Genomic DNA, 72089 nt, shown 5'->3' with positions numbered 1-72089 from the left:
GCTGCAGCAAGTAGCAAAAGTCAATGTCATCGACAGCACCCGACTGGTAGGATCAATGTACTGTGGGCAACAACGGTGTTACCACCGTCTTCTAAAGCCTGCACGAGTGGGGGGATCTAAGGTACTCACGGTGCTGGCAATGGCAGCCCCTGCCTCTGCATACAATGATGGTGCAAGGGTCGGCGTTGGGGTGCAGCATGCTGTAGTATCACTTAGCGCAGGCCCGGCACCCGGTCATTCAGGCCATAGGGGTCCATGCAGGCCCGTCACACTCAGCCTGCAGCAACAAAGCAGGTTGTAGGCAGCAAACTGCACCTCCACGCAGAGCCCACTCTGTCATTGACATTAGGCATCCAGCGCGGACCACGTTTCCTCAGCAATCATATTGTAGGCTCGGAATCCATTCATCATATATCCACACTGAGGCAATTATCTCACTTATTTAGCCTAGCATACAATGTTGAAAATGAAGAAAGTCTAAAGTTTCTACAATAAAATCTGAAGAGATATTATTAGTCTTTTTTGTGATTTGTATTTTAAAAATTTTTAGAAATGGAATGTTAGTCAAAAATAGCTGAAGAAAATGGAGCAAGAAAGAGCAAGATGTTGAACCTGAAATCTTCGAAAAACATCCTTCCAATGAGAGTTCAGCCAACAGGCTTTCTGGAGTGCTTTGTTGCTTTCTCTGCTTGACATGTGCTGACAGAATTATGTATGATAAAATATTTTTTAAATGTCATTTGGAAATAGGCATGGGTGGCATATACTATCCATATACGGAGTAATAAACTACATGTTCTATATAAAGCATTATCCCATCTCAGTTGGTAACAAATATTTCGTCTCCATGTTTTTTTCAAGAAGTCTGAAACAATGACCTATAGTTGTACATTCATAAATACATATTGGTTTTAATAATTACTTTTAACAATGTCTCAGTTGGAGCCAAAAGTCATACTGCTAGTACAGGAGAAATATTTGAGAGTATGAATATTAATATACATGCCACTTTTCCATGGATCAAGGGTTGAAGTCAAGTGAATTATAAGTCATTTTCTTTACACCATTATATGCTTGTCAAGAACTGGATTCTGTGATGGTCTCTCTTCCTTCCTTCTTGATTGCATGAGAAAAGTTAGAAGCCACAGTATCACCTTAAACTTAAGATACATATGAACAGTGTAAAGTATCACTTTAAGAGGGTGCCAGTTAGGAGAAAAAAAAACAAGGCCCAAAACTCCTCCTTGGGAATATTGTCAGTTCTTAATTATGGCTCGATTTTGATACAAGTGTTGAAAAGAAATGTATAACAACTATATTGAGACAGAGTTGAGAAAGAGCCCAGCAAATGGATTTCCAGAAATAACAGCCAACAAGAATGCTGTTACGAAATAGGAAGAAGACAGATGCAGGAGCAGCGTGATGGACAAGGCAGCCACTGACTGCCGACCCAAAAGCCGGCTTTTGCACCTCTCACGCCTTCACCTTGCCTGACATTGGTGTAGAGCTTGCAGTGCCGGTGTCAGGTAGGCAGCAGAGACTTTCCAGTGGTGCTGGAGAGTTTCTGATGGGCCCTTCGGGAACTGTCATTGCCCCATTGCCACCTGAGCATTATTGCTACCACCGTCACTAATGCCAAGAGGTGGAAGGGTGGGCAGTGAAAATTTGATGATGGCCAGGGAAATCAGCTGAACGCTAGGGAGAGGTGCTACAGCTATTGCCGAGATTAATAACAATATTTGTGAAGCTTGAGCATATCACCCCTCAAGACGCTGGGGACCATCGGGGAGATTAAGTGGGCAATTGCCCAGAGTCACAAGACACAGAGCTGAGTGAGCTGCCGCCAGTGACCCAATCGCGGGCCCCGTGATCTGGAGTCAGCCACTCTAGCCACACATCTCCCTTAGTCAAGGTGTGCTCATTCATCACTTTGACACTGCTACAAGCAACTGTGAAACAGGTTCCTTGCAGAAACATGGATCCTGTGTGGCCACCAATGCACTATCACCATTTCCCTTAAGCATCAAGCAGGGAAGCCTCGGATGCAGCCAGGTGCTCTTTTGCCCCCGCGTGGGTTGCTACTGACTCTCACACTACCAACCGCCTCCCACCTTTTCCTCCGAGAGGCAGTTGGTGGGTGCGGCATCCGGTAAGATGAATAACAAAGGTGACCACGGTGTAGCTTTTACATTTTTTTTCCTTACAGAGTTTTACATAGCGTGAACTTGACCCGAATCTGGTATCAGAGCGCTTTACATAGCACCAGATGCATTACATGAGGGCACACTCATTTTTGTTAGGCACTGGGGAGATTAAGTGATTTTCCCAGAATCACAGGAGGTTCAGCTTCATTGCCGAGACTCAAAGCCAGTTCCCCAAATTCGAGGTTGACTGCCCTGGCCTCCTCCCCTCAACTTGAAGCTGAGATCACAGCCGAGCCACAACTGAGGCTGGGGCCAGTCTGCCCAGTTGGTCTCAACGTTGGTCACTGCTGCACTTGGCCACTACCATGGCTATCCACAAGCAACCACACCGTTTGACTAATATGCTTCAATCATAAGTAAAGACAACACAAGCACCCAACCACTTCACTTTTTAGTGGCCTCAAGAAGCAAAAAGAGAAAAGTATAGGGCATCACATTTTGCCAATCGAGCAAAATTGACCCTTAAAATTAGTATAAATGTCATGATCTTTATTCATTGAACCAAAGGGGTCAATAAAAGTGGCAACCTAGTTCCCTGGGACTAGATAAGTCACAAAAATACCTAAAGCATTTAAAGCAAGGGAGCAACAAAGTAGTGGAGCAACTGAATTTGCTAGAAATTGTTATAGGGATGAATAAATGACCAACTTTGAAGGAACGGGAGGGCAGAGGGACGAGTTGGGCCAATACAGACACTAATCCATAGTTCATACAATACATCTTGTACTTACAAAACACAAGACATCTATTTTTGGACCACGCTTCGTACCCTCTCTACTGAAAAGCAATAACCAATTATACTAACTGTTTATATAAATTCGGACATCCCAAATTCTTCAAAAAAATAAAACTAAAGGTACTGCGAGCAGCATGCAAAACCTGGTCCGATATAAGGAAAATCTGGAACTACCCATACTACAGTTCACATGCCCCAATATGGAATTCTCCCGGTACTCCGGAATGTTTGCAAGACTCTTTAGCTCTTCCACTGAAAAGATCCGGAATAACAGTATGGGGTGATCTTTTAGAAAATGGTATGCTAAAATCATGGGAAGACCTGGCGACGCTAACTACGAATGGAATTTCGAGGTTCAAATTGTACCAATTGACCAACTGGGTTAAATCGCAAGTTATTGGACCAGAACACTCTACAATTACAGGTGATAATCTCCATAAATCCCCGGGAAAGAAGGAAGTCGCGAAGTGGTACTGGTCCCTGGTAGAGAAGCAAGAATCGGATTACGATTTTCCAGATTGTAAATGGAAGAAGATCTTTCCGGCTGAAGACCTACAATACGCTTGGCAAGTATCTTATACTCACCTGTGGTATACTACTATTTCTGCACCATTGAGGAAAAATCATTTGTTCACCCTACATAGGTCGTATTGGACCCCGGGGATCCTTTCCAGAATGAGTACACAGCTAAAGAAAAAATGCCCAAAATGTGTTGAGGAAGAAGCAAACGATATACACATGTTTTTTTCTTGTCCTCAACTTGGCCAGTTCTGGAACGAAGTAGGTAAGCTTATTGGTAAATGCTTAAATCTGGCCTTCAAGGTAAGACCTTTTTCTGTTATATTTGGTATTTTGGGTATTCTAGACTGTGGTAAAATTAATTTAACTAAAAATCAGAAACATCTCTTATTTGTACTCATATTGATAGCAAGACGTGAAATTTGTTTAAATTGGATACTACCCATCCCTCCAATGATTCACGAATGGGTGGGGTCGGTACACAAATTTAGGTCCTTGGATAAAGCTAGAGGAGTATCCAAACGCACCGTGTATTGGGAGCTTTGGGATAATCTCAGTTGGTAGGGTAGGAAGGGTTGTCCAATGATTTAACATCGCGATCCAAACCGTTGGCTCATAGCTGCAGTACCCAGAACTCTTGATCTATGAGATCGGTGGTATTGAAGCAAGGCCTCAAACTCAACTACAAGGGCGCCTATACTCGAGAGGACCTGATTGCACTTCATTTATCAAGATCGCATAAATGAGGACAAAAAAAATAAATAAATAATACATCTTGTACTTACGTAACCAAATAAACAACCAGTAACCAAAATAATTGTCAAATTTGGTTATAAATTTGTCCAAGTGCGTATCACACACTGCTAGCTCCTTATCCTCCTTTAGATATGACTGAACTGACAAAATCTGTGAGCAGTGATTCTAAGGGAAAGACCTTAAGAATAAATGTACTTTCAACAGCACACAGTGGAATGCATGCTGTAAATTCTATCTATAAACGATAGTATACATTCAATTCCTGCAGCCTCGATAAAGCCATAGCACCCTGAACTCATTTGTCAATATCTTTAAAACCCTCTAAAGAGAACACAGGAATCTTAATCAGTCTGCTGCTAAATCGTACAATAGCCACTTCAATCTCTCGAACGAGTTCAGCCGTATGGAAATACCGCAACCACCTCACAAGTACCAGAGACGATTAAAACCCAGATGACCTAGAAGAAGCAACAGACCTCCAAGTACTCCAAGACAATTATGACCCAGCTGCCCTAGAGGAAAGAGGAGCAAGGAAAAATGATCTATTTTCTGGGTCACAAAAGTTATTGTTTGTGTAAGATTACGCTTTTTTAGCATTAAAAAAATGTATTTTAATAGGAAGTTTGTGAGTGCAGAGGAACCACAGTTAGGATCGTGCAGCTCGCACATAAAAAGTATGTGTGGAGTTCTCCGGCACTAGTGCGGAGCCTCCACACCCATAAGCTTACTTTCAAAATGCGGTTTTGTGTTTACTGAAAAAGCATAAAATACACAAACGTGAAAGTTTAGCATTGTGAATAATGTTTTCCAGAAACCTGACAGGGATCTTCTAGATACTAGTATCTCTGACTTCTGGGAAACAGTAGAGGGTGAATATTCTATTCTAGATGGAAATTAAATAAAAATGATTTAACAACTTCGTATGAGCTTTCAGCTGTGCTGAATGTGATAATATCTGCCCTTTCCAGGCAAAATTCAATTTTAGAAAAACATATGGCCACGTCCTCCAGAATGGAAATGGCTGTAGGAGCCACTGAAATCAACCTTCATAAAGAAATTGCTGTGTCTTTCCCACTTGTCCGTGTTCATCAGTGTTAGAACTGGGGGTCTCTAGTTGGCTGAGGTAGGTACCTTAGTCCAAATAGGGACCCTTGCTTCTAGTCAGGGAAAGGAGGGACACACTCTTAGATAACCCCTGCTCACCCTCCGGTAGCTTGGCATGAGCAGCCAGGCTTATCTCCAAGGCAATGTGTAAAGTATTTGCAATCACACTGCCAGGAGCACTCCTGTACTCCTCCTGCACGCCTCCCCAGGCCACACACGCTTGCGGCTCCCTACCAGAGTCCAAGCCTTACCTGGGGGGTGCGCTGCCTCGCTCTCTCTCTCTTCACACTTGTCGTACATCCTGCTGGGCGGTCCTGATGATGTTGCAGCTCCGTTGCTAGGCGACGCTGTAGCCGGACGGATTACGGCACTGCCTTCTCCTTCGTTGACGATCTTGGGTAGATTCCACTTGGCGAACAACAATCACGATCCCTTTCACCTTACAGCTTCTTTAACTTCAAGAAATCCTTTAGCATGTTGCAGCATGGGCTGGCGGTGGCGATCCTTACTCACAGCCTCAGTTACAATGACGGCTCGGGCCACAAACAGCAATGCAGCAGCGTGGACGATGTTTCACGCTGCGGGCAATGCGGTCACGGGGGATCTTGTAAACAGCACCACAGACCACACAGCAGTCCCAGACGTGCAAAAGCACACGCACCAAGCGTCGCTGAGACATGGTTGGAAACTTTTATGTTGCTAAGTTTCCACAACAGGGGACCAGCTCTCCTTGGGCCCTTGGAGACAAGTTACTTCAGGACACAGCACACAGCAAAGTCCTTTCAAGCAGGGGGACACAGCACACAGCAAAGTCCCTTGTCCTCTCCTTATTCAAATCAGCAAACTGCAGGCCAGCCCCAGAACACACAGCAAGGGCAGTCCTTCTCTTCAGTCTCTTCAGCTGTTCTTCTTTGGCAGACGTTCCTCTTGTTCACAAAGTAGTTTCAATCCTTTTTCAGTCTTGAGTTCAGGGGTTTCATCTCTCACATTTATACCCCTAAATGCCTTTGAAGTCTTTGTGTTCAGGGGGCTCTGAGCCCGGTCCAAACCAGTTCTGGGTGTCTTCCTGCCAATGAACACCCTCCTCCTTTGATAGTGAGGGTCTGGGCCTTAGACGCTCCGCAGGAGGTCAAGCCATCCTTTTGTGGCTGCGGCACAGCCCTCTTCACATCCAGGGGGCTACTCCAACCACCGGACCAAATGCAGGCCAGCCTGTTGCTGTCTCACCTACTCCTCCCTGGTGTCAGGACACCTCCCCAGACCCTGTCACATTCAAAACCAGACAGTCAATACACAACTAGGCAGAGGCACGCAGGATGGTTAGGACAAGAAACCAGCTACTTCTAAAAGTGTGGCTTTGTTAGATCTGGGGGTCTCTGGTTGGCAGGGGTAGGTACCACTGTCCAAATAGGGACCCTTGCTTCTAGTCAGGGTAAGGGGGATACACTCTTTAGATAACACCTTCTCACCCCCTTGGTAGCTTGGCACGAGCAGATAGGCTTATCAAAGGCAATGTGTAAAGTATTTGTACCAATACTCACAGTAACACAGTGAAAACACCACAAATGGACTCCACACCAGTGTAGATAAAGTACTTTTATATAAACTACACAAGACCAAAACGACAAAAATCCAACATACACAGTCCAAGAATATGGTTTCAAAAAGAGTTCTTAGTTTACCAACAAAATCATTCACCTTAGCGTCAATTTTAGCCAACAGTACCTGGTGATGCAATAAAAGTTCTTAGCGACGCTCAGGCGTCGAAAAACAAGCAACAGCGTCACTCCTGAGACCCTGGGGAGGCGATGCGACAACCCCGCTGCAGGCAGCGGGCGTGTGCGACGAATCCGGTCTGTATGGGGAGTGAGGCGATACTTGTATGGATTCCAAGGCGTAGCTTTTCCAGTAGAAATTTACTCGCAAAGGCATGATGCGACAGAATTCGGCCCGCTAACGAGCGGGGCGACGATTTCACCAGCGATGATCTGGGTTGGCTCTGCGACGATATTCGCAGCGATAAAATTCTGTCCACTAACGAGCGGTGCGATGATCTTGGCTGGGTCTGCGACGATATGACCCAGCGGCGGCAGGCTCTGTGATGATGTTCGCAGCGATAAAATTCTGCCCGCTAACGAGCGGAGTGGGGATCTTGGCTGACTCTGCGACGATGTTCGCAGTGATAAAATTCGGCCCGCTAACGAGCGGGGGACGATTTCACCAGCGATGATCTTGCTCAGCGGCTGCAGGCTCTGCGACGATGTCCGCAGCGATAAAAATTCGGCCCGCTAACGAGCGGAGCGACGGAAATTTTCTCGATAAGCTGGCGGTGCGTGAAAAAGTGTAGATCCTTTGCTTCTTTCTTCTTGGTTAGCTTCCCAACAGCAGGCACAACTTCCAGAGGCCCCACAATTGGATCAAGCACTCTAGGAAGGGCAGAACTCACACAGCAGAGTTCAGGGGGAAGCTGGGGGTGAAGTCCTTTTGTTCCTGGGACTTCTTAACAGGAGGCCAGCTCTACTCAGGCCCTTGGAGATTCCTTCAAGCCAGGGGACACAGCACACAGCAAAGTCTTTCCCCTCTCCTTGGCAGCAAAGCAACTGCAGGTCAGCCTTACAGCAGGCTAGTCCTTCTTCTTCAGTCTTCCAGCTTTCTCCCTGGCAGAGGTTCCTTCTTGATTCCAGGATGATCTAATTTTCTGTAGTCTGGGTCCCAATACTTATACCCCAAAATCCTTTGTCCTCGGAAGGCAGTTCTGGCCAGTCCTGGAGCACTCTGTTTACTTGGTTTCTTCTTTCCTTTGAGAGAGAGGGGCAGGGTTGTCAGCCGCCCAGCAGGGGGTGGAGCCAGCATTGTAGAAGGCAGGCACAGCCCTATTCAGGCCCAGGTGCTACTCCTCCCACCCATCTCCAGGGGAATTTCCCTATTCAGCCCTGGACTGACTCATTCAGCCTCTGGGAGCCACCCCTGTCCCTGTCACTCACAAACCAGACAGTCAATTCACACAAACAGGCCAAGGCACACAGAAAGAGCAGAAAAGGAAAACAGTCACCTTTTAAAAGTGCTGTTTTCACACACAGGATTTAAAAACCATCCTTCCTAAAATATTTTTTTTTAAATTCTGAAAGCAGGGATACCAGACTTTAGCTTTCTATCTTGCTCCTATGAGAAGATATGCAGGTAAACATTATACTCAGCATTCCCCATTATAGCCTATGGGCAAGATAGCCTTTCAATAGTGAAAAACTAAAAATGGCTGTAATTCACTACCAGAGCATGTCACCTACACCAATACATGATTTACCTTTCACATACACTGCACCCTGCCCAGGGGGGTACCTAGGGCCTTCCATAGGGGTGTCCAATGTGTACAGAAAGGGAAGGGTTAGGCCAGGCGAGTGTGGACGCTGGTCAGGTCAGCATGGCAGTTAGTAACTGCACCCAGGCCCTGCGGTGGCAGGCATGTGACACCATTTTAGGGCTACTCCTGTGGGTGGCACAATCAGTGCTGCAGGCCCACTAGTAGCATTTGAATCACCAGCCCTGGCACACTCAGTGCACATTACTAGGGACTGACAGGTGAAACAAATATACCAATCAGGGATAACCAATCAATATAACAATTTACCTCGGGAGCACTTGCACTTACACACTGATCAGCAGTGGCAAAGTGCCCAAAGCATCTAAACCAGCAAAAACGAAATCCAGCATAGCGTCAAAAATACAGGCGGTAGAGGCAAAAGTCAGGGGAAACCACGCCAAAGATGCCATGTCTAACAGGTTTCTAAACACACAATTTAAAAATCATCTTTACAAAAAGATTTATTATTAAAATCTGAGTTCAGGCACACTAAACTCCATCTCTCGATCTTAAGCCGATAGGAGGATATGCTGGAAACATGTTACACAGCAATCCCCATTCTGTCCTATGGGAAAGGTGGCCTTCCAACAGTGAAAAACGAAATTGGCAATATTTCACTGTCAGGACATGGTACACACCTCAGATATGCCCTACCTTTCACATACACTGCACCCTGCCCAGGGGGGTACCTTGGGCCTACTATAGTGGTGCCTGATGTGCATATAAAAGGGAAGGGAAAGGACTGGCAAGTGGGTGCACTTGTCAGGGCAACAAGGCAGTTAACAAACTGTGCGCAGGTACTGCATTGGCAGGCCTGAGATCTCTTTTTCGGGCTACTTATGTGGGTGGCACAATTAGTGCTACAGGCCCACTAGTAGCATTTGCATTACCAGCCCTGGCACACATAGTGCACTTTACTAGGGACTTTACTAGTAAGACAAATATACCAATCATGGACAACCAATTACTATAACAATTTACACAGAGAGCATATGCACTTTAGCACTGATCAGCAGTAGTAAAGTGCCCAGAGTCCTAAAACCAACAAAAACAAGTCAGAAACAATACAGGAGGAAGGCAAAATGTTCAGGGATGACCCTGCAAAAAGGGCCAAGTCTAACAATCAGTAATATAAAAATTGTTCAATGTTCGAAAAATTTTAAAGTCAATGATGTACAACTTCAAAGCCATCACTTCCAGGAACCAAATTACTTACTCAACTAACCTTATCAATTGGTTAGCACATTGACCCAGGTGAAGGGAATCACACTTACCGCGGAGATTAATCCAAACCTGGAGGAAGAATTCACTATCATAAAAATGCAGAGCTGCTCAATTCCAATACCTACTAACTCAAGTCTAGCCAATGATACAGCAAATAACAAAACACAACAATTGGGAGAAAGGACAGAGGACCCAATAACTCTAAGTCACAATAATCACCCACATTTTCCAGCCTCCAATGTGACCATTACAGAAGCTAGCTCAAAAGTTTTCTAGTCATTGGAGCCCAATAAAGAGGTAAGAAATGTGTGTGCTACAGGATAGCCCCCCAAAAGGTGAAAACCCCTACTTTGAGTCTTTGCCATGCCACAGCAAGGATATTAAACATTATTTTGTTCCATTCATCTCTGCAAGAGACTAAGGAAATTAAACTGAAACAAAAATAATGTAACGTTTCACAATCAAACAGCATGAAAGGCCCATTGATTCACCAAAGCCCAAATTATATCCCTTATTCTCCTCAAAAGCCAACAACTTCTTCAAATTCACCATTGACTAATGGTGAATTCTCCCACAACTAACGATGAGCCCTAGGAACTTCCTCTAAATACAACTGACAACCAACCTCAATGAACACCGTTCAAAAGGAGACTGAGACAACTATTCTGGATGACCCTTCCATCTTACCTTTCACAACCTTAATGGAGGAAAACACACCCACATGAAAGTCAAAAATCCCGAGAATCAAAAAAACAGTCATCTGTAATAATGCTATTCCAACAATAAATTGCTCCCAACCATGCTTTGGAGAAATGACACAATCTCCCAGAAAGATGTCCCCACAGCTTTTAATCCACACTGCTTAGGAGAACTGCTTTGTCAAAACTAACCATAATTTATCCCTCCCGATTAATAAATCACAAACAGTGACTGTCTTGGTCAATGAACTTAGAGAACAGCCATCATTAACCTCAATAGAGGAAAGGAAAAATAGTGAATCGAGTAACAAAATGCCAATCCCAGCAACACTGCTTCAAGCGAGCACTGGCAAGTGAGTCGACCAACCAAGATTGTGTCCTATTTATAAAGCACAAAACTATATTTCTCAGGAGGGCTCCAAGAGTACCTGAATTGTAGAAATATACTAAAGCTACTAAAATCATTCCCCAAGAATTAACCATTTTCTCATCATCCAATCATCAATATTGTTTTTTTACCCTGACAGCAATGGGAAACAAATGAAACAACAATATTAATGCTAAGAATACAAACCAAACTCAAAACTCAGAAACAAAGCTTCGCTGACTGGAAAACTGGAATTTGCCTGTCAGAACTTGAACATCACACAGAAGGTTTCAAGATAATATCTTACAAGACACCAATGTGTATTGGACTTAAAGAAAATTTATCAAACGCAAGTTATCAGTGAACACTGAAACTCCATGACTAACCACAATTGGGTTTCAAGAAATTAAAGCCATCAACAAAATAGCTTTTTTTTATCAGACATTCCTTCAAAATCATTAGGGCAACCTTCCTGCTCCCTGGAATTTAATACTATTACAATCAAACAATGCAGCCATGGTAACCTGGTTTGCAAATTAAAACGGTAGACCAACCGCCACAAGATTGGTCATGGCTACCAGAAACATTATCCAAAAACAACCTCTTCTACATAACAAATTGGTTCACAAATCAACTTCCCTGATCATGGACAGATAGAAAAAGTATCCAATTTTTCTAACCATCAAATGATTTGCAACAAATCTAATTGTAGATCATATCAGGATGGAACCAATTTAGGATGTAAGGTTAACTACTTAGCCACAAATTATATTGTATGTCTCCAAGAAACTTGGATAAGGGAAGCACCACTAGGCTATGAAACCCACCATACTAATGCCATAAAAAAATCTGAAAAAGGAAGGTCAGCCGTGGGCCACAAAAACATTTTTTAAAACACCACAGCATTCAAATAAAAAATGTAGATACTGAAAATCAGGAATTCAGGAATTAGATTATCTATTCCAAATCCAGAATTTAAAAAGAAAATAATTTAAAATTTACATAAGAAATCATGAGCCCAATCTCTTCACTCATGGATGGATCAGCTGGAAAAATATTTATCAGATCTGCTCAGCACACGCGAACACAGAATTAGAAAATTCCCAGTGACTTTTACCTTAACCTGTTTTACTTCAATCAATATGCAGAAGCATCCAGAGGACGCGCTATCTATCTTCTGGCAAACTCTGATATCTCTGTACCACCCACAAAGGCCAGACATTCTTGAAAAACACTCAATAGAAATGTTTCATTCATCAACCAGCAAACTTTATTCACATAGTCCCAAACATTAACACTGTGTAAGATTACACATTCATTTTCCTAGATCTAAAAATTCAGTATAGGGAATTTCAAATCAAACATTGCCTAGAAATCAATAATTTCTTGCTGAAGGTGGTAGTTGCCAATAATAGTTACAATCTTCTGAAATCAAGGTACATAGTGGAAGGATCAGCAGCTTGTAAGGCAAGAAAAAGTGAATAGTCCCCAAAGGAGAAAAGATAACTTTTGGAGGGAATGTATGTTCTTCATTATTTTTTTAACTACTATTTCCCCAGACAACATTCATTATAGTCACATCACATTGGCTTAAGCAATTCGGCACTTGGACAGCCACCTATCCAAGAATAATTACAAACAGTTAGGTAGCAAATATGTAATCATTTTGTACACAATCAATACTACAAAGGGAGCACTTTTATTGAATAAGTCCCAAATAAAATCATATTAAATTACATCCCCCAAATTCTAACTGCAATTGAAGCAATTACAGACAAAGAACAACTTGCAGGATTACAGCAATATTTTTCAAGTCAATTCCAGTCTTTTGGGTAATTTCATTACACAGGTCTTTGAAAGTTGCTATCTCTCTTGTTCAATAAAACTGACTTGGCAAGGATACAATATTTATTCCATATACAATTAGGGAAAAAAATAAGATCCATCTAATTATAAGCTCCTTGCACTTCTGGATGTTGAAGCCAAATCATTCACCTCCTTAATATTGAAAGAAGTGTGAGAATGGACAGAACAATTCAACTTTATACTCTGGTGCAAAAGTGTAAAACAGGATTCAGGAGGGATAGTGGAACTACCGAAAGCTCTGGTCCCTCTATTGTTCATAAATATATAGTCAAGAAAAGATCCCTTCATCCATGCTTGATTGATTTCAAGAAGGCACTTGACAACAGCAACACTAGGGGTGGGCGGAGCTCATGAAGTTCAACTCCGTAGAGTTCAACTTAGTTAGCTAAAGACTCAGTGGATTACCGCGGAGTTCTGCCCACCCACAGAGGCATGGTAATACCATTGAGGAGCGTTGGGGGAGGGGAGTTCATGTCTTTCACATACTGTGCAGTACAGTTGCACATCCAGAAGCTCAGCAGATGACAGTTCAGTGGGGAGCCAGTGCTCGCTGTGGTGCAGCTGCCCCCATTTTCCCCACCATTTCCCACTAGTTCGCGCTTAGGGGCACTTACCACTTCTACTGCAGCACTTCATTAAGTGCCTACTGCCACTCCAGGTGCTTCAAATTTCTTGCTAGTACCTCTACGCACTACCTTCCCCGTTATATCCTCCTAGGTGAGCCTGTGCTGGAATCGGATGTATTTCAGAGAGCCGATCTCTGCTTGTACACCTGTGGAAAAGAAGGCGCGTGAGCTGCAGTGAGTGGCCATGGCTGACAGTAATCACTCATGAGGAGCAACACAAAGTTTGGGACATCACTTCTAGTTTTAGCTTCACCCATTGGCTAAGTTGCTGCTGTCGAAGCTTTGCGATGACTTGAAGTCTAATGAGGGTCAGGCAGCCAGGCACATACAGGTTAATTCTGCATATGCACACACACAAAGAGTGCTGACACCATCCCCTTACCCACTGGTAAGAAACTTAGATCATGAACAAGATTTTCCCACTATACCTTATTGATAGCAATTAATTATTATGATGGGACCCACTTTCAGTTCACATACGGATTAATACTGAGCAACACTTGGAGCTGAGCACTCTGCACCGCTCAAGACACTTGCACCATGTTAGTCAGTTCCAAGAAGCTCCTAAAGCCCTCTGTTAGCCTCCTCCTTAATGAAGGCCACGTCATATTAGGCATGCCCTCTGTTTGTGGTCTCCTTATGATTGGTTCTATTTTCCAGCTTCCAGAATCACTTTTGCGCCCTGTGGTCATGCCTCATGAAAGCTATTCTTGTGCCCTGTTAGTGGTGACAGCCTCCTTAGCAAGCCGGCATCTCCACACCTGGAATAAGCATCTCTGTGTCTCCAAGGCGGTCAAAGGAAGTGGAGTTCGCATCCGGTCTAGGGGAGCGGCAGCACTGGGTAATGTCACCATATGGCTTAGCGCAGTTTTTTGCCAACTCCATGCTCCAAGCGGAGCACGGAGTTTGGAAAACTGTGTGAACTCCGCTGGCAGAGTGGAGTTCGCTGCCCACTCCAAATCAACACAAAACTGCTATAGGAAAAGCTGATCATATTTGGCCTTCTGGCTAGCATGTTGAACACAGTAATTGCTCTGTAATCAAATAATCGAATTCAAGTTAAGCTAAAAGCTGATGGAACGCTGCAAAAGGTATTCATCAACTAAGGTTTGAAGCAGGGATGTGTGCTGGCGCCAATGTTGTTCAACCTCTTTGTAGACGAGAATCTAGAGGCGACCTCTGACCCTGTCCTCCAGGCAGGTTGCTCCCCGCACCGCCACGCGGCCCCCAGTGTGACATCCATCCTCGCTGCCGCTCGCTGTAGCCCTCAGCCTTGGTTCCTGCCTTCTCCGTGCCTCCACGCCCCATTGCCTTCTGTATCCCGAGTGCCTGTGATCCCCGTTGCCTTCTGTATCCTGAGTGCCTGCGATCCCTCTTGCCTTCTGTAGCCTGAGTGCCTGTGTCCTTTTGTCCATTTGTGCCCTGGTTTTTGCCCCCATTTTTCTTCTGTATCCCTCGTTTTTCGCCTCCTTCCCTCCCCTCGTCACCCGTTTTCCTGCCGCTGCGTCCTGGCGGCCCCGCCCCCTCGCACCCCATTGGCCGCCCCGCTCCCGCCTCCCAGCTGCTCCTCCCTCCCTCTCCTCCTCATATGGAGGCCGTGAAGCGGTAGAGAGAGCAACCTCTGACCCTGTCCTCCAGGCAGGTCGCTCCCCGCACCGCCACGCGGCCCCCAGTGTGACATCCATCCTCGCTACCGCTCGCTGTAGCCCTCAGCCTTGGTTCCTGCCGTCTCCGTGCCTCCACGCCCCATTGCCTTCTGTATCCCGAGTGCCTGTGATCCCCGTTGCCTTCTGTATCCTGAGTGCCTGCGATCCCTCTTGCCTTCTGTAGCCTGAGTGCCTGTGTCCTTTTGTCCATTTGTGCCCTGGTTTTTGCCCCCATTTTTCTTCTGTATCCATTGTTTTTTGCCTCCTTTCCTCCCCTCGTCACCCGTTTTCCCGCCGCTGCGTCCCGGTGGCCCCGCCCCCTCGCACCCCATTGGCCGCCCCACTCCCGCCTCCCAGCTGCTCCTCCCTCCCTCTCCCACTCATATGGAGGCCGCAAAGCCGCCACGCAGCGGGTGCGCCGCTGGCACGCCAAAGGCGCGCCTAAGGGAAGCCCGTCTGCGCCCGCCCGCGCCTGGACCGCGCCAAGCTCCAGAACCCCTGGACCCCGCCAGAACCCACGACGGACCTACGGTGCCGCCACCGTCATCGCACTCAACACCGGCCGGACCCCCGGCTGCTGCCGAGCCACCCCAAGACGCACCCACGGACCCTTCGCCTGCCACTCCTGCAAGTTCTCCTGCATCCGGACCCGTACCGCACCCGCCAAGCCAAGCACCAGCAGCAACCACCTGAAGTGCATCCTGCTCAACACCCGCTCCGTCCACAGGCACGCCGTGGAACTCTGGAACCTGCTCGACACCACATCCCCAGACGTCGCCTTCCTCACGGAAACATGGATGAACGCCTCATCAGCACCCGACATCCCGGACGGATACAAGATCACCCGGAGGGACCGCGTTAACCAGACAGGAAGAGGCATCACCATCGTCCACAAGAACACCATCCGCATCACGACCAACTCCGACGACACCCTCACAGCCGCTGAACATCTTCACTTCCAGATACACACCGACCCCAAGACCACACTCAGAGGCACCCTCATCTACAGACCCCCAGGACCCCGCACACAATTCAGCGAAGACATCGCAGACTTCATCAGCCCACACGCCCTCCCCTCCGCTGACTACATCCTCCTAGGGGACCTCAACTTCCACCTGGAGAACAACAGTGACAACAACACCACCATCCTGCTGGACAACCTCGTCAACCTCAGACTCAAGCAACTAGTGAACACCCCCACCCACTACGCCGGACACACGCTTGACCCAGTCTTCTCCTCCAGCAAGCACATCTCCTTCAGCCACTCCACCGGACTTAACTGGACAGACCACAGCTGCGTCCACTTCAGCTTCAGAAGAACCATGACTCACCACCACCAGCAACAGGTTCCCCGCAGGAGCTGGAACAAGATCACCACCGACCAGCTCTCCACATCACTGAGCCAGAACCCTCCCGCCAGCTCAACGGACCCCAACCAAGCAGCAAACAACCTCACACAGTGGATCACCGACTGCGCCGACGACCTTGCACCCCTGAAGAACCATCCCAACAGGCCCAACAGCAAGAAAGCCTCCTTGTTCAACAACGACCTCAAGAACTCCAAGAAGAACTGCCGTACCCTCGAGAAAGCCTGGCAAAAAAAACCCGACTACAGACAACATGACCGCCCTCAAGCACGCCTCCCGCAAACACCACCAGCTGATCCACACCACCAAGAGGACAGCATTCAAGGAACGACTAGACAACAACGCACACAACAGCAAGGAACTCTTCAGCATCGTTAAAGAGCTCTCCAACCCCAGCGCTGGAAACAACGACATCACTCCCTCACAAGACCTCTGCGACTCACTCGCCTTGTTCTTTCACTGCAAGATCGCCGACATACACAACAGCTTCGGCGCACAGACCACGCACCCAACCACCAAACCGACGCCCCCCACCACCACCCTCCGCACCTGGACCCCGGTCAGCACCGAAGTCACCATCCACACGATGAACACCATCCACTCCGGATCACCAACCGACCCATGCCCCCACCACGTCTTCCACAAGGCCGACTCCGTCATCGCACCCCAACTCCGGGACATCATCAACTGCTCCTTCAACACCGCCACCTTCCCGGAGAGCTGGAAGCATGCCGAACTCAGCGCCCTCCTGAAGAAACCATCAGCAGACCCCACCGACCTCAAGAACTACCGCCCCATCTCGCTCCTCCCGTTTCCTGCCAAAGTCATCGAGAAGACCGTCAACAAACAGCTTGCCGCCTTCTTCGAGACGAACGGATCCCTCGACCACTCGCAGTCCGGCTTCCGAGCCAACCACAGCACCGAGACCGCCCTCATCGCAGCCACTGACGACATCCGAGCCCTACTCGATAACGGGGAAACAGTGGCCCTCATCCTCCTGGACCTCTCCGCAGCGTTCGATACTGTCTGCCACCGCACCCTAGTACAGCGCCTCAGCAACATCGGAATCCAAGAGAAGGCTCTAGAGTGGATCATCTCGTTCCTCGCCGGAAGAACCCAGAGAGTCCGCCTCCCCCCGTTCAGATCCAAGGCCACCGAAGTCATCTGCGGTGTACCACAAGGATCTTCACTCAGCCCCACCCTCTTCAACGTCCACATGTGCCCCCTCGCAGCCATCGCATGCCAACACAACCTCAACATCATCTCCTACGCTGACGACACCCAGCTGATCCTCTCCCTCACCAACGACCCAGCCACCACCAGAACCAACCTACACGAAGGGATGAAAGACGTAGCCGAGTGGATGATGAACAGCCGCCTGAAACTGAACTCAGACAAGACGGAAGTCCTCATCCTTGGATCATCACCTTCTGCCTGGGACGACTCCTGGTGGCCCCCTGCCCTGGGCAGCGCACCCAAACCAGCGGACCACGCACCCAACCTGGGCTTCATCCTGAACTCCTCCCTCTCAATGACCAGACAAGTCAACGCCCTCACATCATCATGTTTCAACATCCTACGCATGCTCCGAAAGATCTTCAGATAGATCCCCACCGAAACCAGGAAGACAGTCACCCAGGCACTCGTCACCAGCCGACTGGAATACGGTAACACCCTCTACACTGGAACCACAGCCAAACTACAGAAAAGACTCCAACGCATCCAGAACGCCTCCGCACGACTCATCCTGGACATCCCCCGACACAGCCACATCTCTGGACACCTGAGAGACCTGCACTGGCCCCCCGTCAGCAAGAGAATCACGTTCCGACTCCTCACCCACGCACACAAGGCCCTCCACGACCTGGGCCCCAGGTACCTCAACAACCGCATGACCTTCTACACTCCCACCCGCCAGCTACGATCGTCCAGCCACGCCCTCGCCGCCGTTCAAGGAAGTAGCCTCCAAAGAATGCCCTTGAGCTCTAGCTGTTCCATCATCATTATGTGACCTAGAGATTTCCCTGTCATGGAATTTTAAAACCTCCTATGAGAACTTGTTAGAAATGGGATTTCTGGTTGGCTAGGGCTTGCACCAAAGCCAGACAGAAACCACCACTCTAGTCAGGGCAAGGAAGTTACATGCCAAAGATAACCCCTGCTCACCCCCTTGGTAGCTTGGCACGAGCAGACAGGCTTATCCCTGAGGCGATGTGTAAAACGTTTGCGCGCGCACCCAGCAACAACACCCAAGGCCCACCACAAAGGAAACTCCACACAAGGTATTCTATAAAAATAGCCTTTGTATTATACACAACACATTAGATAAAAACACACACTCTACAATGTGCCAACAGGCACGGGCAGAATTTACAAGGGATTATATATACAGGGGACAGGGCCACCTGGACCACTGTCAGGAATTAGCACTTTTTAGAACATAGGAATAATACTGTAGTACAAAATAACATATGTAGCACACAACCAGTAACTACTGGTATCAGGTAAGTACCACCTACGCAACCCTAACCACCTTAGGAAAATATTGCGCAGGGAATCAGGACCTCACTAGCACCACCTGTACTAGGAGAAAACAACCACCTAAGTATCACAATACCTATAGGGGTAAACGCACTTTACACATGATGCATCACATTCAGAGGTGTAGAACAAGGGAGACACATGATGCATAAAATACATTCAGAGGTGCAGGAAAGGTACAATGGCGCAAAAACTCACATTAGCCACTATCTGTGGCCGTCCCTGGGCCAACTGGCCTAGTAGGGGCAAGGACGCCCTGCGTCCAAATGTTAGGGCAAGGCTGCGCAAGCTGCGCCAGCCAACACACAGAGGCCACAACCTAAACGTTGCAGCTGCCCACTAAGTGCTGGGCAGCTGTAGGACAAGGATGGGGCCAACACTGGAGCCTGGCAGGCTCTGTCCACGGACTTTCCCCTGAGCCCCTCTGGGCTCTACACAAAGGACTGGCCCCTTGGAGCCTCGCTGGGCTCAAACACAAGCAATGCCCCTGAGCCTCGCAGGCTCTATACAAACAATGAGCCGTCGTGTTTGTAGTGCTACTCGCACTCGAGACCAGTCATGCCCACGTTGGAGCCTTCACGGCTCTTTAACCAAAGAAAATGCCCCCTCGAGCCTCGCAGGCTCTCTCCACAAAGATTGCCCCTCTCGTTGGAGCCTCGGGGCTCGGGAACACGTTGGGGCGGCCCGCTGCCTTCCGGGGCCGCCCGACACTCGCACTGCCCTGGTGCCTGGGGCAGGCACGACAGAAATGCCCCCACTGCCGTTAGAGTCCCACACGGGGGACTCTTTCACACTGCTGCCCCCGTAACGAGGCGTCCCGCACTTAGAGCGTTGGCGCTTTCCCCACTCGGCCCCCACTCACCGGGACGGCTGCTCCGGTCTCGGCAGCGCTGCTCTTCCTTTCGCCCGGGCCCCCTCCTGGGACCCGGGACTTGGGGAGCGGAGCCTGCCGGGCTCCGAGCTTCCGGATTCCTCTCTCCTCCGGCCAGTGCAGGAGCGCGAGGTGAGCTCTCGTCGCTTCCTGCTTCCAGGTCCCGCCCACGTCCCAGTCAGCGTTGCCTGACTTCCTGGGCTGCGGCGGTGAGGTGCGATCGTGGTGACGCGGGGTGGGCACCCGCGAGGGGGGTGAAATTCACTACGGCAAGGTCCCTGGCGGGGTGGGCACCCGCAAGGGATATTAATTCACCAATAAGCGGGGTAGGCTCCCGCAAGCACCACAATGCGGGGTGGGCACCCGCTTTGAAGAGGACGGAAATAGCAGGGAATCCCTACATCGGGGTTCCTTCGCCGATCATTGCAGCGCCGCGCTGCTTGGCCACAAATAAAGCGCTCCCGGCGCTAGAGGTGAAACCCAGAGCGCTTCCAGGCGCGCAGGAGAAAGAAAAGCGCTTCCAGGCGCTTAGGGGTGCAAATAAAGCGCTCCCAGCGCTTTAAAGCGGATAACAGCAAAGTCCAGGACAGTTCTCCCTTGCAGGCAGCAAGGCAGGGGTGGGGGGGGCAAGGCTGGACCCAGATCCAGCTCACTGGGCCTCCAGGCAGGGAGGTAATCCAGGTGGCGGTCCTCTGGTCCAGCAGCAGCAGCAGCCCCCCTCAGGTAAGATCCTGGCAGAGAACAGTTTCTGTGGGGACACAGCCCCATTTTTATAGAGCATAACCCTTTGTTCTGGGTTCAGGGTGAGGGGGAAAACCAGTCGCAGCTGGTTGGGGAGCACCCTTGATGTGCTCAGCCCCTCACTCTATTCACTGGCAGGGCTAGGGTCGTCAGTCGCACCACAGGGGGCGGAGCCAGCATTGTGTGTGGAAAACCCTGTCCTATTCAGGACCCAGGTGTACTCCTCCCACCCGTCTAGCTGCTGATCTCCCCATTCACCACTGGGTGACTCATCCTGACTCTGGGGAATCCCTAGCCCGTCACATGACATGACCAGCCAATCACGCGACAGACACACTGCACACAGAAGTGCCCACCTCTAGAAGTGGCCCTCCCACACTAGGTACATGCACGCCGCACACATCATCGCGCAGCATTCACTCCCACGAGTCCGCACATACCAAACTCGGGCCAGCACACCCCACGCATCAGGAACTACTAGGGACACATACATTCCCCATGCATTCCTATGGGAGGGCAGGCCTATCTCGCCACATGCACTCAGAGCACGCACGCACTTTACCCTGGGACACAGGGAAAGTGCGCAGAGACCAAAATATTACCACACCAAGTCACCAGTAAAAAGCAAAAAAAGTTCAGGGGTGAACCTGCCAGAAGGGCCAAGTCCAACAGAACTTTAAAATCCTTTTTAGAAAATTAACAAAATCACAATCCAGAATCCATAGCTGGTGATCTACAAACCTTGAAGTCAAAACAACATAACCCATTTACAGTGGCTACCTACGAAGAGTGAGCATCCCAATGATACCTAATGCTTGTGATATTCTGAGAAATCAAATAAAAAATGTTTAGACTGTGTCTTGGTCTTTTTCATATAGTGTAAATAGGCAAAAAATGGAAGGAAGTCAGAATCAATGCAGTTTGTCGCTTTTATCAGTACTAGAAGGTGGTACTAGCGCATGTCCTTTGTGTGTCCAGCTTTTGTTTTTGAGAGAAGGAAATTTCTTAGACCACATTTTGGGGGGCAAAATATAACAAACTCTCAAACATCATTCTGCAATGTTTCCCAGGTACAGGTGGTAGGTTAACAGTCAGATTTATAGACAAAGTCCTTGATGCTTTAACCCCTTCAGCGCGGCGCGGATTTTCGCGCCACGCTGAAGGTTCCGTGCGCGGGCGGGGCCATGACGGAACGGTTCCGTCATGCGCACAGCGCAACCGACGTGCATGACGGAACCGTTCCGTCATGCGCATCGAAGGGGTTAAAAAATCAGTACAATAACCATTCTGTTGTCAATATAGTTCTACTTTCATCAAAGACTTTGCAATTTTTTTAATGACACCTGTGAAAGGTTTTTATAGTCTATCTTAGAGCCAGGATCGTCTTTCATGTTCCAAAAATACGTTCGAGCTCTGCCAGTCTTTTTTCTTGCCAAAACTCCAAAGATTGTTTTTAGGGCCCTCAGCATGGAACAAACATGCTCTGGAGCTGTGGGGCATCTCAGCAACCTCCCAGTTTCGGACAAAACATAGGCTTGGCTTTTTAATGGATTAATAGGGAGGTCCCTTAGTTGCTGGTCACTTTGGAGGCACAGCCCTTGGACACTCCTCAGAGTTGTAGCGGTCTAGTTCACCTAATCACCCGGCAGGGCTGAATGCCCCGGAAGAAACCCCACACTATGCATCACTCTCTGGCCAGGAGTGGCCAGAGAGCCTAAATAAAGGGGCCGGGGTCACTTGTGATCACAGAGTGTGTGTGTCAGTTATTTACACTACCAAGGCCCAACACTGGCGACCAGCATGGGATCACAGTGTCCCCACAAAGACAGCGAACAGGTCCGGTTTGCCTCAACCGGCCAAAAAGGAAAGAGACAAAAACCCCGTTGCCAGCGCGTCAGAGAACGGCAGAGAAACGAGTGTGGCTGTGGGCCTACAAACCAGTGACGGTGCCTGACTACCACCCGGCGGTGAGTGAGATACATGCAGCAAACCCCAGCGCCTGCCCGCCTGCTAGTTGAACCCTGTCACCTGAATGTAGCGCGCTGGTGCTCCTGGCAGAATTCCAGTCGAGCCCGCGCTGCTGCTGGCTGCACGCGCATGCGCACTATCATCTGAATGCCACCAGGCCCGACTGCCGAGATCAGAGGCGCGCTGATAGCGTCCTCTCTGAACAGCTGAAAATGCCCCAGCACACGGCAGCCTGCACGGCAAAGGAATAAACAAGCACGGGCAAACCCAATTTCCATAGGACACTCACACAACAAGCACAGGCAAAACCAGGCACCAAGTGAGGCAGCACGGCAGTGAGAAGCCAACAAGCACTGGCACATCCAATTGCCAGGGGAGAAAATACAACCCACACCAGCAAAACCAAGGGCAACCCTGGCATAATTTGCGCTAACAGCCACATTCATCACGCCAGACAAGTCACATGAACGAAGGCCATTCTTTTGGCATAACCAAAGCTTACCATGGTTGATCAGGCAGCGGCAGTAGCACCGCCACCTGTAGCTCCAACGGTACCACCACCTCATCCGCTCTCCTAAGTCAGCGCACTCCCTCTGTTCAGCGAACAAATTGATCCCACCACTGCGTCACCCAGGTGGAAAGTGTGGATTGGCCGACTCGACAAATACTTTATAGCAACGAGGGAAACAGATGGTGCTGTCAGACGGTTGCTTTTGCTTCACTTCACAAGTGATGAAATATACAAGCTATTTGCACATCTCCCGAACACAGGCGCACATATTGACTACGACGCCGCAGTCGGGGCCCTGAACGCCCATTTTGACCCAATCCCGATTATGTACGGTTTAAGCTCAGACAAGCCCGTCAGAGAGAAGGGGAGTCCATGGACACATTTCATGCGCGCCTAAGAGAGCTAGCCAGCACGTGTACCGAACACGATCAGGCCAAAGAGGTCAGAGCTCAGGCAATCCAAGGATGCCGCAACAAGACCCTGTGGACCCTCATTCTTCGACAACCATGCATTTCCTTAGAAGACATACTGATTCTGGCATGCTCACATGAACTATCGGACGTCAGAGTGACCGCCATGGAAGCCTTACTCAATCAACTAGCTGAACAAACAGTGACAGTCAAGACAGAGCGGGCAGATGCCAATCGGACGCCAACACGCGGTGGGCGAGGAAGATGGCCCATTAGAAGCTCGCGACGGCCGCAGTGTGGATACCTTTGGAAAGAAGAACACCCACAAGGAGAATGCCCAGCAAGAGGAAAAACCTGTGCAAAATGTGGAATCCCTAATCATTTTGCATGCGTATGCCAAGGAGGAACGCAAAACAGAGGAACGCCAGGACGAAGGCCACCATCCAGAACAGTAAGACATCTCATGATGGAAGAACCTGTCACCTCGAGAGCACCGACAGTGGCACACCGCAGACAATGTCTGGAAGACTCATCCACAGATATCCTTCGCGAGCGACCTCAAACGAAGATGACAACCACAACCGACATGCGCCATCCTGATCGCAGGGTCACCCGTTACAGCCCTTATCGATACCTGGGCATCTGTGAACGTCATGGGCTGTCAACACAACAAGAAACTAAACCCAAAACCAGCACTCATGCCATCCAAAGTCAGAATCCTCACATACGGAAGTCAGACACCGCTTCCTTTGAAAGGAAAAATGTCAGTACAAGTCAAGTCGGAAAACCATGAAGTAATGACCACATTCCACGTGGTCGACAGGGAAGTAGACATACTGGTCGGAAGTCATACCGCCGAAGAGCTGAGCCTGGTCACGTTTGCAAATGCGGTGAAGTCACTTCAAACAGAAGACATTCTGGAGCTATTCCCACAACTATTTGAGGGTCTAGGGAGCATGAAGAGGCCACCAGTAAAACTGCATATCGACACAGCATTGAAGCCCGTTGCCCTACGACATCGTCGCATACTGTTTAACCTAAGGCCACTAGTGTAACAGGAACTCCTGAAACTTGAGCAGCAGGGAGTGATCGAGAAAGTAACAGGACCGACTCCCTGGGTATCTCCCATGGTAATCGCCGAAAAACCAAGACAATCAGGGAAGATTCGAATCTGCATTGACATGAGGATGCCCAACCAAGCAATAAAGAGAGAGAGGCATCTGACACCGACAGTTGATGACATCCTGGCCGACCTCAACAGTTCCTAGTGGTTTTCAAAACTGGACTTAAACGCTGGGTACCACCAGTTGAAGCTAGCAGGAGAAAGCAGGTACATAACCACGTTTTCGACACATCTAGGGCTTTGACGCTACAAGAGATTAAACTTCGGTATATCATCAGCCGCGGAGATATTCCAGAACGCTGTAAGAGAAGTCTTGTCAGGACTGCAAGGTGTCATGAACGTCAGTGATGACATTCTGATACACTCAGCGACCATAGAAGACCATCACCGTCAGCTCAAAGCCACCCTAAAGCGTTTCGCAGAGCACGGAGTGACCCTACACAAAGAAAAATGCTAATTTTTCAAGAAAACCATCGAGTTCATTGGATACATATTCAGTCAGGATGGGGTGAAGGCGGACCCCAGGAAATTGAAGCAATTCAGCTCGCTCCCGCTCCCACAACGGCATCAGAAGTCAGGAGTTTCTTAGGCATGGCAACATATTGCGGAACATTTATTCTCATCATTGCCACCATCCCTGAACCACTATGGAACCTAACCAAAAAAGAGAACATCTGGCGATGGTCCCAAGCGGAAGAAGAAGCTTTCTGCAAAGTGAAGTCAGCTCTAATAGAAAGCACAACCATGGCATACTTCAACACAACTCGGCAAATGGAACTAATAGCGGACGCCTGCCCGGTGGGACTAGGAGCCCTGCTAACTCAAGAAACCGAACCAGGGACCTGGGTTTTGCTGGCATTTGTGAGCAAAGCACTGACTGCAACCGAAACCCGTTACTCTCAGATTGAGCAGGAGGCACTTGCTATTAAATGGGCATGCAACCACTTCCATCTATACATCAGTGGACATCTGTTCAGGGTTGTTACAGATCATCAACCACTGCTCCCACTATTCAAAGGAACTGCACCACACCCGCCACCCAGAAATGAGCGGTGGGTGATCCAACTTCAACAGTATCAGCTGGAACTGGTGTACGGACCAGGCGTGAAGAACCCTTCCGATTCATCCTGCACGCCTCGCAGACGGAAACTCTGACCAACAAATGAGGACGGAAGAGTTTGTCAACATGATATCTCAGTGGTTGTGCCCACGAGCACCCTCCATAGAAGAAATCAAGGCCCATATGGACACTGACATGGTCCTCAAAAGAGTAACAGGCGCACTGCTGAAAGGATCGTGGGAAGGTTTTCTCCAGGACGTCCAGGGGTGGAACGAGCCAGTCGGACGCAGCTGGGAAAAATGTGGAGAGTCCGAGACAAACTCAGCGCTGCTGAGAGTGACGTAATACTAAGAGGGTCACGCATCGTCATTCCACAAAGCCTCCAAATGCACGCAACCGTGTTGGCACACGAAGACCATCAAGGCACAGGAAGAATGAAATCCAGAATGAGAGAAAAAGTGTGGTTCCCGGGTTTAGAAGAAGCAGTAGACACCGTCGTGCGAAACTATAGAGCCTGTCAAATCAGTGGAAATCCAGAAGCACCAGCTCCCGTGATAACTGAAGATCCTGCTCTGTCGCCCTGGTCGTGGGTGAGCCTCGACTTCGGAAGCTTCCCGGATGGCCGAGTCACGGCTGTTTTCGTTGACAGCTATACCAAATATTCTATCGTGGAAATCCTGCTATCTACTGCGTTTAACCACCTACAGCCAGTCTTGGACAAACATTTGCGTTTTTTGGGTTGCCGCACGTAGTCAAGACGGACAACGGTCCTTCGTTCCAAGGCAGTGAATTCAAGGACCTCCTAACCCGGTTAGGTGTAAAACATCACCGCATTACTCCACAGTGGCCACAAACCAATGGGGAAGCGGAATGCTTCATGCGGACAGTGAACAAAGTTCTGCGCATAGCAGTGGCTGAACAAACGGACCCGGAAACAGCTCTCCAGAAATTCCTGCGGGTGTATCGCAGTACCCCTCACTGCACAACGCAAAGGTCCCCGTGGTCGTTGATGCTGGCAGGGCCTCGACGGGACACTTTTCCCATGGCTCACAATTGGGAGCAGGAACCGGATGATCCAGCAAGCACCCAAACTAGGAGGTTGCTGACCAACGAGAAAGCCAGTCAGCGGAGGAGAGCATGAACCCGAGCACCGACGCCGGGATGTGCCATCCTAATAAGAAACCGCCGGAGGGAAGGGAAATTCCGCACCTCATAAGATTCAGGATTGTGGATTGTGAGGACAGCCCGGGTAACTGCTATCACTGCCGAGCGAAATGGGGAGGTAGTAACCCGAAACATCTCCTGGTTCAAGAGGGTCCCTGGGGCGGATGTCGGAACACAGAACGCAGAAGAACCAACAAACGGAGGGGCCACGTGTGAAGGGACAGAACCCAGCTCCATGGATGACCTCGCCCAGGGTCCTGCAGCATCAGCACCAGCTGCAAGCTCCATCCCCAGAACCTCGGCTGACAGGCCGGAAATAGCTAGCCTTAAAAGAGAACCAGAATGGTCGACAGCATCGATACAACCTCAGACCTAATCCCAGACCAAGCCAGAGACTTGCTGATTTTGTGTGTTAACTGTTGTTAAGTGTTTCCTGGTTAAAGAACTGATTTGGGATGGGATGTAGAGGTCTAGTTCACCTAATCACCCGGCAGGGCTGAATGCCCCGGAAGCAACCCCACACTAGGTATCACTCTCTGGCCAGGCGTTGCCAGAGATCTTAAATAAAGGGGCCGGGGTCGCTCGTGACCTTCCGCCCGATACCCAGTCACAGAGTGTGTGTGCCAGTTATTTACACTACCAAGGCCCGACAAGAGTAACAGAGAGATTTATAAATCAATATTGCATTCCATTCCATTAAAGTTTATTAAACCTTTACAAGGGCCTCAAGCCAGCCTTTTGAAGAACATTTTAGCCTTATGATACACTGTTGAGTTTGTTTGCATTTTTACGTGCTTATTGCATTTTTTATTGCTACAATTAATTCTGTTTTAATTGAGCTTTGCAAATTGAAATAGTTTTAATTAACTATGAAATAAGGTTTTATATATTATATGCTGTGTCACCATACACAGACACAAGAATGGAAATTTCCATTCCTAATTGTAACTGCCCACTCACAACTGTATCTGCTCCTTCCTCACAGATAGCACACAAAGAGTCAGCTTGCCACCTTACACATGGAATGCCAAGAAAGTTCTGTGTGGAGGCCCCAAAGAATCCTCCCTCACTCCAACCTTATTTAATATCTACAGTACTCCACTGGCTCACTTCATCATATCACATAACAACAACATCTTATGCAGAAGACACCAAACTTATTCTCTCTCTGTTGGACAAGAGTCCCTCAACAACAACAAAAACACTTAAATTAAATTTGATATGTCATAAAGGCTAACGGAGGTTGCTTGGAAATATCACGCTACTGAGGGGGACAAGGCCTGTACCTTTATTGTTTGACTCTCTATTTTGGTATATTGGGCCATTTTCGTGCAAAGGCCCAGCCACCATATACAGAAACATGTTTACATTTTGAGTGTGGAACATTGTCTTCCTCTGTCTGCCAATCCAAACTTGCCATCAGGGAACTTTCCAATATTAAAACCACCACATCACAGCCCAACAGTTCACAACCCAGCTACCTTTGCTACCACACATTGACTTTAGGCTCGTTTATAAACCTATGCAGTACTCCCATCCTTCTGGGTGGGTTTGTGCTATATAAACACGATTTACATATATACATTAGGTATGTGCTAGGCTGTAGCTAAATAGACGGGGAAGTGTATTTCAAATATCCTACAGTAACACAAGCACGAGACATTTATTTCCACACTATCCTTGAAAGCATGCCTGTATGACACAAGGAATACATACAATCTTCCTGAAACACAGGAAATTCACATTGAACAATAGGACCATTGATTTATTCTCCTGAAACAAGCTTTCTCCTTAGGAGTATTTTACAGTCAAATAAAACAAGATTCTTGAGCAGATCAAAAAACATGGCACTTTCTCACAAACTGATCTGCCTTCAATGCATTTACTCCACTAGTGGAAACACTGTATGGGTGGGCAACACTCTGTCAGTGGTTTTGTGGTCGCTGCCTCCGCTGACCTTGTGGGCTGGTAGGCTGCGTGAAGTTTTCCTGACCCCCATATCATGATGGGCCCCAGGTTCCAGTGGATCAGCTCTGATATTACCAAAATTGGTGCAACTCAGCACCTCATTTATGAGTTTTTGGCAAAGGGCAGCACCGCAGGACTTCCTGCGGCACTGCCCTACGGCAAAAGAAAATGGCAGGAGTGTGTATCAGATACATCGCATTCCTGTCCCTTTCTCTACGCCGGTTCACAATGGGCTTCTGTGCACCAAAGCAGGCACCTTTGCATAATGGTGCAACTGTGCCTGCATCGCGGGGATGATTCCTTCATGCACAAAAACAATCTCAAGAGGCTTTTTCATCTTTTTATGTGTGCTTCAGAATGTATTTATGATGGCCTGTGCACCGCCGGAACATCACTTTTTGCGACGTTCCGGGGTTCATGAGCCTGCTCCATATTTACGAGACAGCACTTCTTTTGGTTTAATGCTGCTTCATAAGTTTTCTGCAGTTTTCTGCATTATAGGGGCGTGCAATAGGTGTTGCTCAGGGCATTCCCAGTAACTTCCATGGCTTCTTGACACTGCCCCAGATTTGGCAGCGCCAAAAACTTAATCCTCCCCAGGGGAGGTGTGAGGGAGGCACAACAAGGAGATTCATCTTTATTTCTCCCCATTTTTCCTTTTTATATCTGTGCTGCATTCTGCAGCCCACATAGAAAGGTGACAAAGCCTCTTGTGATTGTTTTTGTGCAGGAAGGTTTCCCTTCTTGCACAAAAATATTCATCCCCGCAACGCAGACACCATGGTGCAAAGGTGCCTGCATTGGCACATATCAGCTCATTGTGCGGTCGCTGGGGAAAGGGACATGAATGTGCTGTATCTTTTAGATGCAGCACATTCTTGGCCTTTTCTTTTGCCATAGGGCAGCACAGCAGGAAGGCCTGCGGTGCTGCCCTACAGCAAAACCTCATAAATGAGGCCCTCAGTGCTTTGCCAATACCAATTTCATATAAATTCTTGAATGTCAGACATGGACTATCTCTGTTGATTATGGTGCCATCGCCTGTCAAAGCACCTCTCTGTTTACATTGTAAAAAATGCCAATAAAGGGTGCTACCATAGGTGTCAATTATATGACTATTTTATCTAACATGAGGCTAACCAATGAGCACTGTAATCAGAAATGTCTAAAACGACAGTACTCTACACTTCATTTTTCAATTATTGTTAACCAGTGGCAGCACCTTATTAGATACTGTTTCAACAGGGATTGTGCTGCCACACATATATATATATATAATCTCGTGGGTATGGGTGTGAGGTATAACATCTTACATGATTATATCTTTCAGATCCCACATAGTGGGCTATTTTCTCCCGCATGCAGAGTTTGCAACATGGGTCCAAATTGAATTGTCATCCATCTAGGAAGTCAGATTTTATTACTATGGATACATTGCTCAAAGTGTCACTTAAAGTCAAAATTTCAATATCATTGGTAGGTGAAAACGGTGGTAGAAATGCAATATTTTTTAAAATAGAGAAAAAACTTGCATATTCATGCAACTTTTTTCTGGGATGGTGTTTAGTTTACCTCAGTGATTGGTTTATCAGATGTTTGCAGGGATAATTACTATTACAAATGAAACTCCAATCTTCTATAGGTGCAGTGTCCGGCTACTTTCTCTATGATCCTCCTTCCAAAAGGCATTAACGTCTGTTATTTGCCCTTAAAGCGTTATATACTGCCCAACACCATGTCTTAGCATACAACACTCTTTTGAAGATGCATATTATCAAGAAAGGTGTTAAAATTATCGCCGCTTTAGCGGCAGGAAACTGCTAAAGCGTCGATAAGGGCTTGATAATATGCCCTTGAGAATTCCAATAGAAGCCCATGTTCTGGTGTGAACCTGGGCTTCTATTGGAATTCTTAAGGGTATATTATCAAGCCCATCATCGCCGCTTTAGCGGCAGTTTCCTGCCGCTAAAGCAGCGATAATTTTAACGCCATTCTTGATAATATACCCTGAAAGGTCTACCATAGGAGAGTGTTATCTGCAGAAAGGTATGCCTTCTTTTAATATTAGTTCCTCATATTATGCTCCATTCCGGCACTTTGCTAATGAGGGGGTAACTACAAAAGACTCAAGAACAAGACGGTTCTAAAAAAATACAAAGGATACTTTTAACATTCCAAGCAAATAGTAAGTAGTAATGGTGTTTGTAGTCACTCTGGACAACATGGTGTTGAATAGTGGAAAATGTTATGGTTTCTATGCATTCTTTAATGTCCTTTGTAGGCCACAATAGCTTTATAACAGTGAGTTTGAACAGTCTCATGATGGCCTGCTTGATACTGAATCAGTGGTCTTCCTCGGCCTGTTTTTCTGACCTTCTTTTTGTTGGCTTTAGGATTCTGGGCACTGCTAACCAGTGCTTAAATACATGTGCTTTCTCCACTAAACATGGTATGATCGGTTTACACCTGTTTGGCATATTTAGTTTACTTGAAAGTATCTTTTAAAGTGGTATCCCATATCTCCAATCCCTGTAAATTAAATGCTACTACTGGGTGTGCAGCACTGCTGGTGCCACCCACAGAGGTAGCCTTTCAAACCTGTCTCACACCTGCATCAGCCTGTGTGCGCAGTTGCTGCCAATTTAACTTGCCATTTACAACTACTTGCAAAGCTTTAAACTCCCCTTTTATTACACATAAGTCACCCCTAAGGAAGACCCTAGGTAGCCCAATGGGCAGTGTGCTGTGTAAGTAAAAGGTTGGGCATGATCCTTTATGTGTGGCATTTCCTGGTAGTGACAAACAGCCTGTTTCTTAGTGTTGTGAGGCCTACTCTTCTCATAGGTTAGCATTGGGAATACCCTTATATATGTATATGTTTAAGTGCAAATTGCTGATCTGAGAGGAGTGGTGTTGCCATGCTGGTATGTTTGGAATGATAATGATAAATCTTGCTTACTAGTTTGGTTGGATTTTACATTACTATTTTAGAAAGGCCACTTTTAGAAAGTGGGCATTTCTCTGTGCTTTTGACTCTTTGTGCTTTGCAGCCTGACTCCAATACATGTCTCGGTCTGGGTGACGGCTACCCTTGGTGCATACTTTCCAAACAGCCACAACACAGAAAGGGCTGGGTGTGACAGGGCTTCCATTTGCATACTGATAGTCTTCCTGGGCTGGGAGATGGCATTCACACTTTAAATTTGTATGGGTTGTCATCTGCCCTCACACAAAGGGCTGATTTACCCTGTACTGCTGTCTGTAGCCAGGGCTGTGCTGCAAGGGATTGTTGTGCACTTCTAAAGACTCCATTTGAAGTTCCTCCTTGAAAAAAGAAAATTTTGAGAATCAGTTAAGGGGCACTGACCCTATGTTTTTAGACCCTGCATGGACTTGTAACCAGATCCTGCTGGCTCTACAGACTGCACATTACCAGAGGACTGTTGTGCTGGTCGGAAGAACTGCCATCTGGACTGTCTGCTTTGATGTGTTGGCCTACTGCCTGCTGGGCTGCAGGGGGAACTGACACTTTGCATCTACCTTTTGTGCTGGCCTGCTGCCTGCTCAACTATGTGTGCCCCAGTGCTCTCACATGGCTTGTGTTTTGCCCTGTGTCCCACAAATCAGCATGTGGGGTGTTTGTCCTTCTCTGGAAAGCAACACATGGAGTTTCCTCAGTGCATAGTGAGTGCCGTACAATTTCCCCAGCGCATGTTAAGAGTTTTGTATTAATCCCCCCTCCCAGTGTCGCACTCTCAGCAACGCAGAAAAACTCTGCAGATGTCAGCTGTGGGCGGGGCCAAGCAGCCGAAGGGAAATTGCTCAGCCGGCAACCCTCACTCAACTGTGTCCCAACGCTATTTGAAGCAATTCTAGCCCAGCTTTGCCTTTGTTGAGGAACTCCCTTTAGTGGCAGTCACCCCTGTGGCAGCCAGACAGATCCAAAAGTTACTGTGATTGTGTAGCTGCACCGCATGCTCATGGGTCTGGTGGCTCAGTGGACTAAAGCAGCCACTGCAGGGGTCTGTGTTCAACCTCATGGTCACAGGTTCAAATCCCGGCGGGTCCTCTCAGCTTTTCATCCATCTGAGGTCGATAAAATGAGTACCATTGAGTTGGGTAACAATAAACATCTGTTATTCAGCGCCAGGAGACCTGCTGGTAATCGTGCGCTTTACAAATACACCTGTTATGTTATGGGTTGCTATTCTTGGGCGGAGGGAAAGAAAGGGACATAATGGGGTCTCTTGCAGGTGTGCTAAGCTTGTGCCTTCCTCCCCACTACACTGTATATCGCATTTTGGGGGCTTTCAATCCGCCAGAGTTTTGGGCTGAGCTGCATTATTCTAACCTGCAGGCAGGGGGAACCAGTGAGGTCTCCGTGTGCTAAACTCTGCAGTGTGTGCCCCTTTTCCCCCTTTGGGCTGTACCTTATGGTGGCACTGAAACACAGGTTTTCCTGTACCCTACATGCGATCCCTGACCACTAAATAAAATTTAATAGGAACGCAGGTACGCTGCACCCTATAGGCTTATGATGATATTGGGTGATTCATGTATTTTTGGAGACATATTGTGATTCATGTGCTTTTTGTTCTTAATCAAGCTGCTGCATTCCATGCACTGATGCTCTAATGTATGTTGTTGTGATTCTTGCATTGTCAGAATAATGAGTACAATCTCAGGATTGCATAGTATGCACACGATTTATGATTTATGTTGTTTTGGTCTTATGTTATGCATTATATATCTATATATATATATATATCTATATTCACTGAAAAAAACATAGGTTTCAGGGACGTTACAGTTAGAAATTAGCATTTGAAAAATCTTAGATTTTCACTGAGAAAACCATAGGTTTCAGAGACGTTATAGTTAGTTGGACATTAAACTCATATAAAACCAGATAAATTTTCCCCATTATAGTTAGTTGAGCTAACTATAACTCGCGAGCCCACAATGCACTGGTGATGATGTCACATATTACATCACTCATGACATGGTAAGCAACATCACTCATGATATCACTGATGACATCTCAAATGACATCACTGATGACTTTATTTTCTTCTGCAGTACTTTCCACAACAGTGAGTTTGGAAACGTAAAACTTGCTGTCTCAAGCTTCTATCTTCTTCTTCTCTTGGAATCTCACATGTCACATACTGTTCCATGAAAGACAATACTGTTTCATCAGAATCAGTTCCAAATTTAGGTGCATCCTTGATCCATAGTAGCATATGTATATGAGGTGCACCTCCTGCTTGGTACTCCTCTCTCCAAAAGAAATTGGTAACTTCTCCAAGAGGTGGATTCTTTTTATTGCAGATAAAATACATCATAACTTGAAACCTATGATTAAAATAGCTGCACACATTTACAGGATCCAATGAACACAGTTCACCAGGAGTCTTTATTTCAACATTTCTTATATTGGAATTCACTTCTCTTAGAAACTTAATCAAATCTGCCCATGCATACTCTGCACAGCTAAGTGTGACAAACCATGTTGGTGTACCTAAGTTCCGTAACATACACTTGAGTTCTCCATGACGACGATACCAATACTCATTTGTTCCACGTTGACATGCCATCAAATTGATTAACTGTGCTTCTAAATTTTCATCTGTTTCTTGAACATTCTCCACAAATTATCTCACAGAAAGAAGTGATTGATGAACTCCAATTTTAAGTATGTGGTGCACTGCATACAACAGAGAAGACAGATCACTTTCAAACAAAAGGTGAAATATGTATGGAATGCACTGTCGAAATCTAGGATCTTCAGAATATAATCTTGTTGACCAATATTCTGAAGCTGGAATCTGTACAGGTTGGTCATCATATCGTCCACCTTCTCCAGTAGGAAACAGCTGTGGAAAACAACGAGCTTCCAAGCTTTTCTCCGAAACACTCATTGGAGTTACCTGTGCTTTTTTCATTTGAAATAACTTAATGCTGCTTCCTATTACTTCTTTTGAATGCAAAGGACATATTGTGTAATGTTCATAAATCTCTTCAGTCCTTGACTTGTCCACTTTCTCTATTTGACCACTTGAAATTTCAGATTCATCTTCTAAACTTATTACCTGTTCATCCACATTAACAGTTTTGTAATTAATATTGTTCACTATAAGATATAAGGCAGCCTTTTCAACTTTTATTAACTTCCACAAATTCTTGCCATATTTTGCGACTCTTTGTTGGGACAGCATTTACTAGACTGACTACTGCCTCATATTCCTCTTTCTCTCCAGCAATAGTTTCAATATTTTTCTTAAAATCCAAAGGTAAGTACACAACTCTTCCTTTCAGCCCTCTTTGCAAGTCTGTTGGCGGCAGTTTACCTGTTTTAGGCTCCATCCGAATTATAGTTTGAAAAGGATGAACAGATTGAATTAGAACCGACTCATATGTATTTAATTCTGCCAGTTCCTCCGGAATAGCTACTAATTCTAAGTTATTATGTACTGCTCTAGCAGGCATTTTGTTTTTTCAAATTTGGTGCAACAATATTTACATATACATTGATCACTACTTACCTCAAATCGACCTTCCACCAACAAGTAAGTTGCAAATTCATAATTTGGTATTTCAGAGCATACTACATTAAACATTTCAATTTCTTCTTCAAACTGATCAGTGCTAATCACTTTCCCATCTCCTTCGACAGCTGTAATTGTCAAACTTTCACTTTCTATGGACTGCTCTTCTGAACCAAAATATCGCATTTCAATATCATCACACTTTTTTGAACATCTGATAAAGAACCATGTAAAAGACCTGTATTTAGTTCACTTAAACATAATGCAGGACTTTTTACATAGTACAGTTTCCTTACAAACTTCCGCATTTCTGAATGGTGTACTGCTAACATCCTCAAGTGATGAAAAACACTTTTACATACTTTTCTTGAAAGACAAGCCAGAGAATGCCCATGCTTCTAAGTATATTTTCTTACATTACATGGATCTAGTCCTTGTAACAAAGTAATCTTCTGTTTAATACTTTTCTGTGTATATTCTCATAGCAGATTTTGCATTATATCAATAGATTTCTGTCGAATACTACAAATACTGCTACAACCCCACTTATACACAGGAGCTTGTGTATGTTTCCCTTGCACTTCTTCAGCTATTAACTCTTCTGCACTTTTAACAAGCATTTCCTCTTTTGGAAGGGGACAACGATCCTGAACTTCGTAGCAACGACCTCCAGTATCAACTGCAAATGGTAAACTATTTTCCTGGAAGTAACTTTCCTCATTAAAAAAAGGCTCACTAGTAGAAGTATGTTTCCAATGTCCACTAAAGATTTTGCAAAAGTTGGTTCTGTTCACAAGTCTTTTTCTTCTACTTTTTTCTTTCAACACTTTGATTATTTTATCCAACACTTTGATCCTCTTCAAAATCACAATGAATAACTTCTGTTTTAAAGTGAAAGCAGTATCCACTATACTTTCAATACGCTGCGTCTGTTTGAATTGCAGCACTTTCTTTTTATATTTGCAGCATGTTTTCATTAAATTCTGAATCACTCTAGTTCGAAAAAGTCTCTGATGAATTTCTTGAAATTGTTTTTGTCTCTGGGTAACAGACACTGTTTCTTTATCATCTTTTCTTTTCCTGGTATTTAAAATTGAAGTCTGCTTCTCCTTACTTGAAAAATTCTTCTTTTTGCTTTGTGTGATGTTATTTTCATTAAATGTTCGTAATTGTTTTTTCAGAAATTGTCTAGTGTTTTTACCAGAAGAAACTGTGTAGTACTCTCATTTTTTTCTAATTGAAAATCTTTCCTTTTGTTAAAATATATATATTTTTTCTCATTCCTTCTTTTTTCAGTTCTTCTAGGCATTTTCAAATTTTAATCCAAACGAAATAATTTTCTGAAAAAGAAAAAATAGATTAAATTATTTTTTACATCTGTTCAATATGTTAAAATAACAACATACAATTACATAAGTTCTACTGAGAGCTTCCAGAGGAAGTGCTGCAACGTGATGGAGCAGGGCAGGGGAGCAGTAGGATGACGGGTAGTGCCATAGAACATACAGCAAGTATTTATTTAATTATTTACATACACCTTTACAATTTATATGTAACTGCACTACCTCATACTTTTCACCTCTCCGCGGCACCCCACCACCCCACAGCACTCCCTCTGCAACCCACCACAGACAACTTTATAGATAGTATTTGTAAAAATTGCAATCTATGTACTTAGGATGATATTATCAACCAAACGGCACACAGAAAAATTACCATTATTAGCCTAACAATTTTATCTACAACTTCGGAAACATAACACTGCACCCAAAGCTTTAAGTGGGGGGTGTCTGTAGGGGTCTGAGCACTGGCAGTTTATTTTTGGGGGCCTCAAAACGGGTCTCTATGGGTCTCTATTTTCGGGTCTCGCAAAGGTAGTCCGTTGTTTTTTTAAATTATTGGACTGCAGTGAGACAGTGAGAGCATGCACATTGTTCACTACTGAGAAGTGGAGACATCATGCCAGGTGAGTCGTGTTGTAGGAGAAGGGAACTCCTTTAAAGAGAGCCATTTTCTCTCAGGATTTCCCTTCTTTTTTTGCAGTGCAGGAGCAACATTATCGTGGCGTGATTAGCAGAGAGACCACCAGGCGCGCAACGCCCATTGCCCCGGACTTCCTGACACAGCTACCCAGGCTCACACACACCCGAGTACTTCACAGGTCTTCAAAAGACCATTTGCTTGTAAATGAGGCTTTGTTCTTTTTCACCCCTTTTTAGAGCCCTTACATCCCCACTCTGCCTATTACTGAAAGAATTAGGCTCCCCTGAAATTTTGCTCTGGTTGCACCTTTGGAGATGACCACAGGCAGCCAACTCCAGCACGACCCTGCTCTGACCTTTCACAGTGTCTTGTTTTAGTGCTACACAAACACACAGTTTGCCTAGCTCACTTAGTTCTCACACCCCCTCTTTAATATGAAGATAGTAGCTTTGGAATTACCTTTAAATTCCTATACTGTGCTTCACATGGAAATATAGAAGTGCAGGTTCTCACCACCCCAAATTAGCTGTCTGGTATACTCTCTCAAACTATAGGTATTCAGTATCTGTCAGTCACGGCCAGTTTAAAGCAGTGTTCCTATATAGAAATGGACACAATGTTATGATTCTAAATTAACGTCTTACACTGAAAAGCTGCTTTACATTTCTTTCGCTGAATCAACCTTTGTTTAAAACACCACTAGAGAAGGGTGGTGAACTATGGTCCACAAAGAGCAACTCAAAGCTTTCTTGTTCTTTATCAGAAACATCTGCCTGTCAATGCTTATCGCCAGCCTTTTCGGCCCCTTAAGAGGCTGGGTGAATGAGTATAATACGCGGTATTTAGGATCGGGGCGGAGGGTGCACAGAAATAAGGACAGACAGTTGAATATAGTGCGAGTGGATGGATGGCCAGATGGATGAAGGGATAGCTACATGGATGGATGTATGGATGTATTAATGGATGGAGGGATGAATGGATAAATGGACCAGTACTTAGGATAGACGGGTGGGCTGATAGATGCTTAGGATTAGTTCTGGGACAGATGTATGTATGGATATATGGGCGTATGGCTGGATGGATGGCACAGTGCTTACCATAGGCAAGGGGGCTGGTAGATGCTTAGGATATGTGCCGGGACAGATGTATGTAGGTAGGAATGTATGGCTGAATTGAAAGATGGTTGGATGGCCCAGTGCTTAGGAGGGATTGATGCAGGGCTTTAAGTGGGCAGGGTCTGAGCACTGGTAGTTATTTTCAGGAGACCTCGAAACGGGTCTCTATCAGGCTCTATTTTCGGCCCTCGTAAAGGTAGTCAGTTTTCTTTTTTTTTTTATTGGACTGCAGTGAGAGCATGCACATCGATGTGCACATGCTCATTTTGATCACTACTGAGAAGTGGAGACATCATGCTAGGTGAGCCACGTTGTAGGAGGAAGGGAAATCCTTTAAAGTGTGTGTTTTCCGAAGGTAGGATAATTGATGGGGATTTTCTTAAGCACACAATGCTAGTTATCTTGATTTAGACCACGCCCCTACCTTTAAGAGGTTTGCCCCACCCCTTTTAAAGCACCCCCATTTTTTTTCCCACTTAAAGCCCTGACTGCACCATAGTAACAAAGACATGTTCCAAGCTTCCATTTAAATCTACAATGGCACCAAGTTTCATAATTTGCCATCAACGCTGGCAGCCTTCTACCACAGTGCAAGAGTGTCTATCAGCATGAAGATTTGTTATCCACAGAAATGTTGTGTGATTTGCGTAGCTGTGTGCTGTAGCACTCATCACCAAAAGGTATTAAAACATGCAAATTTGCAAGTAAAACATATACCATACCATAAATAGGTTCATAAATGGGCCCAGTGCCACTACACCACCCTCATCCCCATCCTTGTTTAACCTTACGAAATCAAAGAAAGAGTCCCAGCAAACCTGGTAGAGCCACTATAGCAATACAGGGACTTAATTTCAACAAGTGTCTGCCTGAACGCACAGCAACAAAAGGTATTAAAACATGCACATTTCCAGATTAAACATTTACCATGCCATAGAGCGCTTTATAGATTGACCCAGTGGCACTACATCACCTTTACTAGCTCAACATGTGCACGTTACAAATGTCCGTGTTATAATCAGCAACATATCCACCTCTCCCACCCCCACCCCTGCCCTTGCTTAACCTTACGAAATCAAACAACGAGCCCCAGCACTGCCGTTAGCGCCACTATAGCCATACATAGACTTAATTTCAACAGGTGTCTGCCAGAACGCTTATCAGCAAAAGGTATTGAAACCTGCAATTTTGCAAGTAAAACATACACCATACCATAAGGTGGTTTATAAATAGTCCCAGTAGCACTATACCACTTCCACACCCGCCCTTGCTTAACTTTACGCAATAAAACAAAGAGCCCCAGCAAACCTGGAAGCGCTACTATAGCCATACAAAGGCTTAATTTCAACAGATGTCTCCCGTAACGCTCATCAGCAAAACATATTAAAACATGCAAATTTGCGGGTAAAACATATACCATGCCATAGGGCGCTTTATAACTGGTCTCAGTGGTACTACATCACCTTTAGTAGCTAGACATCTGCATGTTACTAAAGTCTGTGTTTTAATCACCAACATATCCACCTCCTCCACCCCTGCCCTTGCTTAACCGTACAAAATCACAGAAACCCCCACCATTCCTAGTAGCGCCACTATACCCATACACGGGGTTAATTTTAACAGGTGTCTGCCAGAACGCTTATCAGCAAAAAGAATTCAAACTTGCAAACTGGAGGGTAAAACATGAACTATCCCATAGCAAGGTTTATAAATGGGCCCAGTGGCACTACACCACCTTTACTAGCTGGACATCTGTATGTTATTAAAGTCATTTAATCACTCAGGGGTCGATTCGGATCCGGGTCAGACAGCTCTTCGAGACTGTTCATAGCCTTACCTTGTGACCGTCCCGTACCCGGAGCCGGTATGTCCTGTTGATGAAGTACGATGCGCATAACTTCCAAAAATCCTACCGACACGTAGGCTGTGATTCGAGCTTCATTATCCATCCGAGCCGTAACTCCGAACGACGAACCGAGTCGCCCGGAAGCAGTGTCCATAGCAGTTTCCGGCCGGACAAATACGATGCGTACTTCCTATGCGCCGTATGGGTCGCCACGTACGGCACGTCACAGCATCTGGAAAAGAAGCATATCAGGTACGATTGGCGCCAGAGCTCAATCCATGGCTACGAGACGGACTAGCTTGCAACAGGTACGAGACGGAGCAACAAGCAGCGTGTACGAGATGAACACATCATGAATCCCATCGCTCAGGTCATACCAGTACTCTACATCTATGACCGGATCAGGAACCGATGCGGACGGTGCAGACAGTAAGTCAGACACCCACCACACAAACAAACAACACGTACCCGCAAAATGTCACACACACACAGGGGATCCATAGCCTGGCCACTAGCAACAGGCCACCATAGGGGTTGCATGGCCAGCACCACTACCACCCCCACCAATAGGGCTTATGTTGCCCATCACTACTGGCTCCCCCACCCATAGGGGACCTGTTGCCTTTCACTACTGCCACCCCCACCCACAGGGGACCTGTTGCCCTCACCACTGCCACCCCAACCCATAGGGGACCTGTTGCCCAGCACTCCTGCCACACCCACCCATAGGGCTTATGTTGCCCAGCACTCCTGCCACCCCCACCCATAGGGGACCTGTTGCCCATCACTACTGCCACCCCACCCATAGGGGACCTGTTGCCCAGCACCCCTGCCACCCCCACCCATAGGGCCTATGTTGCCCATCACTACCGCCACCCCCACCCATAGGGGACTTGGTGCCCATCATTAATGCCACCCCCAACCATAGGGCTTATATTGCCCATCACTCCTGCCACCCCCACCCATTGGGGACCTGTTGCCCATCACTACTGCCACCCCCACCCATTGGGGACCTGTTGCCCATCACTACTGCCACCCCCAGCCATCGGGTCTATGTTGCCCATCACTACTGCCCCCCACTCATAGAGCTTATGTTGCCCAGCACCCCTGCCACCCCCACCCATAAGGCCTATGTTGCCCATCATCACTGCCACCCCCACTCATAGGGCTTATGTTGCACATCACTACTGCCACCCCCACTCACAGGGCTTATGTTGCCCAGCACCCCTGCCACCCCCACCCGTAGGGCCTATGTTGCCCATCACTACTGCCACCCCCACCCATAGTGGACCTGTTGCCCATCACTACTGCCACCCCCACTTATAGGGCTTATGTTGCCCAGCACTTCTGCCACCCCCACCCATAGGGGACCTGTTGCACATCACTACTGCCACCCCCACCCATAGGGGACCTGTTGCCCATCACTACTGCCACCCCCACTCATAGGGCCTATGTTGCCCAGCACTACTGCCACCCCAACCCATAGGGGACCTGTTGCCCATCACTACTGCCACCCCCACCAAAAGGGCCTATGTTGCCCATCACTACTGCCACCCCCGCTCATAGGGGTTATGTTGCCCAGCACCCCTGCCACACCCACGCATAGGGCCTATGTTGCCCATCACTACTACCACCCCCACTCATAGGGCTTATGTTGCCCAGCACTCCTGCCACCCCCACCCATAGCGGACCTGTTGCCCATCACTACTGCCACGCCCACCCATAGGGCTTATGTTGCCCATCACTACTGCCACCCCCCATAGGGGACCTGTTGCCCATCACTACTGCCACCCCCACCCATAGTGGACCTGTTGCCCATCACGACTGCCACCCCCAACCATAGGGCTTATGTTGCACATCACTCCTGCCACCCCCACCCATAGGGGATCTGTTGCCCATCAGTACTGCCACCCCCACCCATAGGGGACCTGTTGCCCATCACTACTGCCACCCCCACTCATTCGGCCTATGTTGCCCAGCACTCCTGCCACCCCCAACCATAGGGGACCTGTTGCCCATCACTACTGCCACCCCCACCCATAGGGCCTATGTTGCCCATCACTACTGCCACCCCCACTCATAGGGCGTATGTTGCCCAGCACCCCTGCCACCCCCACCCATAGGGCCTATGTTGCCCATCACTACTGCCACCTCCACCCATAGGGGACCTGTTGCCCATCACTACTGCGACCCCCACACATAGGTGACCTGTTGCCAATCACTTCTGCCACCCCCACCCATAGGCCTCATGTTGACCATCACTAATGCCACCCCCACTCATAGGATGGGTGATGCGCCACACATCCATCATACACCAACATTAGGTATGTCAGCAAAATACATCCCCTCAACATCATGACAACAGTGTTTAGTCTGTGAAAAATGCCCACAACAGTGATTATGACTTCGAACATACAATGTAACTACCATCACATGTGTGACCAAAAACTGAGTGTGGCCTACACAAGGAAAGCATTACTAGCACTGTGTCAATGTAAGAATAAAACCCCCTCACTGTGTAGAATTAAATTTAAGTGTGTGCTTCCAAACTGCAGCAAATGTTGAGCATTGTGGTTATGGGGTCCAAAACCCCCCTCATCACAGTGACCAAAAGGTAAGAGTCATCATGGCCAAAGCTGCAAATGCCAAACAGCATGTATGATTTCTGATCCTAACACATGAAACACTTTTGAGGCAAAGTAGTGGTTGTGTCCCATACCCACAGAGATGTGGTGAGGCTAACAGTGCTGTGAAAACCTAACATACTCTCGGCCATGTGCAGACAAGCATCACCTATGGGGGCTGACAATGCATACAGTGTACAATGACACAAAAGCAGAAATGACCATCACAAAGCATACACACATCTCGAAAATAGACACTCAAATCAAAACAACCTGTGTAGACTGTAGGTGTCAGCTCACAAACTCCCATTCCATGCCAGCAATGGGACCTAACAACCAGGATGAATATACAGAATGATGTGATATGACTCACAGGGACAGCAGGGTAAATCACAAAAACAACATCCAGACAATGGCTCACAACAGCAATACCAATGCACTGGTGCAGATGCACAAACACAAACAGGCAACCTCACACTGCACATCTGACACAACATGTGTGTGTGTGTGTGTGTCTCAGTATCCCTAGGCAACTATACAACACATGAGAGGGGCTGAACCACAGTGAGACAGATGTGGACACAGTGCCATACAAAAGTAAACCATCAGTGGTTCCCCCTTAGTGGGCAATCAGGCTTTGTGAGATGAGAGGGAGCACAACAGACACATGTGACACAAGCTGGAATGAACAGCAACTAACACAGCAAGAGACTGACACACAACAGCACTACCCCCAGGGACCAGACATTGGGGTGACACAAGCATGCATGACACGTCCACTGTGCTGACAAAGGTAGATGTTGTACAAACTGTGAAACCCAGACATATGTCCAGTGCCACAAACGTACATCACACATACACAAACACAAATCACTCAGGATGGCCCGTCATCCATGGACAAATGGGAGCTAGGGTCGCATCCATGCAAACATTTACATCAGTCCACCCTCAAAACCACACACTCTGAACTGCACCAATGTGCATCTGTGAAGACCACATGGACAGGTGACATTGCACATGCACCCATGACAAACACAGTAATGATGGGAGGAAATAAGGTGCACAGACTCATCCAACAAGGACAGTTTACAACCCTGGTAATGACAGACATACTGCACAGTATGCAGTACATGGCCATGACGTCAAAGCTCACGTAACCTTCAGAATACCTGCCACAGTCCCAGGACAATGCAGAAGCCAAAGAGAACCACAAGGCACACATGCTGACACCTGCAAACATTGCAGCCCTGAACTGGACAAGTGGGAGCAGTCACACACACATACACATGTCTCAAACACTGAAAGGTACCACCTAGGGACAACTACATGATATTGCGAACAAAAAAGTGCCTTGGGGACCCCCTGACTGTCTCCCATCTGCGTCTGACCACATCATCACCACTCAGAACAGACAAATCCCAATGATGAAACACCAATTAACAGTAGTGTGTCATGCACCCACATATCTGGTAGCCCATGGCAAAGTTGTGGGATGACCACAGTATCACTCAGCAAGCATCAACAACAGGAACATATCAAGGGAACACTGCCTGTGTATGAAAAGGGATGTGGACACACAGACACATACCCACACAACACACAACATGGGCCCAGGCAATGTCACGAACACCACACCTACTTGAGGGGACTCAACTCCTGTGGAAGCTCAGCTGTGCCAAACATAGCCCCAGCAGGTCTCAGTCATGTCAGCAGAACCCTTGGTCAGTCAGCCATCAGTTACCACACAATGAAGGCTCTGGTCACAACAGCCTGGGTACGGCAGTGTCCCTTAAGTCATCTGCACATACTCAATACATATGTCCAGCAAGTTGCACAGAGGACCCAGTTGCTCCTACACCAATGATGCCCACACATACATGTCCAGTGGAGATGCGCCCACAGTCAGGGAAATAGACAAATTGGACAATGGGAAGCACTTCATATGTGCATGTGTGCAAGCCACAGATGTGACCATGCAAATGAAATGTTTACAGAAATGTCCACAAATTGGTAATCATGACACACCCAGTTAGCTGCAAAGGATGATATGGATAACGACCAGAATAGGATACATATTTCATGGACCACATGGAGTACCTCACATCAACACATCAGTATTCAACATTTGAAATCCAGCATTACAACTGCAAGGTCATGCTAAACATCATCAACATAATGTACAGCTAAATCAAATTCACAAGGATAAAGAAAAAAGCTTCATTCAGCAAATGAAAAATGCTAAGTCCTTTCAAAACAAAGGCCAATGGCCAGTCCATATCCAAATGTCAATAATGCGATTTGAGTGACTGTCACACATTGCTTGCCTGCACTGGTAAGGACAGGGGACATCCCCTCGGAGGGGCATACATGTGGGCAGACCAGGCACAGCAGGGACAGGATCAGGGCGCAGCAGAAGGAGGCAGTGAAGGGGTGGTGGATGCAGGAGAGTCACTGGCAACTGCAGTGGAGCTGACTGAAGTAGTGGGTTCAGTCACAACTGTGGGGCACAAGTCAGATGGGGTGGGTGCCGGCACAACTGCAGTGGGCAGGTCAGATGGAGTGGACTGGGTCCCCACTGCAGTGCCCAAGTCAATCATGGCGGTCGTGGACTCCACTGCAGTGCCTAACTCAATGGGAGCGGAATGGGGTTCAGTTGAGGTCGGCAGGACAGAGGGAGGGCACAGTCCCCACATCAGTGGCACAAACTGTCTGACCGGGGGTGGAAGAGCAAGTGGTAGGGGGGGAGGGCCTCATTTTGGGGATGGTGTATCTGTGGGTGGGGGAACCTGGGGCAGGGTGTGGCGGGGGAACCTGTGGAGTGGTGGCCTGGGAGATGGAGGACAGAGACTTTGTCATGGAGCTGTGGGACGGGGTTGGGGTCCTGCTCTTCTGGCTCCAGGGGGACTTGCGGATGGGGGCCTCAGTCTGACTGCGCCTGGGGGAGGGGGTCCGGGAGTGAGGGGCACTCCCCTCTGTGTGTGGGGACATCCTCTTCCCCTTGTAAGATGGATCTTCTGGGTCAGAGGGGAAGAGGACAAGGTCACAGAGAAAGAGCTTCTGTGGAGATGGGGTTGCAGGTGAGGCAAGGAAAGGGGGCTGGGAGGGAGAGGTATCAGAGGACTGCGGAGTGGTTGTGGATGACTGTGTGTGTGTCTGCAAACCATCCCCTGTGAGAGTGGTATCAGTGCCCTGTGCTTGCTTGTGTGCACGTCTAGACCTTGGTTTGGGTGTCTGTGAGCTGCCCGTGTCTATGGGTTTGTGAGAATGTGCAGGTGTGTGTGTGCTTGGGACAGGTAGGGTGCTAGGAATCGTGGGTGGTGCAGGGGTAGGAGGGGTGCAGGACTGTTGGAGGAGGGACACTGCTGCCATCAGGGAGGCGGCCACGGACTGATTGGTGCTCTGCAGGGCAGACATGCCAGATGAAATGCCCTCCATGAACAACACCAGTTGTGTCAACAGACTGGTGTGTGCATGGAGGATACTCAGCATTGACGTCTGCCCTACATGGATCTGTCTAAGCAAGTCCACAGACTCCTCACTCAGGGCAGCAGGGGACGCAGGGGGTGCAGTGCCTGGCACAAAGGAGACATGCTCCCGAACACGGGAGCCTCCACGGACCTCTGGGATGGGAGCCGTTGGGAGGGTGGCGATGGTGGTGGTGGGGGCGGTGGCGGGGACAGCCTCACTAGCTGGGGTTTGGTGGCTGCTGACACCCTCCTCCACAAGGGAGTCATCCTCCGAGCTGCTGTGGCCCTCAGCTGGAGTGGATGGTGCTGAGGACTCCTCGGTGTGGCTCCACTCGCCCTCCATGCCACTGGGTCCCTCCGACTCCTCGCCTTCTGTCCCAGTCACACTCTGTGGCTCCTTCTGGTCCGTGGAGCTGTCCCCTCCTGTGGTTGTGGATGTATCTGGATAGAATTAGGAAATATGAGAACAACATCAGTCACCTGCACTGACTGCACACACCACAGTGAGTACATCACATCACAGGGCAAGCCCTGGCATCATCAGGTGAACACTGCTCAAAGTGCTCACACTGTTTACAAAAAGCCAATTGTCAGTCTCACCATCAACCATGGCACTCATATCCCTCCTGGACACACATGCCCCATATTTGTGCTGCACACAGTTGGATAAACATGTCATCATCACAAAGGTAAATGAGTTACACAGGCAGTGCTCCCATGGAAAAGGACACATGCCCTGCATGTCTGACATGTTAACAATGCCTGGGAAGTTTAAGCTTGCACAAATGCACTTTAGCTGCAGAACACCTGTTCATTACATGCACCTACACACTTTGGGTGATGAAAGTACACAATGAGTATGCTTGCCACTGGTGTACACACTGCTAGTGCTTCTAGTCAGACAACATGCACAATTAGGAATGCAGTGGACTGCACACTCACCTGCTCCCCTGGTTTCCCATACAGCTTGCTGTACTGTGGAAGGAGCCCGTCGAGCAGGGCCTGGTTCTCCTCCTCAGAGAAGGCTGGGGCCCTCTCCATAGTACGTGCCATAGCAGTAGCCAGAGGATGCAGAGACAGCAGCAGTGGTAGCAGGGATGTGGTCCAGTAGCATGTAGTGCAGGCAAGTGAGCTCCCTGGGGGCCAGCCAGCCTTATATCTGTGCTGCAGAGGCAGACTCTGTGCCATGTGTCCCAAGGGATAGGTCCAACACGGTTGCATTCTATGAATCTGACCAATCCATGGAAATGTAAAACTCGTACACGTTTTCCGCATTGTTCAAATCATCACCTTCATGACACCCTAGTAATTGCAACATTGTTGTAGACATCCAGCTGAATTTCCAGCGCACGACTCGTACAAGTTTTGAATCTGCATTCGTCTCCATGACAGTCCAGAGCCAATGGGTGCGCCTGGCTCGGTCAACTGACTGTACAACGCATTGTTTGAAAATACACATGCACCTGCCTCCATACGATTCAATGGCCAAGGTGTACGCCGGTCTCGGACCATGCCTGCCCGACGCGTATGCATGATAGTCACCTGCGTCGGGCCTTATTGCAGTCAATGGCAAAGCGAACACACGGCTCGGTCATGAACTGTGCAATGTGTACGCATTGTCACCTGCGTCAGGCCTCATTGCAGTCAATAGCAAAGCGTACGCACAGCTCGGTCATGAACTGTGCAATGCGTACGCATTGTCACCCGCTTTGCGCCTCATTGCAGTCAATGGAAAAGCGTACGCACGGCTCGGTCATGAACTGTGTAATCCGTACGCATTGTCACCCGCGTCGGACCTCATTGTAGTCAATGGAAAAGCGTACGCACAGCTCGGTCATGAACTGTGCAATGCCCATGCATTGTCACCCGCGTCGGACCTCATTGCAGTCAATGGCAAAGCGTAAGCACGGCTCGGTCATGAACTGTGCATGCGTATGCATTGTCAATCGCGTCGGGCCTCAATGCAGTCGAGGCAAAGCGTAGGCACGGCTCGGTCATGAACTGTGCAATGCGTACGTATTGTCACCCACGTCGGGCCTCATTGCAGTCAATGGCAAAGTGTACACACAGCTCGGTCATGAACTGTGCAATGCGTACGCATTGTCACCCGCGTCGGACCTCATTGCAGTCAATGGCAAAGCGTATGCACGGCTCGGTCATGAACTGTGCAATGCGTACACATTGTCACCCGCTTCGGATCTCATTTGTGTGACTATTTGACGGCTTCAATAAACAATTACTTGCCAGGGACTCAGGTGCACACCTACCACACTACAGCATTGGCCACACAGTGTCCCATGTCATGTAAGGCTGCATTCCCTGTGTATTTGGTGGTGGCAACATTTGGTTTGTTGTGTGGCACTTTTGTGCAGCCACTCCCAGTCTGTGCACGTGTTCATGGGGACAGAATACTTTATGTGTTGTGCACATTACCACTGTGATGTGCAACTGTACAGTTATGGACATGAGTCATGGACACAGTTGCAGGTTGGATATGTTTAGGATATGTCACATACACCCTGAGTCCTGGGGTGATGGCATGTACATCACAGTGAGACCTGTAGCCACAAATCTGATGTAAACCCACAGTCTGTGTGCATGTTGTGTCTCAGATGTGGCTGAGCAAATGTGCCCAATAGGAGACAGTTGCCACATGCATGTGGTTTGTGCATCAACATTGATGTTGTGTGTGTGTCTAAAATTTGTATTTTGTATTTGTAATTGAATTTGTAAGGCGCGCAGCTACACACAGGGAGTCTCCCGGCGCCAGTAGAGTTAATGATTATGCATCGTGTTATTAATGAGAGAAGAGCCAGGTTTTAAGGTCTTTGCGAAATTTTAACAGAGATGGTTCGTGTTTTAGAGTGGTTGGGAGAGAGTTCCACAGCTTGGGGGCGACGCAGGAGAAGGAGCGTCCGCCCATTCTTGCCGGTTTAAAACGCGGAATCCGAAAGTTACCTTGAGTAGATGACCTGAGGGGACGAGAAGGGGAGTATTGTTGAACAAGGGCCTTCAAGTAGCCGGGAGCCGAACCTTGTTTGATTTTATGCAAAAAGCAGAGGGCCTTGACTTTGACACGGCTCTCGATTCGAAGCCAGTGAAGGTCTCTCAGAAAAGGAGAAATGGAAGATCGCCACGGGACCTTACAGAGGAGAGGAGCAGCAGAGTTCTGTACGAGCTGAAGTTTCCTCTGGAGCTGTAGAGTGGCTCCCAGGTACAGCACATTGCTGTAGTCCAGGCGAGAGGTGATTAAGGCCTGGACCACCGAACGTCTGGTCGATATTGGGAGCATCCATAGAATTTTGCAAAGCCACCCTAGGATGGAAAAGCAAGTGGCTGATGTGGCATGGAAAGAGAGTCGTCCAGGACAAAACCAAGATTACGAACCTGGGTGACTGGAATGGGTGGAAGGCCCATTTCTAATGGCCAATGAACAGAGTTCCAGAGATGCTTTTGCTTGCCCAAAATAAGCACCTCCGTCTTATCTCCGTTCAGTTTCAGGAGGTTCGCCTGCATCCATTCTGCTACTCGGCTGAGTCCTAATTTGAGAGCAGACGGAGCGTTTTCTGCAGCCGAGGAGAGGGAGAAAAGGATCTGGGTATCATCGGCGTATGAGTAAAGGGAAAGACCAGAGTCTTCCATGATGGTAGCTAGGGGTCTCACATAGATATTAAAGAGCATAGGGCTCAGTGAGGACCCCTGCGGAACGCCATGCGCAGATGAATGAATGGAGGAAGAGGAACCGGAGGAAACCACCTGAAAGGTGCGATGATTTAAGAAGGAGGCCAACCAGGCAAGAGCAGAGCCCGACACTCCCGCCGATCTCAGGGCTTTCATAAGAATGGGATGTGAGACCGTGTCGAATGCGGCGCTTAAGTCTAAAAGAATAAGCGCCGTGGTCTCGCCATGATCAAGACGGGAGCGTAAATTTTCGGTGACCCCCAAAAGGGTGGTTTCAGTGGAGAAATGAGAGCGGAATCCCGATTGGGACGGATGTAGAAAGCCTGTAGTCTCCACGTAAGATGTAAGATGGGTGTTGACATGCCTTTCCAAGATTTTTGAAAACATGGGCAGCAGAGAGATAGGACGGAAGTTGGCGAGCATCTTAGGGTCTGCACCAGGTTTTTTTAAGAGTGGCACTAAGAGAGCTCTTTTCCATTCCTCCGGAACTATTGATTCTCGCAAAGAGGAGTTCAGGAGCGCTTGAATGATGAGAAGAGCATCAGGGGAAAGCAGGCGGAGAGTGTTCATGGGAATCGGGTCAAGGGGAGAGCCTGAGTTGACCTTCATTAGGCAGGCAGACAACGTGTTGGGGTTTAGCAAGGGCCATTCTGAGATCTGAAATGCCCGAGATTGCAAGCTCGGTGAATCCGGGGTGGAAAGGTCGGAAGGGGGTGTAGGGGAAGCGCGAGATAGGGCATTGTGAATGGTTTCGACTTTTGATATAAAAAAGTCAGCAATTTCATTGCATTCTGCTTCCCCTAATGCAGGTGGAGTGGGAACGGTCTTAGAGCCGGCTAACTTTTTGACCATAGAAAAGAGGGCTTTTGGACGGTTGATGGCCTTTTCAATGGACACAGAAACGAACTGGGCTTTAGCCTTTCGACAGGCTTGATGGTATAGCTTAAGTGCTGAACGATAGATCAATTTATCGTTCAGGGCATAGGTTTTCCTCCAGGATCTCTCTAGATGTTTGCATTTAGATTTAGATGCCTTCAAATCATCTGTGAACCATGGGGCAGGAACAAGATGTGGGGTCAGTGGACTCAGACGCGGCGGCAGATGGAGATTAATATTAGAAGTTAGCCAATCAGACACTTCCTGAGCTAGGGAGATGCACCCAAGATTGATGTCGGAGCAGGAATCCATAAGAGAGACATTAAAAGCCGGAATGTTCAGCTTAGACCAGGATCTGTATTTGTTCCTAAAGCCAGGAAGGGACGTGCACTTTTTAGTGACAGCGGGCAGGGTGAAATATATAGCAAAATGATCGGACCAGTCTAGAGGAAGAGCAGGAGAGGAACAATCGAACAGAATGTTTGAGATAACAGGATCCAATAAGTGTCCTGCCTGATGGGTAGGAACACTGTTGCGTAGTATGAGATTAATGGCCTGGCAATCAGAAAGAAACATTCTACTGGGTCCGTTCTGTGAGTCCTCTAGATGGAGATTTAGGTCTCCCACGATGGTGAAATTCACTGCCTTCATAGCTAGAGGGGCCGCAAGCTCAGCAAATGAGGTTAGCCACTGTGTAGGCTGATCAGGGGGACGGTAGATTAGAATGCCCGATAGCGTCAATCGAGGGGAAACTGCTAATTTAAACAGGGCGGCTTCACAGTTTGGAAAAGGAACAGCATCCAAAGAGCAGGAGTGGATGTCTTTAAAAATAATCGCAATCCCCCCACCTTTCCCCGTGCTTCTGTATAGCCTGACTATTACGTAGCCCGATGGTAAAGCGCAAGCTACGTCTGGGCCAGAGCTATCATGAAGCCAAGTTTCCGTTAGGAACAGGGCATCTGGTTTGGTAGAAGATAGTAAATCAAAAATGTGATCTCGATTTTTGGACAAAGATCGACAGTTAATATTCCAAAACTGATAGGGAGGGCTTAAAGGCACAGAAGGAGCAGGGTGTCCAGAGTGAGAAAAATTGCAGTGTGAGCAACTTGAAGACAGTTTCAACGAACAGTCAAACGGTGTACAAGGGGAAGGGGTGTTGTTTAAGCGGTGGAACTCCTCAGAAGAGTAGGTAATCAGACTGGGGCAAGGCTGCTCTAGTTGGACAGGGTGTCGGGCAGCTGGGCGCTTCAGGGCGCGGACGGGCGCAGACGGGCTTGTCTTTGGCGCGCGGACGGGAAATGGCGTGTATTACATAGGGAGAGGGAAGGGCGGTGCTCATCCCAACACAGGTGCGGTCAGCGAATGAACCCCCAGCGTCAGCAAGCCCTGCCTCCAACGCGTCAGATGCTAGTGGTCTGCGCGAGGAGCGGCCAATCAATACGGCGGGACAGGGTAAGTGTAAGTCTTTATTTGAGGGAGCTCAAAATACAATTTTAAAAGAATAGCAGTGCGCGAAAACAATACAACACAGTTAAAATTACTGCCTATCAGACCTCCGGCTTCCGCCTCAGAGGAGCAATAATCATACGTCTAAGGCGAGCGGGGAGGCAGGAGATTAAGTAGGCAAATGGGCGGTGCTCATCCCAACACATGTACATGTAGGGCCAGCAGAGACAACAGTGGCCACTACCTGTGGGACTCACGGTTGCCTTGTGGCGTGTACATGATACGCCATGTCATGCCAGTGTCCATGTAGCAATACAGGGACCATGGATATCTGCATGTCAAAGATCTGTGATGCCTGGGAGACAGTCGGCCTCACTTGTCACTGTGGTGTGTGTTTGTAATGTCACAGCAGTACATAGGTAGGGTGACACAGCCAAAAAATTGGCCATTGCACTACATAGGAATTATGTGGACATGTGGACTTGAGATGTGAGGTGATGGCCATGTAGGTGACATATATGTCCATGCCCAACAGCACACACCTCAGTACATTGTGAATTGTCATGATGTATCATGTGATATTTTGCTTGGTCATAGCCACATGGGTGGATGAACCGACAATCTTCCTTTGTGCATCTCTGTTATGCAGGGCACCAGCTGTCCATAGACCATTCCCAGACCTTGAAACCATGCAGGAACGCGACTGCATCCGACGGTACCACTTCACCAGGCCACTGATTGAGGAGTTGGCGGAGCAGTTGGCGCCACATCTGCTACCTGGCCGGACATACCCTACAGCGCTGACCCCAGAGGTGAAGGTGATGGCAGCCCTGCACTTATTTGCTACTGGTTCCTTCCAGTACACTGTGGCTACTGCTGGTGGAATGTCGCAAACTATGTTTAGTCGTGTGCTACGCGATGTCTTGGAGGGGATGTTGCATTTCCTTGACCTGTACATCAAGTTTCCAAGCCCAGGTCAACTCACTGACAACAAGAATGACTTTTATACACTGGAGAGGATGCCGAACGTCATCGGATCTATTGATGGTACACATGTGGCCCTGATACCACCACAGGCACATGAGCAGGCATTCCGTAACAGGAAACATTTCCACTCCATCAATGCTCTGGTGGTATGTCTTGCAGACATGTGTATGACACATGTGTGTGCACATTTCCCCGGTTCTGCGCACAATGCCTACATCATGAGGAGTAGTCGCATTGCAAAGCTGATGTCACAGATGCCAGACCAGCGTGCCTGGCTTGTCGGTGTGTACTGACTGTTTACCATTGTGTGTGTTTGGCAATGTTGTTTTCCGCCCTCCTTCAAAACTCTGCTAATTGTTCAATTGTTTGTGTGTAGGTGACTCCGGATACCCCAACATGCCGTGGTTGCTGTCACCCCTCAGGAACCCTGTGACACCAGCCGAGATGCGCTACAATGAGGCACATGGTCGGAGCAGAAGGGTTATTGAGCAGACATTTGGTCTCCTGAAAAGACGCTTCCGCTGCCTGGACAAGACCGGAGGGGCCCTCCCATATGAGCCTGCAAAGGTGTGCAAAATTATCCTTGTATTCTGCATGCTACACAACATGGCAGTGCGGAAGAAGTTGCCTCTCATCCAGGATGACGATGATAGCCTTCCGCTACCTGTGGAGGATCCAGGCCTGGGACATGATGCCAGTGATGATGATGATGAGGGTGACATCCGCACACAGCTCATCAACAACTTCTTCACCTGAATGTGAGTTTACAGGGTTGTTATGTCAATGTATGGAGTTAGCCTAAAATGTGTTGTGGCTGCTCTGTTGCTGTTTGAGTGTGTCTGTGTGCCACTTGACTGGATGCGTGCAGTGATGTGTCCATTCAGGTGGTCTGTACTCCACAATGGTGTAGAACTGCTAATTTGTTTCTGTCTAAGTTTCTTGTGACATGTCTTGTGCATTTGTATTGCATTTACCTCCTGTTCTGCTGTGCTTTTGACTGTGTCTTGTGTCTGTCTTTCCCTGGGTACTTTGCCTGTTGTTTGGTCAGCACTGACCCCCAACACCCAGAATCCAACACCAGTGTGGGAGTTGTCAATTCCCATCAAGTGATGTGCCACACACCCTAGGACTTCAATTCTCTGACACTTTGTGACCGTGTGTCCACTGTAACGTACAATTACCTTGCAACTATTGTGTAATAAACATGTTCCTAATGCGTAATGAACCTGTGCTATGCTTTGTTAGGTGCGTTGTCTGTCTTCCCACATCTGAGTGACATTTGCTTACCTCACCTGTGGACTTGTTACCACTGACTGTGGATAGGTGTTGTGTCTGTGCATACCAATGTATTTCAGGTCAACATCATTGTGTGTGATGAGTTACATGGACATGGTGAGTATGTGTTCTGGTGCCATAGTGGTGTGTCTCCCTCACATGTGTCACATCACCATAACTCACATAATGGTGGTCACATTGTTGTAGTTTTTGGCATGCACTGTGTTGTTTAGCAGATCAACATCTCCATGACACATGACAAGTTGGAATCACAACAGAGGCAAGTATGGTGTACTGGTGAGTTTATTTCCAAACATGTGTGAGGATAGTGCACAGGATGGTGGTTGCTGCACATTGGGTTTTGAATCCAAAGTTCACAGTAGAGTTGGAAGTGTTGGTAGCTGAAATGTCCAGAGTAAAGTCCACAGTCATCTGCTACATTGGACCAACATGAACCCTCCATGTCATGTAGGTGAGTTGTGTCAGGTGCGACAAGGTGAATGGGTTGCGCACAAAGAACATTGTCCAGAACAGGTTTAGAGGGCCTGGGGGATGTGCAGGGACATCTGTGTCTCACATGTCCTTCTTCGGACGGCCCCTCTTCTTCTTGGGGTGGTGGGATCCTCAGGTGCAGGCGTCTGCGGTGCATGGGACTCTCTGCCAGAGTCCTTCTCCCTCCCTGTGGCACTGGCAGATGGTGTGGCAACAGATGTTGTGGCCACACAGGGAGGTGTGGACATGTTTGTGCTGATCTGGCGGAGGCATTGGAGTATGTCCTGATGCACTGCAGTAAGTGCATCCCACTTTGCCTCCATGCGGGCATGGTGGGCAGCCTGCTCCTGTTGAATGTCCTTGAGGATCCCCACTACCTGGCCAAATCCTCCAGTGCTATCCTGGTACGCATCTATGATGCGTGCCAGTTGGGGGTCATCATGTAGTCCAGACCTCTTTGCAAGGCGTGTCCTGTGCCTCCCACCCCTCCCAGCACCCCTATCCACATGGGCAGGACCAGCTGCAGCATGCACAGGTGACACTGGGACCCCTTCTGTGGTGTTGCTGGTGGTGGTGTCTGTAGCCTGCTGGGGGTCCTGAGTCCCTGTGCTGTCGGTGTTCTGTGGCCTTGGTCTGTTTATGTTGGCAGGGGTGCCCTGTCTGTTTCCAGATGCTGGAGGCGTGGGTGCAGGGGGTGCAGGTGTTGGTGCTGCTGGTGCTGCATGATGACTCACACCGGAGGTGCCAGGTTGTTTGTTGTCATCCGAAGAGGACAGAGACAGATTCAAACAAGAGAGCTGAGGGTCCACCAGAGTGCGGGACCGAGACTCCTCTTCATTTGGTGCTGTGTCCCGAGCATTACCTGTGTTTGGAAGAGACACACAATGTAAGTTAGGTTTCTACAGGCATCAATGGTTAACAAACATGACATTTTATACTGTATGTCCGGATGCCTGCCTGTACACTGCTTTGTCCAGGGTTGTCACGGACAGAGATTGATATTGTTGTTGCACATTGCCCAGCCAAAATGAAACATTTCAATGTGCATGTCGAAGTGTGTGCATGCCCAGGTCATGTATAGATTTGTCTGTACATGACCATTACTACTCAAGGGCCATCACTTTGCTGACACAGGCGTGTCATCCCTGTACACATGTGAGCTTTAATAAGGACATACGTGCTATTCCACTAAGGATATGTTGTACTATTGCGGCATTTGTGGTAGCAGATTTTGCCAGTCTTTGTGTGCCACATTGGTGTATTGGTACGACATGGTCACAGTCCAGTATGCCTGTGATCTCTTTGGAGGAATTGTTTTTTAACAGTATTCCTAGTTCCCAAAACATTTCATACAAGTGATGATGTCACCATAGTTTATGAGTCTGGTGCTGAGTTTTATACGTGCGTATGTGTTATTTGACTTGTCAATGTTCTCCTAGGTGACCTGGATTGGGCAAGGTAGCACTCTAGCTTTTCAATGCTCATGACAGTGAGGGCCGGTGGTGTGTGTTTTGCAGTTTGGCTGCTGTGAGTAGCATGTCTCCTCCAATGCAGTCCAGGTTAGACCTTGTGTCTACAGTGTCCATGTCAGTGAGTGGTGTGTTGTGTGAAGGATGCATATGTTTCAGCACGATGTAGCAGTGGAATGCAGCTCACAACAGCACCGAGTGTGAATGAGACCATGCTATGGTGTCGGCTATGTTGGTGTGTCCATTCCATTCACTGTCAGATGTCCCCTGTCAATGATGTATATGTGAGTTCCTGTGTGTTTTGTGCAATATACCATATATGGCTCTCAACACTTGTCATCTGCAAGACACACCTACCCAGACCGGACAGGGGGCACCCCTGGAAACTGCATCCCCAGACAATGAGTTTGAACATATGATTGCAAAGGCTGTGTGTGCGACCGGGGTTTGTTTGGCCAGTGCATATGTGTGATTGTCAGCCACATAATTTCTCAGGCCCAGTGTCAGACATCTTGTCAGTCCATTCCTACTCCCTGTGAGGCGAGCATGGTTCAGTGTGAGCTTGATGGGCCATGTGGGTGGGTGGGGATTGTCTGTGACTGCAACTGCCATCATGCTCTTGGCTACACCCCCTTCCCAGCATGCCCATACTTCCTTCCTCTTGACTCTGCTTCCCTGTGAGGGGGTGTGACAGCAATGGCAAGATGGCTGACTGTGAAGTCCTGGTGTTTGTTGGTGCCCAGTTCCCAGCATGGCCTTGTGCTCCCCACAACAGAGCCCCGTGTCAGACATCTTGTCAGTCCATTCCCACTCCCTGTGAGGCGAGCATGGTTCAGTGTGAGCTTGATGGGCCATGTGAGTGGGTGGGGATTGTCTGTGACTGCAAATCCCATCATGCTCTTGGCTACACCCCTCTTCCCAGCATGCCCATACTTCCTTCCTCTTGACTCTGCTTCCCTGTGAGGGGGTGTGACAGCAATGGTAATATGGCTGACTGTGAAGTCCTGGTGTTTGTTGGTGCCCAGTTACCAGCATAGCCTTGTGCTCCCCACAACAGAGCCCAGTGTCAGACATCTTGTCAGTCCATTCCCACTCACTGTGAGGTGAGCATGGTTCAGTGTGAGCTTGATGGGCCATGTGGGTGGGTGGGGATTGTCTGTGACTGCAACTCCCATCATGCTCTTGGCTACACCCCCCTTCCCAGCATGCCCATACTTCCTTCCTCTTGACTCTGCTTCCCTGTGAGGGGGTGTGACAGCAATGGCAAGATGGCTGACTGTGAAGTCCTGGTGTTTGTTTGTGCCCTGTTCCCATCAGGGCCTTGTGCTCCCCACAACAAAGCCCATTGTCAGACATCTTGTCAGTCCATTCCCACTCACTATGAGGCAAGCATGGTTCAGTGTGAGCTTGATGGGCCATGTGGGTGGGTGGGGATTGTCTGTGACTGCAACTCCCATCATGCCCTTGGCTACACCCCTTTCCCAGCATGCCCATACTTCCTTCCTCTTGACTCTGCTTCCCTGTGAGGGGGTGTGACAGCAATGGCAATATGGCTGACTGTGAAGTCCTTGTGTTTGTTTGGCTACAAGTCCAAAGACAGCTCCTGTGCTTCACACAGCTGCACCCAGTATGGTGTACCTTTGGGTAATATTTCACCACGGTGTCAATGCATTCTACCCGGTGAGTTGTGTGGAGTTTGTGTTGAGGGGTGTGCGTGTCTCCACATGCTGGTAAGTATGGTCAGAGCTGTCAGTCCTCCTTCCCTCCCAGCCAGACATCCCACCATGAAACGTGCTTCCATTGGAGGGCGTGCAAGTTGTCTTTCAGGATGTCAGTCAATGGTGTCCTGCTTCTGATTGGCGCACAAGCCCTACCAGGGCCTTGTGCTCCCCACAGCAGGACCCAGTGTCAGCCATCTTGTCAGTCATTTTCCACTCCCTGTGATGTGGGCATGGTTCAGAGAGGTCTTGATGGGCCAATTTGAAGGGGGAGCATTATCTGTAACTACAAACCCCATCATGCTTTTGGATACACTCACTTCACCTGCATACCCACTATTCCTTCCTTCCAGTCAGTTGCACTGTGAGGTAGTGTGTTTGTGGTGGCAAACTGTCTGACAGTGTTTATTTGGCTTTGTGCCACTGCCTTGCTCTATTTGTTTGTAGGTTGGTACATGTCATGACACAGTTCCAAGTCACTATGAGATGGCAGGTATTGTGTTTGTCTGACTAGCATACACATCTTGGGATGATTATCTATTGGTTACTGTGGCTTTGCTAACGGTGCATGGTTTCACTGTCCCCTTGCCACACAATATTGAGTATGTTGTTTGTGTACTCACCAGGCTCTGGTATGTCTGCTAGACCATGGATGGTCTCTGGTGGTAGGATGTCCCGCACCTTCTCCTCCCAGGTCCTGAAGTAGACTGGTTTGGCAGGAGGGCCACCGCCGGTGAGCTGACTCAAGGCATGATCTTTCTCGATGAGTTTCTTGACCCACGTCATACCACCTGTTCTGGATATCGTCCTTTGTGTGCAACGTTGGTGCTTGTGCGTTCACCTTGTCCACAGTCCTCGCCCACATCTTTGTTTTCTGTGACATGGGTGTCCTTTGGACCAATGTACCAAACATATGTGGCTCTACTCTGATGATCTCGTCTACCAGCACTTCTAACTCATCATCTGTGAACTTTGGATTCTTCTTTGGGGGCATGGTGATGGGTGGTGGGGGTGAGTGATGTGTGTGTGAGGGTGCAAGTGAGGGTGTGTTAGTGTTGGTTTTGCTAGCTGTATGTGTGAGTGCTTTTGGTGAGGTGCTAATGATGTCTAAGTTGTGTGATGGTTGAGTTGTGAGTGTGTCTGTGGTTGCTGTGTGATGGTGGTGTCTGCTGGCTGTTGTCTCCAATTTTCAAAGGATCATGGCAGTGAGTGATGTCCTTTATATAGGTGGAGTTGTGGGTGTGTCTTTGTTCCAAGTGTTTTTTAAAAATATTTATTGGCTTTGTCATTGCTTGATTGGTCCTTTTTTTGTATTGTTTCCTTTGGTTTTTCTAGGCATGAAGGAGACGTTCTTCTGACCGAGACGGATGCTGATGTTGCTGGTGCGGGCTTCTCCGGCTCGTTCACGCTGACTTTCTTCTGTGTTTCATACGCGTTGGTCGCGGAGATCTCTATTGCTTGGGGTCCCTGTTATCTGTGCATGTCGGTCATGCGGCTTGGGCTACGTGCGAGTCGGGCTGGGTTTACACGCATTGCATCGTACTGCGCGGATCGGACATCGCGGGTACGTGTCAGTCGGGTTCATTCCGGGTATGTGTTGGTCGGTGCAACTCACGTCGGTTTTCCGGGCGGATCACTGTTTTCCCTATGGCTCAGTCGTACGGCTTGTATTCCGTGCGTGTCGGTTGTAAATTACACTCACTGCATCGTACTGCACGGGTCGTACGGCGCCGGTCCGTGTCGGTCGGTTTGTTTTGCGGCCGAAATCGGAATCAGCCCCTCTGTAGAGTTTATAGCAGAGGATGGGGAGAGTAAATAAACCATTGATATACCGTCCCTTTACTGTATGTATATTAAGCACATTAAATGGAATGAAAAAAATTGACGAGTGTCTCAAAAGGGATAGTGAAGTTGAGCACCGGTAAAACCCGGATCACTTAAACACCTACGTATATTCAGCACAGGGACAACGCCTGACAATTAGTATCACTTATATTCACATGTAGTTTACTAATGTCAAGAAAGTCATACAGAAAATATACCGAACATTTTCATTTTTTTATCTCTCACAAATTTATAAAACATCTCTTCAAAAGAAACACTCCCCAACCACTTCTATTTCATAAGAACAGACAATCATTAATACGTTTACTACCATATATTTTAGTATATCTACCTTTTTATTATTCACTAGTCAGAAACTACTAAAACTATTAACTATACCCAAATGCAAACCAGAAACCATGTTCATATTATATCTCAACCTATGATCAAATGATTCAAACTATGCGAACATATAAAAGGAACGTATCACTTTTACTATCTCCATCTCCTCTCCATCTAATCTCCAAAACACTGTAGACGGCATCACAGTACAACAACCTACCTCGACCTATATTCAAATCTACCCCTCAGTGTCAAAAATGAGACCACAACCTGTCCACATAACATTTCTGGGTTTGGTTTTATCGCTTTTAACTTAATAACAAATACGTCTCCTACGCCCCCCTTCCCCACTATTTCCACAAAAAGTATAATTTGCAAACGTGGCACATTTTGTTTATCTCGCCTGAATACATTAGCAAACCCAAGTTAACTCTGTACCTCATTTTCAAAACCATACAGTCCTTTAAAGATGACAAACTACACTTCTTCTTTGTGAAAAATTCCTAAACATATATAAAGTACTTATTTAACAACAGGTCAAACTTGATGCATATTTTATAACCAATATGAAACACCACACTTTACTAACAGTGTATTATTTTGAAATAAAAATACTTTCAAACTTAAAAATATCACCTCAAATACTTAATCACTACTACAGAACACATAACACACCTTGTTCATTTCTACCTCACCTTTGAAGTTGGTATGCAGATTTCAAATGTCACACACACATGCAATTCTTTTTTTCTCACACAGTATATGTAATGCACATCTTTCATCAAGTATGGAACCAGTAAAGGCACAATTTCTCTGTCACTCCACATATAAATATATGTAAAGAACAAATCAGAATACTTAATTCCTTCATCGACATTCCAAAACTTATCTCCATTGGTTATTTTAGAATTTTCCATATGAAAAGCTACTTAATATTCCGCGCCACACACAGGTCAGAAGTTCAACCTATTTTATCACCACGCTTTCTGGAACATAATACGACACCTGCAGGTTAAAAGTTCATGATTTTTTTAAACATAACGTTTTTTTTTTTCAGCATATTCTCACACATTTAACAGCACCTGCGGGTTAAAAGTTCACCATTGTTTTAAGTTTCAAATGTACCTTCCAAATGCAAGTAGCACATATGGTTGAGCTGAGCACATTTCATCCTATTGTATGTACTCCATGTTTAGACTGCTCTTTATTAACCAATCACAAACATGCTTTATCACGCAACTAATATGCACCCTAGTTTTTAGTACCCAATGATTCTTATCTTCCAATCAATTACCGGCGTCAATATTGGGAAACTCTGGAGGATATATATATATATTACCTATTACAGTAGGTAGTTATAGTTAGGACCCTGTTTCCATAGGAAAACCGCAACATTCTATTTGGAATACCTGTGGCGCCGGTCGACGAATCCCCGCGAAATTTTCAAAACTAATGGGGCGCTACGCTCCGCTCCTACCCTGAAAGTCTCGGGGGGATTCGTCAAGGGGGCTGAGAAAAAAGGGGGGTCCCAAAACGCGTTTTTTCCCATGCATTTTTCCATAGGACCTTTAGACACAGCTACAGCCCGAACAGAGCAGAGTTACTTGAAATTTGGCAGAGAGGTAGTCTACAGGTCAAGGAAGTGCCTTTTGTAGGTCTGGTGTAAATCTGTTCAGTAGTTCCTGAGAAAATAGCATTTAAATCAATATATATATCTGTGGCAGCTTACGGTGTGCTTACCGTGCGCTTACGGTAAGCTTACCGTATGCGTACGGTGCCGTGCGCGAGCGCGATTCTGATTGGCTGTTAGATCTTAGTAAACATTCGAATCGGTCGAAACCAGGAAGCGGCGGCCGCCATTTTCTCATGTAAAGGGGCAGGTTAGACAGCTCCCAACCACCTAACCTTGATTAAGGTGTCCCAAAAGAACCCCCAAGGCAAAAATTTAATTTAAATTTTTTTGGGAAAAAACGCCGATTACGCTTACCGTACGCGTACGGTAAAAATTAGTTATAAAAAAAACAGTATCCACAATTTCCCCCCCCCTGTGTGCAAAAGGTGCCCGCAGGACACCTTTTGTGCATGGCATATTGGTTAATTGAATATTTAATAGATTACCTTTCATAACGAAGCGCATAATATGTCCTCCGCAAGCGGACGGTGCGCGAAGCGCATCGTGCGTACATTGCCCATCCAGCGCACCGCGTGCCTACCGTGCGTGCATGGCACTAACTGTGTAAAGTGGGCGCGCGGTGCGCGAAGCGCACCACGTGCTCACTGTGCGCGCACATGCACGCACGGAACAAACTGCGTTAAGTGGGCGCGCACGCCACGAACGGCGTAAAGTAACTTAGCATTTAAAAAAACGTACAAATTCACTGAAAAAACCATAGGTTTCACACAAGTTATAGTTAGGAATTAGCATTTAAAAAACCTTGCAAATTCACTGAAAAAACCATAGGTTTCACACATGTTATAGTTAGCTGGAGATTTTACTCATAAAAAACCAATGAAATTCCCCCGTTATAGTTAGTGCAGGCAACTATAACTCACGCAATCCTCTGCTGATGACATATGTGTCTTTATAAAAAAAAACATTTGTAATATATGTATAGCTAAAATTTAATGGAAGAAGACATGGGCAAATAAGTGTCTAAATACAGTATTAGCATCAGCAGAGGATTGCGGTTGTGTGAGTTATAGTTGCCTGCACTAACTATAACGGGGGAATTTCATTGGTTTTTTATGAGTAAAATCTCCAGCTAACTATAACATGTGTGAAACCTATGGTTTTTTCAGTGAATATATATATATATATATATATCCTCACACACGATTACGGAAGTCCGGTGCTTCAAGCGCGGCGGTCCTGGACGGGCTCCGTCAACCCCAATATCAAACAGCAACCTTTGTCATTTACAAAAGAAATCCAGGACACGCAGGAGTCTTGGTTAGAAGGTATTTAACGGGCGAGATAGCGCCTCACCAACGCGTTTCGCTTTGCAGCTTTTTCACGGTATGGTGGACATCTTGCTTTTCCGTATTTACATCATCCCCCAAGCATTAACATTGAGGAAGGACTAGAAGGACTCTCGTACAAACGTGAGTGCCATTTTAGCATGTTGTTGTATAATTTTGGAATGCATATTTACATGAAACACTCTCCAATAGAGACACAAATCGTGAATGATAATCGATAAAATTAAATCGCTATAATACCATAGTTCCCCATTTGTATAATTGGAAAACATTACATCTATGATTGTATGTCTCAACAGTGATATTGGCACATGACTCAACCTTTGTTTGTAATGAAATGAATAAAGCATTGTTGACACAATATGATGTTGTCAATGTGCCTATGGCTATTTCCTGAAAAATGTTATTACACACATGTTAACCCAAGTGGGTGGCCATTTATGCACCTCAATACTAATATGAATTAAAAAATATAAAGTCAAACATTTCATTCTGTTGCGATACAACCCCTAGTACTAGCCAGTCATTAATTTTTATTTTAATATTTTGATCCTGGCAAAAGTATGAACCCAAGTGGGTTGTTTATAAATCATATATAATCATGGTGTATTCCTAGAAAATCTCGCCCAAGTGGGCCAAAATTGCTTCTCGGAAAAAATGTAAGAATGAATTTTTGACTAACAAATACTGGCAGTTTGAATTCTAACCGATTGACAAGATGACATTTATCCTAATCATTTATCTAAAATCAGCTCCTTAACCATAGTCCATACAATCTGTGAAAATCAGAAAATCCACTCCAATAACAATCAATTCAACTGCAATGTTTGCATCCCTACTACTAAAATAGTAATGTATACAAAAAATACTCAAGAAGACTTATCAACAGATCCCTTTTACAAATGTACAGCCATCTCTTCACTAGAGTTGAGTCCTTCAGGTATATTTATATATATATATATATATATATATATATATATATATATATATATATATATATATATATATATATATATTTATATATATATATGTGTGTGTGTGTGTGCAGTCAAACGCCTCATAGTTCGAAAGAAAGAGATAGAACAGGCACTCTGAAGATTTTCAATCTGGCTATTTTTATTTTTTGAGTGTAATCATTCACGCGTTCCGGCTGCCTGTCACAGCCTTGTTCACGAAGACGACTGCAGTTCATTTTTTTCGTTAAATACACAATAAATTTCCTAGGAAATACACATAGAAAGAGGACAAAGCTTTTCAGTACTTAAGAACACTTCATGCAGAAAATCTTACCACCACTTGGAACATACATTTATGCCTAAATTTGACAACATATATATCTCAATGTACGTGGTCACCACTTATTAAACCTTTTGTTTAAAACTATTTCAATTGGAAAGTTCCATTTTTACATACACAGATACTTTAAATAAAGGTTATACTAATATCCCTATGGACTTTTTAAAAATTAAACAGACAGTTCCAGCAGGTGAACTATATATGTACTCGAGATTATAAAGTGCAAAAATGCTTTTATTCCATAGCTGTCTTTACTTTCTAGTGCTTTTTAGATCTAATAGTACTTTATATCTGTGTGTGCAAAACCTACTCCGTGTCTGACTTTCCCTGCTTTGACCGGCTTGCTGCGAGTGCGTCCCGCAATGTGGTAAACCCCTTTCTTCCAAATATTACGGCCCTACCTGGTCGTGGGATGACACCACCGCTTAACTGAGCGGGTCCGCTGCTGTCTTCTAGTTACAGTGGCATCCGGAGCAGCGAGTGACTGTGCTTACGGGGGAAAAGTTCAGGAGGTGAAACCATGATATTTTAGAACTTTATCAGTGCGACAGACCGGCAGCCCACCTGGGTGTTATGTAAGGACTTCCATCCCCAGAATGCTTTGCTATCTTGCTCACTTGATTGATATGCAAATAAAAGGAGGTGGGAATTGTATGGAAGCCTTGTTTGCTGGTCATTCGCGCTGCAGTTTGCCTATGATTAAGGGCGTCAGGCCCGAAACGCGTCAGGACTACTGAGGTGTGGTTTGCCAACGGACTTTCCCTGCTTTGACCGGCTTGCTGCAAATGCGTCCCGCAATGTGGTAAACCCATTTCTTCCAAATATTACGGCCCTACCTGGTCATGGGATGACACCACCGCTTAACTGAGCGGGTCCGCTGCTGTCTTCTAGTTACAGTGGCATCCGGAGCAGCGAGTGACTGTGCTTACGGGGGAAAAGTTCAGGAGGTGAAACCATGATATTTTAGAACTTTATCAGTGCGACAGACCGGCAGCCCACCTGGGTGTTATGTAAGGACTTCCATCCCCAGAATGCTTTGCTATCTTGCTCACTTGATTGATATGCAAATAAAAGGAGGTGGGAATTGTATGGAAGCCTTGTTTGCTGGTCATTCGCGCTGCAGTTTGCCTATGATTAAGGGCGTCAGGCCCGAAACGCGTCAGGACTACTGAGGTGTGGTTTGCCAACGGACTTTCCCTGCTTTGACCGGCTTGCTGCGAGTGCGTCCCGCAATGTGGTAAACCCCTTTCTTCCAAATATTACGGCCCTACCTGGTCGTGGGATACACCACCGCTTAACTGAGCGGGTCCGCTGCTGTCTTCTAGTTACAGTGGCATCCGGAGCAGCGAGTGACTGTGCTTACGGGGGAAAAGTTCAGGAGGTGAAACCATGATATTTTAGAACTTTATCAGTGCGACAGACCGGCAGCCCACCTGGGTGTTATGTAAGGACTTCCATCCCCAGAATGCTTTGCTATCTTGCTCACTTGATTGATATGCAAATAAAAGGAGGTGGGAATTGTATGGAAGCCTTGTTTGCTGGTCATTCGCGCTGCAGTTTGCCTATGATTAAGGGCGTCAGGCCCGAAACGCGTCAGGACTACTGAGGTGTGGTTTGCCAACGGACTTTCCCTGCTTTGACCGGCTTGCTGCGAGTGCGTCCCGCAATGTGGTAAACCCCTTTCTTCCAAATATTACGGCCCTACCTGGTCGTGGGATGACACCACCGCTTAACTGAGCGGGTCCGCTGCTGTCTTCTAGTTACAGTGGCATCCGGAGCAGCGAGTGACTGTGCTTACGGGGGAAAAGTTCAGGAGGTGAAACCATGATATTTTAGAACTTTATCAGTGCGACAGACCGGCAGCCCACCTGGGTGTTATGTAAGGACTTCCATCCCCAGAATGCTTTGCTATCTTGCTCACTTGATTGATATGCAAATAAAAGGAGGTGGGAATTGTATGGAAGCCTTGTTTGCTGGTCATTCGCGCTGCAGTTTGCCTATGATTAAGGGCGTCAGGCCCGAAACGCGTCAGGACTACTGAGGTGTGGTTTGCCAACGGACTTTCCCTGCTTTGACCGGCTTGCTGCGAGTGTGTCCCGCAATGTGGTAAACCCCTTTCTTCCAAATATTACGGCCCTACCTGGTCGTGGGATGACACCACCGCTTAACTGAGCGGGTCCGCTGCTGTCTTCTAGTTACAGTGGCATCCGGAGCAGCGAGTGACTGTGCTTACGGGGGAAAAGTTCAGGAGGTGAAACCATGATATTTTAGAACTTTATCAGTGCGACAGACCGGCAGCCCACCTGGGTGTTATGTAAGGACTTCCATCCCCAGAATGCTTTGCTATCTTGCTCACTTGATTGATATGCAAATAAAAGGAGGTGGGAATTGTATGGAAGCCTTGTTTGCTGGTCATTCGCGCTGCAGTTTGCCTATGATTAAGGTCGTCAGGCCCGAAACGCGTCAGGGCTACTGAGGTGTGGTTTGCCAACGGACTTTCCCTGCTTTGACCGGCTTGCTGCGAGTGCGTCCCGCAATGTGGTAAACCCCTTTCTTCCAAATATTACGGCCCTACATGGTCGTGGGATGACACCACCGCTTAACTGAGCGGGTCCGCTGCTGTCTTCTAGTTACAGTGGCATCCGGAGCAGCGAGTGACTGTGCTTACGGGGGAAAAGTTCAGGAGGTGAAACCATGATATTTTAGAACTTTATCAGTGCGACAGACCGGCAGCCCACCTGGGTGTTATGTAAGGACTTCCATCCCCAGAATGCTTTGCTATCTTGCTCACTTGATTGATATGCAAATAAAAGGAGGTGGGAATTGTATGGAAGCCTTGTTTGCTGGTCATTCGCGCTGCAGTTTGCCTATGATTAAGGGCGTCAGGCCCGAAACGCGTCAGGACTACTGAGGTGTGGTTTGCCAACGGACTTTCCCTGCTTTGACCGGCTTGCTGCGAGTGCGTCCCGCAATGTGGTAAACCCCTTTCTTCCATATATATTTATATATATATATGTGTGTGTGTGTGTGCAGTCAAACGCCTCATAGTTCGAAAGAAAGAGACAGAACAGGCACTCTGAAGATTTTCAATCTGGCTATTTTTATTTTTTTAGTGTAATCATTCACGCGTTCCGGCTGCCTGTCACAGCCTTGTTCACGAAGACGACTGCAGTTCATTTTTTTCGTTAAATACACAATAAATTTCCTAGGAAATACACATAGAAAGAGGACAAAGCTTTTCAGTACTTAAGAACACTTCATGCAGCAAATCTTACCACCACTTGGAACATACATTTATGCCTAAATTTGACAACATATATATCTCAATGTACGTGGTCACCACTTATTAAACCTTTTGTTTAAAACTATTTCAATTGGAAAGTTCCATTTTTACATACACAGATACTTTAAATAAAGGTTATACTAATATCCCTATGGACTTTTTAAAAATTAAACAGACAGTTCCAGCAGGTGAACTATATATGTACTCGAGATTATAAAGTGCAAAAATGCTTTTATTCCATAGCTGTCTTTACTTTCTAGTGCTTTTTAGATCTAATAGTACTTTATATCTGTGTGTGCAAAACCTACTCCGTGTCTACCGTTTAAAGTGCAAGTGCCTTCTTAGTGCTATGAATATTACTAAAATGCCCTATTCTCAGCAGTCGTAAATATTTTAATACTTTAACCTGTTGTAATTCATTCAAGTCCCTCTCCCCTGGTTATCTAAGACATTTATTAATACCAGATTTGTCAGTATAATGAAATAAATTTGATTCTCATACTCCCTCAATTATATTATTTCAGATTAGGTTAAAGTCCCTATTCTCTGGAAGTTGGAAAAAAAGGTGTTTATTGAATAGTTAAAAACTGGTCGGTGTGTGAACTAAAGTGATACCCTTATAAAGTGCTAGTGCGTATCTACCCTGTCCTCTTTAAAAAAAATCAGTTAGCTCTACTGATAAAAGTGCAGGTCTAGGTCCAGAATTTAGTATAAGCAAGTGAACAATTCTTCATCCATATTAAAACCATTAGGTTCTTTACTATCCAGTTTCAGGATGAAGTATGTTTCTAACTTCCACAACTCCCTTTCTCGTTCTCCACTCCTACTTTTCTTTGGCACTTGTGCTATACAGCTGTATTTCAGTAATGATTGATCACTATGGTGTTCCTTCTCAAAGTGCATAGACAAGGGGTAACTACGATCTCTGTTAATAATGGCTCTCCTATGCTGCAGTATCCTATTATATGCTGGTAGTGTGGTGTTAATAACATATACTTTCCTACAGGGACACTTCAGAATGTACACCACAAAACTTGTTCAACAAGATAAAAAACCTAATATTTTTACAGTTTTGTTAAACACTGCCCGAAAAGATTAAATATTCTCCCAGTGTTGATATGCTTTGCACTTCAGACAATTTCGGTAGCCCTCTTTTTGTGGGAGTCAGGTCTGTTGTAATGTACCCCCCACACAGTCACTTCTAACCCGACAATGCCTCCATGATTTGGATTTTCTATATGTTATTTCTGGATTCTTCTTCAATTCTTGTCCTATTACAGGGTCCTCCTTAATAAAGTGCCAGTGCTTTTTAAAAATCTGTTGCAATCTCTTATGTTCAGTGTTGTATGCTGTTATAAATCTGCGTGTTCTATTGTGTCTCCTGTACTTCTTCTTTACCACTTAAAACTGGAAGTGGATAACCCCTTTCAATAAAACAGTATTTCATTGTGTCTTGGATTCTATCATACTCTTCAAGGGTACTGCATGCCCTACAAAATTTTCCAAGGGGATGTTTCTTATAAGGGGTGTTGCATGCAAAATACAGGCATATAAAATTGTTTAACCCATCGTTGGCTTTCTAAAAATGTTAGTTTAAAATGTATTCCTCATAGCCCAAACCTTTATATCTAAGAATTCTATTGCTGTCTTACTCTTCTGCCCCACAAAATGTAGAATTCAGATTCAATTTGTTCCAGTTCAAATCACAAATAAATTTGTCTGCTTCCATTTCTGTGCTCTGCCACAGCACAAAGACATCATCAATAACCACGTAATATTTTTTCTGACCACTGTTCCAAATACGGGCCCGAGTACCTGCTCCTCCCACCAGCCAAGAGGTAAATTAGCATACTTGGGGCAAAGCAGGTTCCCATAACCATTCCCTGTTCTTGTTGGAACAATTTATTTCCAAAAAGGAGAATATATATATATATATATATATATATATATATATATATATATATATATATATATATATATGTATATATCCTGGTTGGAGCCTCGTTTCTGGTGTACTTTTTGTGTTTCTGCATGAGTGTGTTGAAGGAACGCTTTACACATTGCCTCTGAAGATAAACGTGCCTGCTCTGTGCAAAGCTACCAGATTTTGAGCACAGGTTACCTGTGGTGTGTAACTTACTTGCCCTGGCTAGAGTGGTGTGTTCTGCCTGGTTTAGGTGCATACCCTAACCATCCAGAAAATCAGAAAATCCACTCCAATAACAATCAATTCAACTGCAATGTTTGCATCCTTACTACTAAAATAGTAATGTATACAAAAAATACTCAAGAAGACTTATCAACAGATCCCTTTTACAAATGTACAGCCATCTCTTCACTAGAGTTGAGTCCTTCAGGTATATTTATATATATATATATATATATATATATATATATATATATATATATATATATATATATATATATATATATATATTTATTTATATATATATATGTGTGTGTGTGTGTACAGTCAAACGCCTCATAGTTCGAAAGAAAGAGACAGAACAGGCACTCTGAAGATTTTCAATCTGGCTATTTTTATTTTTTGAGTGTAATCATTCACGCGTTCCGGCTGCCTGTCACAGCCTTGTTCACGAAGACGACTGCAGTTCATTTTTTTCGTTAAATACACAATAAATTTCCTAGGAAATACACATAGAAAGAGGACAAAGCTTTTCAGTACTTAAGAACACTTCATGCAGCAAATCTTACCACCACTTGGAACATACATTTATGCCTAAATTTGACAACATATATATCTCAATGTACGTGGTCACCACTTATTAAACCTTTTGTTTAAAACTATTTCAATTGGAAAGTTCCATTTTTACATACACAGATACTTTAAATAAAGGTTATACTAATATCCCTATGGACTTTTTAAAAATTAAACAGACAGTTCCAGCAGGTGAACTATATATGTACTCGAGATTATAAAGTGCAAAAATGCTTTTATTCCATAGCTGTCTTTACTTTCTAGTGCTTTTTAGATCTAATAGTACTTTATATCTGTGTGTGCAAAACCTACTCCGTGTCTACCGTTTAAAGTGCAAGTGCCTTCTTAGTGCTATGAATATTACTAAAATGCCCTATTCTCAGCAGTCGTAAATATTTTAATACTTTAACCTGTTGTAATTCATTCAAGTCCCTCTCCCCTGGTTATCTAAGACATTTATTAATACCAGATTTGTCAGTATAATGAAATAAATTTGATTCTCATACTCCCTCAATTATATTATTTCAGATTAGGTTAAAGTCCCTATTCTCTGGAAGTTGGAAAAAAAGGTGTTTATTGAATAGTTAAAAACTGGTCGGTGTGTGAACTAAAGTGATACCCTTATAAAGTGCTAGTGCGTATCTACCATGTCCTCTTTAAAAAAAATCAGTTAGCTCTACTGATAAAAGTGCAGGTCTAGGTCCAGAATTTAGTATAAGCAAGTGAACAATTCTTCATCCATATTAAAACCATTAGGTTCTTTACTATCCAGTTTCAGGATGAAGTATGTTTCTAACTTCCACAACTCCCTTTCTCGTTCTCCACTCCTACTTTTCTTTGGCACTTGTGCTATACAGCTGTATTTCAGTAATGATTGATCACTATGGTGTTCCTTCTCAAAGTGCATAGACAAGGGGTAACTACGATCTCTGTTAATAATGGCTCTCCTATGCTGCAGTATCCTATTATATGCTGGTAGTGTGGTGTTAATAACATATACTTTCCTACAGGGACACTTCAGAATGTACACCACAAAACTTGTTCAACAAGTTAAAAAACCTAATATTTTTACAGTTTTGTTAAACACTGCCCGAAAAGATTAAATATTCTCCCAGTGTTGATATGCTTTGCACTTCAGACAATTTCGGTAGCCCTCTTTTTGTGGGAGTCAGGTCTGTTGTAATGTACCCCCCACACAGTCACTTCTAACCCGACAATGCCTCCATGATTTGGATTTTCTATATGTTATTTCTGGATTCTTCTTCAATTCTTGTCCTATTACAGGGTC

The sequence above is a fragment of the Triturus cristatus genome, chromosome 5_2, assembly GCF_964204655.1.
Source record: "Triturus cristatus chromosome 5_2, aTriCri1.1, whole genome shotgun sequence".
In the NCBI taxonomy this organism is placed as follows: domain Eukaryota; kingdom Metazoa; phylum Chordata; class Amphibia; order Caudata; family Salamandridae; genus Triturus; species Triturus cristatus.
This window is presented reverse-complemented; position numbering follows the sequence as displayed.